The sequence below is a fragment of the Leuresthes tenuis genome, unplaced genomic scaffold (genome assembly GCF_036924035.1).
Source record: "Leuresthes tenuis unplaced genomic scaffold, fLeuTen1.0.hap1 SCAF_22, whole genome shotgun sequence".
NCBI lineage: Eukaryota > Metazoa > Chordata > Actinopteri > Atheriniformes > Atherinopsidae > Leuresthes > Leuresthes tenuis.
This window is the reverse complement of record NW_027325376.1, coordinates 16,786,683-16,856,516: the sequence shown is the minus strand read 5'-3', so window position 1 is coordinate 16,856,516 and position 69,834 is coordinate 16,786,683. Positions and strand designations below refer to the sequence as shown.

At 41.1% G+C, this 69,834-nt stretch overlaps 1 protein-coding gene and 1 long non-coding RNA gene across 2 annotated transcripts; both read right to left on the bottom strand.

Moving 5' to 3' along the window:
- Positions 1–14,282: 14,282 nt before the first annotated feature.
- LOC140282308 (chymotrypsin-like protease CTRL-1) lies at positions 14,283–17,956 on the bottom strand. Its single transcript, XM_072376894.1, has 5 exons — positions 17,953–17,956; positions 17,675–17,885; positions 16,413–16,672; positions 16,178–16,329; positions 14,283–14,765 (listed from the first exon to the last, which is right to left on the bottom strand). The coding sequence occupies exons 1-5, from the start codon at positions 17,954–17,956 to the stop codon at positions 14,412–14,414; spliced, it is 981 nt and encodes a 326-aa protein (XP_072232995.1). The 3' UTR covers positions 14,283–14,411.
- A 354-nt stretch (positions 17,957–18,310) lies between these two features.
- Positions 18,311–19,476, bottom strand: LOC140281894 (uncharacterized). Its single transcript, XR_011909799.1, has 3 exons — positions 19,288–19,476; positions 18,933–19,105; positions 18,311–18,494 (listed from the first exon to the last, which is right to left on the bottom strand). It is a non-coding gene; the product is annotated as an uncharacterized lncRNA (long non-coding RNA).
- Positions 19,477–69,834: the final 50,358 nt, after the last annotated feature.

Sequence of the window (69,834 nt, the reverse complement as noted above, 5' to 3'; positions counted from 1 at the left end):
GAGTATGGAAAAAGTGAATGATCAAAGAACTTTAAGGACGAAATGGAAGCTACAGTTGCAGTTCTGATGTATGGCAGCCTTAAACTGGAAAGATACTGGATCATCTCTGGTCTTTAAAAATAATGGAAGAATATTACAGCATGAAGATGAGGGATGGAGTGTAAGAAACCACTTAATTCTTAATTCAGAGATTAAGTTGGCATTTAAACAATGATTGAAACTGACTTCTTCACACATCAGTCAATTGCCATGAAATGAAGTGGAAATGTAAAGCCTATGGATAGTGGGATGATGGATGCTTCTTGTAATGAGACAAAAGTCTACTGTCAAGAAGGTAATCAAGATTCAGAAAGTGTCATTATCGTTCCACAACATGACATCCATGAAAAAGGAATAGGAATATTGATGTCTCAGTAAGCAGCAATAAGAATAAAATAGGAAACTTAATCTACAGTGAATCAGAAATTGCATAGAAAAATTGACAAAAAAAATACTGCTTATGGTGTATATTATGATATCATGATCCACCTCTAGCTCATAGTCCATCTTGTTTTAATGGGAAATGAGGTCCATCTCTGTTGTAATTTACAAACGACAACATGGGTGCTCTGAGAATGTAGCTGGGCAGTTGTAGGTCAGCAGTGTGCACAGCAGGGGGCTCAGAACACATCCCTGAGCGGAGCCAGAGTTAAAGTGGCACAGGGAGGAAGTGATACTGTGGATTTTGAAAGACTGTCTTCTGTTTGTTTTAAAAACAGCCGTTTACAATTGTAGACTATGTATTGGATATGTACATTTTATACATTTCCTTGAGAGATTGGGCTGATTAGGCATAACTCCCATTCATGTGACTCTGGCACTGTCAAGGACTGTGGTGAGTTAGGACCCAGATGTAGTTCTCTAGTTCAAAAACAAGGTTTATTCTCCAAAAAACAAGACAGGGAGCAAAGGCAAAAATAAAGCGCGGCAGAGCCGGATTCAAAAAGGACTATGACTAAACAAGACTATGGCTATGAATACTGTGAGGCATGAAACCAGACTTATCTGCGTGCAAAGCATGGAGGGATAGTGAGGCTTCTGCGGTGGCTGAAAGTAAACCAGGAAGCTAAATACTGTGAGGGGAGTGATCAGTGACATGAGGTGCAGCTGTGAACAATTAACCAGGTGACTAGAGTGAACTGAACGTGACAGGGGAACATAACCTGAAAACATGATTAAACATAAACTGTGACATGACAAAAAACTGTTACAGAGGCAGACTGTGACAGAGCCCCCCCCCCTCAAGGATGGCTCCCAGACATCCAACGAGGGTGGGAGGGAGGGGCTCTGAAGGGCCTAACACCGGGTCCCGTCTGGCGGACGGCCAGACTGCCAGGGACCCGATCCCCAGAGCCGGAGGCCTCCGGTGACCCGGCCATCCCTTCAGGGCAGTGAGGCGAGGTGAAGTCCGCCGCGGGGCCACCTGGGTCCCCACTGGCGCCAAGCGGCGGTGAGTCCGCCCGGGCTCCCACCAGCGATGGCGCGAGGTCGCCCGAGCCTCCATGGGCCAGGACCATGAGCCCACTCGGGCTCCTGTGGGCGATGGCGAGGACAAGGTTTTGCCCACCCGACCCACCCCCGGCGACGCCCATAGCCCCACCCTCAAGGAACGGCTCCCAGACGTTCCCAAAATGGGGTGGGTGGGTGACACTCTGACCACCGCAGCAGGCTTGGTCGTGGGCGAGGCAGCAGGCTTGGTCGTGGCTACAGGCTTGGTCTTGGAAGAACCCGGCAGGACGGCCGGCAGAGGCGTGGAGGGACCCGGCAGGACGGCCGGCAGAGGCGTGGAGGGACCCGGCAGGACGGCCGGAGCGGCGATCTCAGCGGGCTGGGCCGGAGCGGCGATGTCGGGAGACGGAGCGGGGGAGGCAAATGGCGAGATGAGGAGCTCGCACGACTCCTCGTCCGAATCTGCGCCAAACGCTTCCACCAACGCCTCATGGTGGATGGCTCTCACTCCCTCCCAGACAGCCTGGAGTGCGGCTGTCCCCGGACCGCGTCCCCAGCGGAACACCTCCAGGACCTGGCCCGACAGCCACCACCGCTGGAACATGTCGCCGCCCTCGGCAAAGCATTCTTGCAGGGCGGCGAGTCGGCACTGTAGCTGCGCCACAACTGCTGGGTCCATTTCTGGCAGAATCCTTCTGTCAAGAACTGTGGTGAGTTAAGACCCAGATGCAGTTCTCTAGTTCAAAAACAAGGTTTATTCTCCAAAAACAAGACAGGGAGCAAAGGCAAAAATAAAGCGCGGCAGAGCCGGATTCAAAAAGGACTATGACAAAAAATACTATGACTAAACAAGACTATGGCTATGAATACTGTGAGGCATGAAACCAGACTTATCTGCGTGCAAAGCATGTAGGGATAGTGATGCTTCTGCGGTGGCTGAAAGTAAACCAGGAAGCTAAATACTGTGAGGGGAGTGATCAGTGACATGAGGTGCAGCTGTGAACAATTGACCAGGTGACTTGAGTGAACTGAACGTGACAGGGGAACATAACCTGAAAACATGATTAAACATAAACTGTGACATGATAAAAGACTGTTACAGAGGCAGACTGTGACAGGCACCTTCTATTTTGTAGTTATTTGGGGGTAAATTCTTGTGTGCAGTGCTAATTACCTCAAACACTTGAACCTGTTAGTTGGATAGATAAATCTCACAGTCTGGATTTGGGACCATAGTCTGATTTTAAACTAGGCAGGAATTCATTTTTAATTTGATCTTAATACAGTGCTATTAAACATCCCCGAGAGCTTTTTACTGACATAAAAAGTTAAGACGCCATACCAGTCGGGATTCATGAATAAGCGCTGAGGCAGGGGCTGATTGAGATTAGGAGATGTTGGTGAGAGAGGGGAAACTTAAGGGGACGATCAAATTAAAATGTAAAAAGAAAATAAGATTCTAAAACATCAAAGCATAGGGAAGAAAAAACTGGAGTAACTTTATAAATCTAATAGTATGAAGCAGATCCTAGAGGAGTGTTTGAATGAATTAGAAGTATTGCAAACCAGGTAGTCCTGAGATAATCAGAAGATTCACTCTAGTAATATTTACTTTCATCTCTCCTCCAACTTCCTTTAAGAGCACCGTGTTTTTAGTGTGTCTTCCTCTTCCTCATATCGAGAATATTAGTCTTTACCAATATCCTCTTTGAAGGCCAGAGAGCCTCAAGTCATAGCTTTAATCACCTCCTGTTCGAACGTCATCAGAAAAACAGTCGAAACAAGACACTGGAGAGTCAAAAATCAGAAATACTTTAATAATCCCCAAGGGGAAATTATGTAAATGCAATGGAGTGAAGTAATTTCAGGAAAAAGGAATAAACCTGAGCCCTTTCTCTAAAATTGAAAAAGACTGACTTTACAGTTCCGTTGTACAGGCTTTTATTCACTCAATGTCTAGTAAAGCCCTGCTTTTTCTTTGAAAAATGAATGAATAAAATCTCTTATCTGGCCTGCAACGATTGGATCACATCCAATAGGTTTGGCTTTCGACCAACATCTCAAATTCCTCCCGTCTCAGGTGTCACAAGCTTTCTCGGGCCTTAACAAACTTGTTCCAACCCCTATCAGGCAGTTCTAAGTTGCTCTCAAACTTTTTCACCATTGTTTTGGGGCCAAATTGTACTGCAGCTTTAAATTTCTTTTTTTTTGTTTTTATTGTTTTTTATGTTTTTTTTGTGAGTTTAGTATATATTTTCAGACTCCATAATAACAACAAAATGAGTAACTTACTTCAGAATGTTGCAGAGTACAAAGTATCTACTTACTTCAATCACATGCTGTTGCGTGAAGTATTTTTGTGTAGTTTGTGGCTTACCTTTAAGTCAGTAAGTATGCTTGGCTTACATTTCAGGACACCTTTATGGATTGTATGTAATAGTAAAATTAATTTCTGTTGGGGGAACTTGTTGCTGGCGCACGTAGCTCAAATGTATTGCGCCACAGCCATGAGTACATGACAGAGGGCAGGTGAACAGTACTCTTAGGACTCCCATAATATTGTATGGCTTCAGTATCGGCCTGAACAATATCAGTCTAAACTAATTTCTTGATCAACAACGTGAGTCGCAAATAAAAACGAGGCTTGACAGCAGCTGTAAATGAGGCAGCGCTGACTGAATGCTGCATTAAATCTTTCAGTTCTGCGTTAGACCGCGGGACAGAAAAACTGGTTGAAAGGAAACGACAGTATTTGGTTTCGTTGGTTTAAAAAGTACTATCTCCAAACTATAACCGTGCACACTTAAAATAGAAGCAAGATTCTATAATGATTTAGTGTAGTTTTGTTCTTTTGAAACCAATCTGAAATGCTTTTATTTTCCAGGCATTGTCTTGTTGCTCCATGGAACTCGGACACAGTTCAGCATACATGCTTTCTTCAGGGAGACAAACAGACTTGATTGAGCCCGAAATCCACAAATATAGTTAATCCACTCTTATATCCTGCGGGGCTGGGGGTAGATGTAAAATGCATTCTTCTCAGTACAGCTGACAACAGAACAAGCAAAGCTGGCATCGTCTAGCAGGCAGATGGGGCTCAGAGGTTTAAGCTTGGCGGAGGTGGCGGTGTCAATGTGACATGACTTTACTTTGAAAATGTGCGTCAGTCAACTAAAAAATATCTGAGTATTTGAGTTGACTGACTTCAGACACCAAAATGTATGCTTTCAAGACTTTGGCTAGGGTTATGGCGGGAGCTCAAATTTTTATTTTCCCCATTTGAAAGGATGTTGTTCATTTGATCTGTGACATTTTACTCAGACCTTGCTCACCACACCAACTACAAAATGTAGTCAAAACTATAGCAAGTTGACTATCTCATATTTAAAAAAAAAAAAGTTGTAATAACACTATAAATAAGGTGTAGTTTAACTGATTGGCATCACACTCATTGGGTTTAATTAGTGGACTCTCCTTGGCAGCTCTGCGTGCCAACTTCCTGCAATCACCTTAGCCACATCTATCAAGAACAGGCAGTAAAACAGTGTTTCATCCTTGTAGCCTGGCTCTGACAGAATCAAGCTTTCACACTTCTAAGTTTGTAAGCGTATACCAAAGTCTATGATGATGTCATCTTATTCAAATTCAGAATCCGTGTCACACTACTTTTTTAAGTTTCGCCATGAAACAGAAAGGGATCTTTCCTTACACATTCCAAGTCCAATCCTTTTGGATGAGTCCACTTCCTGAAACAGGAAGTTCAGGAAGTACAGGAAGTACATCCGATGCATAAAACATGTGTTCTGTGCCAAATTGACCAAATATGACTCCAGACCCATACTGAACGTAACTACATGTCAATATTGTGTCATCGCCATAGTCCTGGCAACAAGAAATCCCATTTTACACTATTATGTAAAGTAAAAAATGTTGTTTGAGGAGAATGGTATTAGTTACTCAGCAATAATGGAATCATTAGTCACCCCATAAAGTTGTTTTGTTGCAAAAGGGAGCGAGACAGAAAAACTGCTTATTATTATCGGGGTATCTGAGGTTTTTCTGTTTTTCTGCTCTGCTGCAGGAGCTACAGTATGAGAAATCCATAAAAGCGCATTTTTCACCTCCAAAACTAAAAAGTCCCAGCCACAGAATATCAATGAGACTGTTGCTGTGGCTTTCGGGCTGATTGCTGCTTAACTTTCTGATCAGCCACCCAGAATTTTTCTTTCACATGCTGGTCACCAATGAGCTGTAGTTCTGTTGGGGAAAGCAGGCAAAATGTGAAAGAAAATGAAACGTAATGTGTATTTTGGCCAACTGCGTTGAATTTTAAAGGGAGTTTATGAACCTTGAAGGGCATTAAGGACGCACAAAGCCACATGCATATGTGCCATAAACATCACACCTCAAGAGTGCTTCCATACTCGGACCTTTGGGGTGCATGTCAATTTTCACCTGATTGAGCATGCAGGCTAGGTGGAGATGAGTCACACTTCCCTGCCAGGTTAACAAGATGGAGTGCGAGACCATTACTAATCTTTTCTGAGTAGCTCCATGGGAAAGGACAGGGCAGGAAATCTAACCAGCTTCCAGTGTTTCAGACTTAATCAGCCTGTGAGGAATATTTCCAGCTAGAACACATTTCATTATCCTTTTTAAGGAAGGGAAAAAAGATGGCATACAAAGATTTTATGCTCACTCTTTATGCTAATCTTTCTTTTGGGGGAGGCTTTTTGTTTTAGGACATTTTTAAAGCATTTGTGTGTTTCTGAAAAGCAGATACTTGGTCATAGAGGCTTATACAAAAGATCAGAAATATTTCACACTTTTTTGCTTGTTAAATGTGATTTAAACTGCTTTTTATGACAATTAAACAAAATGCATTTATGGTTTAATTTCCTTTGTGGACCCATCTTTGTGTCCAACTGAAAAAAATGGAGAATAGCGGAGACAAAATGGTGTCTGTGAACACGAATGAATGTTTTCTTGCCGATTTCCCATTTTATATACATATATATATATAACATTTGAATATTTGAAGCAGAGCTGAAGCACAGCAGAGAAGGTGAGGTACTTTATTCTCAAAGTTAAGTTCTGCTTAATGTGCAGTACTTGAGTAAATGTACTAAGTTACATCCCAACACTGCCAGTCAAGACATGAAGAGACGCAACAAGGACAGACAGGCTGATGAAATGAGTAAAGTGGATCAAGTTTTCACCACTTCCAAATATACGGTTGTCATGATCGTGGTAGTGACAGCGGTAGTAGGGGGAGTGGTGGGTGGCGGTGTTAAGCAGGTGAAGTTTAAATCTCTGTCAATGTCTAAGGAGGTGAAGGTAACAGCCTGGTTCCTTCCCAGTGATGGTATCACGGATCCATTTCTGATACTGGGATACACGGGTGGAGAGGCCAAGTCCTACAGGCCTAGCGCACCTATATCCAAAGCTTACAAATCCACTCTGAACCAAACTTGAACCTAACATTGGTCACTGAAAGGGCCTGTGCCTCATTGGAGCCCAATTGGTCAGAAGGCTTTCTGTAAAATGCTACAAAGAAATGCAAAGCCATCACATAAAACAGTAACACAAGTTGACATAGCCATAACTACTGTTTCACTTGTCTCTATAACTCTGGTTACAATCTTGAGGTGTAAGTTGAATCAAGACTATGAATCAATGGTAAATTAATTGTATGAAGCACCTAACCTAACATGATGCAAAATGACTGTTATGAAACGCAAATAAAGCTATAACAGGGAACGGTCAAGGCCATGGAAATGCTGGAGGCAATTCATAAGAAATGCAAAAAATTGGTAATTACCAGGCATGGGGTCTGTCTTTTATCTACCCCAGCACAGATCATGTTCTCCGTGATTGTGTAGCGGTCCCTGTAGGAGCAGTTGTACTTATTGTTTCCCACTATTGGTGCTCTTGGCTGCTGAAGGATTTCAGTGTGGGAGATATAGAATAGCTTAGAAATGTATAGGAAATAATAATAAAAAAGCATTGTTGAATAAAATGAATATTTTGTGACTAATCAGTTATACTAAAACCAGTGACCCAGCTGGTAACTCCATCATGAAAAGTGCTATTTTCTGAGGCTAAGCACACGGGCTGGATGTAGTCAAATTGACAGGAGCTGACAGCTTCAGAAGACAGATGTCATTCTCTGGAGACAGGAAGCTGAATTTAGGATGGCACACAACTACACTAACCTCCCGAGACATTTCATTTGGGTTAAAAACTGACGGGTTGACTACACCCAGATGGACCACAGAGTAGTTGAGGGAAGAACTTCAAGATTCAGGGAAATGAATAGATAAATTAATTGTTCGGTGTATTGTTGTTGTTGCTTAGTATCACAGTAAGTGGAGTCTCTCTGTCTCTCTGTGATTTCACCATCAAGTCAGCCATTAGAAGCCTGACCAGTTGTTAACTGCATGTCTAATATGTTTAAAATCATCAATGGAGAAATCTTGAGCAAGAGTTTGAGTGAGTTGATTTATTTGTCACAATCACTGGAATGACATTAGTTAACAGTTTTGGTGTTTGATTTCATTACTGATATCTTGAGAAATCTGACTTTGTGCATTTGTCATCAGCATGTTCATGGTGTATTTCAGGCATGGATTGATGGACATAGAGGCAGGCATTTGTCAAGAGAATGGGGTCACAGGTGCAGTCTATGGGAATGGGAACAGGTGTTACAAGATGCAATGTGCCAGACTAAATTTGTTAAGACCTTTTAAGCTTTCTTTTTTCTTACAGAAAAGGAATTGAGTGTGGTCAACTGTACGAGTTATTATAGTTAAAGATTTGAAGTACTCCTTCACTAAAAAACAATACTCTTTACAAGAAGGGACAAGTTTTAAATTTAAAGATTGTAATCGAATAAAAGAGCGGTTTGAATGGCTTAATATGATTGGCTTATGAGTAAATCATCTCCCATGTTGAGTGTGTTCTTATGATTGGCTGAAACAAGGACGATATCTGATTGGTTGCAGATCATTCTGTGTTAAAAAAAAAAGAAGACAATTGTGGGTTGATGCAAGTCAGGGGAGTCTCAAAAGTCATACACAAATGCAGCAAAGTCCACAGGTCAGAAACCATTTGTAAAATTTGTGTGTGTATCAGAAATACATTTGTAAATCGTCCTGTGCATTTGTGAATCTTATCCTGTGCATTTCTCCCCCATGAGATTACCATGGTGGGGGAGTTTGCATGCCCCAATGAATCTGGGAGCTATGTTGCCCGGGGCTTTAAGCCCCTGGTAGGGTCACCCAAGACAAACAGATCCTAGATGAGGGACCAGACAAAGAACAGCTCAAATGACCCTCATGATGGAAAACAAATTTGGACTGCGTTGTCCCTTGCCTGGACTCCCCCTGGAGCCAGTGGAGCATGGCAGCGAGTGCCTGGTGGGGCCTGTGCCCATGGGGCTCGGTTGGGCACAGCTCGAACACACAACGTGGGTCCCCCTTCCGACGGGCTCACCACCCGTGGGAGGGGCCAAGGGGGTTGGGTACAATGTGAGCTGGATAGCAGCCGAAGACGTACCTTAGTGGTCTGATCCTTGGCTACTGAAGCTGGCTCTTGGGACGGAATTGTACCTCTCTGTTTTGGAAAGAAGCTGGAGCTGGTACGCGAGGCTGAGTGGTTCTGGCTAGATATCGGACTCACCTCGACGCACGGCTGCTCACGTGGGCAATGACAGTGAGACCTGGAAGGGTGTGATTGGGAGCAACGGCCCCCCTGATCTGAATCAGAGTGGTGTTCTGTTGTTGGACTTCTGTGATCGTCATGGATTGTCCATAACGAACACCATGTTCAGACATAAAGGTGTCCATGTCCATGTGCACTTGGCACCAGGACACCCTAGGCCGCAGTTCGATGATCGACTTTGTGGTTGTATCGTCGGACTTGTGGCCATATGTCCTGGACACTCGGGTGAAGAGAGTGGCGGAGCTGTCAACTGATCACCACCTGGTGGCTCTGCTGGTGGGGGGAGGATGCCGATCAGACCTGGCAGGCCCAAACGTATTGCGAGGATCTGCTGGGAACGTTTAGCGGAATCCCCTGTCAGAAGGAGCTTTAACTCCCACCGGCAGAGCTTCAACCGTGTCCTGGGTAAGGTGGGGGACATTGAATCCGAATGGACCATGTTTCGTGCCTTCATTGTCGAGGCGGCTGACCAGAGCTGTTTATGGCGGGGACGGGGCTCTGCTGACCTCAACTGGGGACGTTGTGAGTCGGTGGGGGGATACTTCGAGGACCTCCTCAATCCTACCGACACACCTTCAGAGGAAGCAGAGTCGGAGAGCTCGGAGAAGGGGCCTCCCATTTCTGGGGCTGAGGTTTCCAAGGTGGTCAAAAAGCTCCTCGATGGCAAGGCCCCAGGGGTGGATGAGGTCCGTCCTGAGTTTGAATGTTGTAGGGCTGTCTTGGCTGACACGCCTCTGCAACATCGCGTGGACATCGGGGACAGTGCCTCTCAGCCTCCCTGGTAAGGTCTATTCGGGGGTACTGGAGAGGAGGATCCGTTGGATAGTCGAATCTCGAATTCAGGAGGTGCAATGTGGTTTTCGTCCTGGCCGTGGAAAAGTGGACCAGCTCTACACCCTCAGCAGGGTCCTGGAGGGTGCATGGTTCGCCCAACCAGTCTTCATGTGTTTTGTGGACTTGGAGAAAGCATTCAACAGTGTCCCTCGGGGAGTCCTGTGGGGGGTGCTCTGGGAGTATGGAGTGCTAGACCCCTTGATAGGGGCTGTTCAGTCTCTGTATGACCGGTGTCAGAGTTTGGTCCGCATTGCCGGCAGTTAGTCGGTGTTTCTTTGTCACAGATTCTATTCATAATTTTTATGGACAGAATTTCTAGGCACAGCCAGGGGATTGAGGGGGTCCGATTTGGCGACCTCAGAATCGGGTCTCTGCTTTTTCTGGATGATGTGGTTCTGTTAGCGTCCTCGGGCCGTGACCTTCAGCTTTCACTGGAGCTGTTCGCAGCCAAGTGTGAAGCGACTGGGATGAGAATCAGCACCTCCAAATCCGAGACCATGGTCCTCAGAAAAGGGTGGAATGCCCTCTCCAGGTAGGGAATGAGATCCTTCCCCAAGTGGAGGAGTTCAAGTGTCTCGAGGTCTTGTTCACGAGTGAGGGACAAATGGAACGGGAGATTGACAGGCAGATTGGTGTGGCGTTTGCAGTGTTGCGGGCTCTGCACCGACCCGTCGTTGTGAAGAAGGAACTGAGCCAAAAGGTGATGCTCTCGATTTACCGGTCAATCTATGTTCCTACCCTCACCTATGGTCACGAGTTGTGGGTAGTGACTGACAGAACGAGATCGCGAATACAAGCGGCCAAAATGAGTTTCCTCCGCAGGCTGTCTGGGCTCTCCCTTAGAGATGTGGTGAGAAGCTCGGTCATCCGGGAGGGGCTCAGAGTAGAGCCGCTGCTCCTCCGCATCGAGAGGAGCCAGATGAGGTGGCTTGGGCATCTGGTTAGGATGCCCCCTGGATGCCTCCTGGAAGCCTCCCTGGTGAGGTACTCTGGCCAGGTCCCACAGGGAGGAGACCCCGGGGAAGATCCTGAAGACGTTGGAGAGACTATGTCTCTCGGCTAGCCTGGGAACGTCTCAGGGAAGATCTTGTCCTGTGCATTTGTAAATCTTGTCCTGTGCATTTGTGATCATTGAAACTGATTTAGCTCCATACAAAAGGCTTTGTTGTTGTATTTGATAATGACCTGCCATGGCCAACTTCCTGGAGTTGCATGTTTTGACCTCCCAATCTTCTGCTGTTGACCACAGTTGTCCCACATGCTGGTAAAACGGAAGAAGAGTTGAACAGGAAGAGCAAGCAGCAAGTTTTTAGACATTATCTTACACAATGAGTATAAATTGAGAAATAAATTGAGTTGAAAAATTTTGCAGAAAGATTGTATTCATTAAGTTCAAAGGAAATCCAAGGTTCATTGAAAAGCATTTGGATGATCTAATCAATCAGCAACTTAAATGGGTTTTATGAATTGGTTACTTTAGATGTATATATATTTAATTCTAAGCATATACAATATAGTACCATATGTATCAAAGCAGGAAAGATTGAAGATATCTCAGCCTAGTCTCTTTGTTGCAGTGTACGGGCAGGTACACTGCTGAGATTGCAGAAACAAATCTCAGACCTGACCTTTTTCCTCCATTCACACAGGCTTCATAGTGGAGCCAGCTGTGTCCTTGGAGGATTGGATGGAAAATTAATCGAACGGAAAGCCTCGAGTATGCTAAACTGGCAGCTGACGTAAGACAACGTATATGAAAAATCTACCAATTTGAGGTTGGCTCCAGAGGGTTCGTGGGCAAATCATCTTTGAAGCTGCTAAATGATCTGGGAATTTGAGGCCAAGGTTTATGACAAACCTTTAAAGCCCTCTTCAGTGCTGCAGAATATTCCAGCCACTGGCTCAGGATAAAGAGGCGATCCCAAAGTAGCAACAATAGCAAGAAGAGGCTGAGCAAACACAGTAAGTCAGAGCAGTGGGGAAAGAACCTAGGATGCCAGGTGTTGCTGATGAGCCCCCCCTTTTTTCTTTTCTTTATGTAGTTCCATAAAGAACATTTGGCAACATAAAATTTGCACAACAATTTTATTATTATTCTTTTTATATGCAAGTTTAATATATCACTAATCAATCATTCTTATCATAAAGAATCAATATATTAATGTAATTGGGAAGTTGGGTCTTGTCATTTTACACTTGGTGTCTTGTAGTTTGGAGTCCTTTTAATGCTTTTAATTTATGGCCGACAACCTTATTATCACTTTAATCACCATATCATAAGTAACTATTTTCAGCATAAAATAAGTATCAGCAACTGACTTCCTATGAATTATCCAGTAGATGTTCAACGGTATAGCATAAACTATATTTCATTCATCAGTGATGGCAAAATGATTTCACTATGTAAATGTACTTTCTGGTGTGAGCTGAAACTGTTGCTTGGAGGAATCTGTCTGACCTTGTTGTGTTCTTTTAGGTAGAATAAGCTATACTGCTGATATAAAATGTATGCCATTACAGCTGTGCCAGGGACAGGATGCTCTCATAATCAGGTACACTCTGATGCTCTCCATCTTTGTCTATGACTCACACAAGGTCTTCTTCAGAGTTTTCCGTGATAGAACGACTTTTGTGTCATTCTGTGCTGGCGAATAAAGAAGCTTAGACCAAGACTTTGCTTTCCAAAAAAAAAGCTAGATTGTAAAAGTGTTTCTTTAATGTAATGTGTAATGTTTGTTTTTTTTGTCACAGACAAAATTAAGTCTGTTGTTCCTTGTTTCACTTTCCCTGCCCAGCAGAAGTCCTCCTTCCTCATCCATCTCACTTCCATATTGTCAATTGTTCTGTTTCCACTTTGCAAATCAGCATGTTTTATGCACCTCTTCTCCGTTTACTTTCCTCATCTGCACTGTTCCTTTTGTTAACTACTCGTACTTAATGGCTTTCCTCTGTGGAGGGCTCACCAGTGGTTAGGCTTAGCCAGCAGCTGATGCATCTCAGACACGTCTTACATGTGACCGTGCTTCATAATATTGTGTCAAATATTCAGTTGCATGATAAATAAATGTCGGCAGGATATGTACACGCCTAATATAATGTGACGAATGGTTCTTGCGTTTTTTTTTACTGAGGACAAGTTATCATCAATATTTCTCCACAGCAGTGATATTAAACTTTATCACTGAAATAGATTTCTTAAATGCACTGTGCCAACCGACATATCATATGCAGCTGTAACTATATGATAATGTTCAATTTACCAATAATGAGACTAAATATGTAAAATCAAAGCAGTTTTTCTCAGCATGTGTACCTATAACTATAGCTTGCATTGATAACATGCTGATGACCGAACAACTTTAGAATTCAAATATCATTCCTGTACATAGTTTAACAAATAACTTCTGAAGTCTAGCATCTTCAGAAGGTAAAAAGGACTAGCCACCTGACAACTGAGATGTCAGAGTAGAATTGTTAATCAGCAGACATTGTCAACGATTAAGAAAATCAAAATAACAAGCGGAGAATGTTGGCGCTAGCTAGCAGTAGACTAGCTTAGCGGGCTCTGGCAGCTCCTGGCTTCAGGGCACAATGCATAGCGCTTTATTTCTACCAATGTTGTGTACTGTTTTGTTCACTACTTTTATTGTACCAGTTGAGGACTTATTATTACTCTGTACAATGATGAAAAGTTTGCCCTAAAGTTTCAAACAGCACTTTGTCTGACCCTTGAAATGTAGAGGGCTATATGACTATATATCATCATTACCACAAATAGTCATCGTTTGACTAAAAGTCCTCCAAACTCAACAGTTTTTAGCTTTTTCTGCAGATCAAGCAAGTAGCAAAATAAAAGAAGACAAAAAGACCTTGTTTGTAGATGTCTTTAATCATAAATATCTGGAAACCCCAAAATCCCTAATGAAACTTGATTTTCAAGGAAAAAAAGAAAACCTGAATCACAACAAGATATGAACAAATCAGCAAAAATCAGCCCACATGATACTGAGGATATCATGATACCACAGGGTGTTTTCACACCCATAAATGATTTAAAATGTTTGATTTTGTTTTTGGAAAAATTGTTTGAATGATTACAATGAAGTTACTTCTCAGTGATGCTCCTTTTAGTCTATTTAATCGTCAAAACATTGACATTATTCAAAATTGAATTCAGTTCGTGTTTTGAAAAAAAAAAAGAAGCAAGTTTCTGTTTAAAACATGACTCCTTTTTTGTTTCTTTTTTGGATTTTCACATGATTCTAAAGTTTTAATCTGTGCACTAACTAGCACAGCAGCAGCATGAAAGCAAAGGATTTAAGTTAAAAATGAGCCTACTTCAAATGTGGACATTGCTGGAGTCACATTTACATGCCACCACTGCCAAAGACTTGCAGCGACAGAACCAGAAGAGAGAGGGAGGCAAAGTAAGTGAAGTGGCTCAGGTTTTCACCACTCCCAAATATACTGTCGTCAGTGGTTGTGGGGGGCGTTGATGTGGAACATACAAAGAACAAGTCCATGTCAAAGCCGGAGGAAGTGAAGTTAACAAATCCTGGTTTCATGCCAGTGACTATGTCACTGATCCAGTTTTGGTACTCGGACACGCGAGTGTAGACTCCGGGGTTCTTAGGGAGGGCGCAGCCTTTACCAAAGCTCACAACTCCACCCTGGACCCAGGCGTAGTCGTTCTTTGTCACCAGTGGTCCCCCTGAGTCTCCCTGAGGAAGACGCGACAGTTGTTAAAGGTTTTCAGTTGTTGCAATTCATATGATTTTTTTTTTTATTGCTCTGCTGTTAAAAAAAATAAAAAATAGCTATCCGGCGCTTGTTAACAGTCATGGTTATGAATGTGAAGTGGGAGAGCCAGAATAAATGTGTGGCTGTGACCTGGCAGAGATGAATACTCTCAATGAGGTGGGACTGAAACCGGTATCCCTTTCTTTTCTTTCTTGTGAAGCTATTTGTAGGGTATGTGGTTACTTATCTATTCATGCTAGTCATTCTTATTTACATGTTGGCATGACTGCCATCGTGTTCATCGAACCCTCAATCACATGAGATCACATGCAGTTTCCGAGGTGCCCTTGAGCAAGGCACCGTACCCCCATGATCCCCATGCTCCTCGGGCGCTGTGAATGGCTGCCCACTGCTCCAGTGTATGGCATCTGTCTCCATGAGTGTGTGAGCCTGTGTATGTGTGTGTTCAACAGGTGGCAGCGGTTAAATGAGTGGGTTAAATGTGGAGGAATAATTTTGTGTATTTCATGTATCTACATGACAATAAAGTCTTAATCTTAAACTTTGTGAATTGCTGATATCGGTGAATTTATTGTTTGTAAAATAACTGTAGACATGCTTTACTCCAATTTATGAACTTTAGCTGGATTAACGTTTTGACATATGTGTCTGGTCGCTCATTTACTTTAGTTAACTTTCCTAATTTAATCATTTTACTATCAATTTCTTTGGGATTTTTTTTTTTAAATCTCAAGTGTCGGTGGTAAATTGTACAGATTTAATTTTAATTGTAAATCTATTTGACCCTTTATAGGGTTTCAGCATTGAACAATTATGCAATTCTTTTATCTACCTTTAGTGTTTCTTTAATGCAAATAAAAAGGATTTTGAGATCTAAATATAATGCTGCAAAGTCTATGAAAAAAGTCTTGCCCTGCTTGGGATGAAGAGAACCATGGAAATAATGTCAAGTAAAATTAATAATAAATGAAAATTACAATAACTTTAAAAAAAAAAACAACCCCAGAGATGTCAGAAATGTTTTACTGATTCTGTCTCATTATGCATCCAGAGCCGATGTCAGAATACCTTTGAGTATTATTAAAAAATGATTTTTTAAATAAAACTATTTACAAAATTTAATTTTTCCTGATACACAACAAGATAAAGAAAAATTTAAATCTAAAAGCAAACTTTAATCTAAACGTTGCAAACGTGAGCTTGAAACATTTTTAAAAACAAAGGATTTTTTTGTGTCATTGCATATGAATCCACTTGATGGAGAAGACCAAGTAGCTTCAAATTACTAGGATCATATGCTAATATATGCTCTAATTTTTTTTCTTTTTTATTAATAGTTGTTCTCCAAGACAGTCTAAAAAGTGATAGTCACCTGACATGAATCCTTCCCTCCTGCTCGGAGTCCAGCGCATATCATGTTCTCTGTGATTTCGCCAAAATCTTTGTAGTAACATGAGCACCTATTTTTTCCCACAATGGGTACATCTACTTCCTGGAGAGTCTCGGGTGGTGAACCTGAGGAGCCTAATTTGAGATTTTAAAGTTTAGACATTTGTATGGCATCCAGAAGCAGAACTGTAAAAGAAAATGTATATTTTATAACTTACTAGTTAGACCAAATCCAGTAACCCAGGTCATAACCCCATCATGGAACGTGCTGTGCTTTGAGGCTAAGCATACCGGCTGGATGTAGTCAGTAAAATTCACAGGAGCTGACAGCTTCAGAAGACAGATGTCATTATCAAAGGTAAATGAGTCGTACGCAGGATGGCAGACGACCCTCTCAAGTGTTCGGTTCACTTCATTGGGGTTGGGACCTGCCAGCTTGTCGAGACCCAGGTGGATGACTGAATAGTTGATGTTAGAACTTGGAGAGAGGACAAAATTTAGGTTAATGTCATTATCTAGAGTTGGTTTTGCATCAAGCATTTATGCGTTAGAGTTAAACTCTCACAGGCATCCACAGGGTAAGAAACCAACTGTATATATCCACAATACTTTGTATTTTTTTGTGGTGGTGGGGGACAGATGTTTTCTGTTGGGTTGTGTCATCTGTGGACTTTTGTTATCTGACTTTATTTCAAGCTGAACTAACTAGCTGTTGAAACAAAATAATTCACATTTAACATTTAAGACAACCAACTTGTGAAACAATTTCAGAACTTAAAACAGTTGGGTTTAGCTATATGGTCTTGTGAGTAATGGTATTAGCCCCTTGCTGACATCTAATCTAATGTCTCTGCTTTCTGTCTCGTTTTATCTGTCCTGTTCATTAAAGGCATAGAAAAAAACGGATGGTTGGTTAAGCACCAAAGTGGTTAAGTATGAAGTTTTCTCCATTATGTAATCATCAGCCGGGAAAGCTTGATAATAACAAGCTTGGCCTTGTTGAGCTATAACTGTATTTCAACTTCCCTGTGCGTGTTTACGGACTGACTCACTTTAAAATTGGGCAGGAGTTGTCAAACAAGTAAGATCTGTGGCCTCAAGATTTTTCATTTTAATATCAAGTTTAAAACTGCCAATGGAGAAATGGCAACATGTCATGCTAACCACAGCAGGACTGCTTAAGTCTTTTCTGCTAAAATTCACCAACAGATTGTCATTGGTTAAGACCAAAGTTTTTAATTGTAATTCTGCTGTTTCACTCTTCCAACTAAACCTGTACATGATGTTTGATTCAAGGATTTACATGGATCAAAAGGTTTAGGGTTGGCCCCGGTCAAAAGTAAACTTGAATTGGTAGGAGTTGCTAAACCCTCCAATGCTGTACTTTCACTGCCTTCATAAAATAAGTAGTTCTAATGAAACATTAGCTGTCAACATGAGTGTCATTTTGCTCCTCTTGACCAAAAATGTAATCCCTTACGGTGAAATGCAGTGAGCAGCCGTCAGCACCCATTGGTTGTTGATCAGCGACCCTCCACACGAGAATGTGTCAAATATTTTTAAAGTGGCTTGCCAGGGCCAACTCCCTGGAGATGCGTTCTGACCTCCCACAATTCGGCTGCTGGTTAAAACTCTGCCACATTCTGAGAAAAGGAAGACACCAAAGCAAAAAGGAGCAGATACAACAAGTGCTCATGCTTCAAATATACCATGAGTTTGTCGAGTTTGTTTAAAAAGACGCAGTTTTTGCTTTTCTACCCATGCAAGTTAATATGTAGCAAAGTTTGTGCAACTAAGGTCACATACATAAAGTTTGAAGTGGCAGAATGTTTTGAGCGTTTACGGGGTCTCAGCACGAATTATACTTCCTTTAGCATGCATGTGTTTCGGGACAAGGATGGTGATTGAATAAAATGGCCAAGCGGAACTGTAACGGACTGCCTGGCCGACTGATTTCATGTGAATAACAATACAAGTGGTAGCATCACATCCTGTGCCAGCCCTGACAGTTTAATGCTGACACAATTTTCTTAAGTTGGATTTGATTTTTTTCCCCCACGGTCAATGATGTCGTTGTGATTATTCAAAACACAAAAAAGACTTTGGCAGAGGCCAACTTAGACACCAATAATCGAGTTCTTTTGTGCTTGGGTATATCAAAGGAAGTTTTTGCTGTCACTAAAGACATTATGTCAATACAATGCAGTCATTGTCTATTGTTGATCTGACAAGGTAAAACTTGACTTGAAAAACTTGAATAATAGCTCTTAGATGCTTACCTGGCTGCTGTGATTGACAACCTGAAATATGAAACAGAGAGAAAAATATGTCATATTAAACCAACCATGTTGGGGCATAGCGGGGGGGGGGGGGGGGGGGGGGGGGGGGGGGGGGGGGGGGGGGGGGGGGGGGGTGGATAGATCTAATCACTGCCTGAAATCAGTTCCTCAGAACTCGTCCTGTCCACTAAAACCTTTAACTTGATTTCAGGCTTTGCTGACTCATTGTCTTTCTTTACATTTTTACTCAAATCCTGGCAGCCCAGTTACAACAAAGAGAACTTCAATTCCACAATTCTTAATTTATTCTGGGCAACAATTCAGAATAGTCTTTAAAGAGCTACATTTGCTTAATTAATTAATTAATTAATTTGTACTCTTATTTCTCTCACTTGTGACATTAGCTGAGTAATAAGAACATTTTAATTCTGCACAGAAACATGAAATATTATTTCTCACCCTTGCAGACCAGAATGATCATCACAGCAAACCCCCACACAAACTGTTGGAGAGCCATCTTCAACATCTGCTTGTTTCTCCAAGTCTCGCACATTAAGTACCTTGCTTCTTATGTTCAGCTCCACCCACCGTGTACCTGCTTTCTGTTCGGCTTTGTCTGTTCATCGTATCGACTTAAGGCAAACAAGCTGCATCAGAATAGGTAACAGGTCAAACATGCTCGTCTTGATGCATTGTGTGGATACAATAGTTGTCAACTTCATAGCATTTACTGTAATATTGTGAGAGATGCAAAACAACACTTTTCGCTCAAATTCTGAATAGAGATGGAATCAGCAAGGTTCATTTTCTTTACCTGCTTGTAGAATCACCTTAAGCAGCAATAACCACTGCATTTCAATCAGGTTGAGGTCTGGACTTTGACTGGGTCATTGCATCACCTTCATCCTTTTCTTTTTCAGTCATTTTGTTGTAGATTTGCTGCTTTGCATTAGATAATTGTCCTGTTCCCTGTCAATGTCCTCAGATGAGCATGTGAACACCAGTTCCCTGTTCATTATCAATCCAAATATATCATCCCTTTGATTTTCATTGTTCTTTGTCGCATCTCATTCTCATTACCATGTCATTTAGTCCTGTGACGGCAGTCCAAGCACTCCCTGTTGCGAGAGTCAGATGTCTGCCCGACATCTGAGGCAAGCTAAAACTTCCTTATAAAAAGCCATGAAAGAAAAATAAGCAGTGTCCTCCATCTAAACCTCAAATCTGATTCAGATTTTTTAAATAAGTCACCTGTTCATCAATTGTTGTTACACTGTTTTTTAAAAAATTTAATTTAATTTTTTTTTTAAATTAAAATAAAAAATGTCCATCTACTGCAGGTAAGACACTGACCACTTATTAGAGCTTCACATAAACCCAAGAACCCCCCCCCCCCCCAAAATATCCCTTTTAAAACAAACATATTTCTTTTGTGGAAAGGGTTAACAGTCGCTGACTGTACCCAAGAACAACACCAGGCTGTTTTCGAAGAATGGAATTGCTTCCATTGTTTCTGCGTATATGGTTGAATGGAAACAAGACAAATGGGGAAAAATGTTGAACAACGGGCTTTGTTGGCTTTTCATCTGTGTTTCCACAAAGCAATAGAGATTAGTGGAAGAACTCTCATTGCTGCACCCATCTTGTTTGACGTACCATTGCATGTTAGTCTTTTGTGTGCACACAAACAAAAATCTAATACAGTGTAAACGGTTTAAAATGTTTAACCCTTACCAGAGGGTCACTCAGTCCAAGAGTTCACTGAAAGCGTCACAGAGTCCCTTGGAACAAATTTCTTGGTGAAGGATGTACGGGTGAGAACTATCCGTTGATTCCACCATCATACGCAGCAGTCAGTGTTATTATGGTGATACTATGTAATGCCTGAAACCCTTTTTTCAATCAAACGGGCTGGGACCCATATTGACTAAAGATGGGTGATGAATGGGACTGGCTTTCTTGTGTGTGTTTGATGTGGAAAAGAAGTAAACAGCACTTCAATGGACAATTTATTCAACAGCAAAATGACATGTTCTCATACACCAACCTCTCATTATGGCCTAATACATTGAGTTGCACACTGAACTGAGATAACAGCCTCACACGAGATCTCAGGAATGTGGACATAAAGCACATTGTGTGCACCTTTACTTTAAGAATTGATGAGTCATTTTGCATCGTTTCCATACAGGCAGCCTATGATATAATCGGACTGGGCCATAATCCCTTTCACAGACTTGTTGAACTTGTTAAACATATCCACTTTTGAAATGAAAGCCTTGAAATGAAAGATTGTATAACTCTTGTATAACTGCTATACAGCTATAATTTATCCATTTATTTTTTCTAACAAACGGCTCATAAAGAAGTTTAAGGTGCAGATTTTGTCTTATGAGAAGTGCCATCGCTAGGATGTTAAATTGCTGGCTCTGGCTGATTGACCTAAAGCTATTAGCTTTACCTGCATGTAAATATATCCTTGTGTCCTTAGGAAATTTTTCAGTGAAGCTTATATCCACACACAAATATTAATGTTGTGCTTTTTTTCTGTGTTCATCATCATGGTTTATGCCAGCTACTCTATCACTAAATATTAGTGCTTGCAAGCCAGTTCATCACAGTTACTTGCTCATGGAAGTTAATTGCGACTAACTGCAAATTAATAGCAAATTTCTTTCATTATATAGTCAGTGAATTGCAAAGTGATGGAGTAATTGGCAGAGGGGTGCCGCAAATGAAAGCTGTAACAGAGTAAAGCACACAGAGGTGATTGTATGACTCCTAATCAGCTATTAAGTCTTTCGATGGGCCCGATTGTTCAATTAATGTTGTACTTAATGTTGTACACTACGCTCAGTGGCTCATAAATGGAGATAAAGCACTCGTTGTTGCAAAATTACAACAATGTCTCTCAGTTTTTGCAGTGTTGGTCCAAACAGTAAAAGCAGTTTGAGCGTAGTTAAAGCAAAGTCACTTTTTTTTGAGAATTATTCAATTATATAACACTTTCAGGTTAACTGGACTACAACCATTCGTTTTCTGTTGGCAAGTTCTTTCTTTAAGCAGTGCAGAGCATAGTCTGAGGCATGTTTCCACAAGGAAACATGTAAGAACATTAACGTGGTTCCGTGTTTGGAAATCTACATGTTATACTGTCTTGCTGCCACTTGGGGGCAGTATCAGAAATATGTGAACCATATGAGCTGTGGGCTGCTTTTGGCTATGTTGGTTCTACTTTTGGTCATTTAGCTTTGATCTGCTTTGAAAAAAACTGATAGCAAAGAGGACTGTTTGTGCATGTCACCTTCTTTGGGATGAATTGTACTTGTCAGCCCACTTCCAACTCAAGCTAACTTTGAACTAATTTAACCACCAAATGTCCTCTCTGAGGGCTGAGTATTTGGCTTTCTAGGGGACCACACTCAAGTCTATTTGCCCTGGTTGAATACTCAATATCCTTCATGCATCTGACTCAAACAGATGCCTACATGGTAACATTTACAAGCTCTAACTCTGTGTGTTAGCCGTTATTGTGGGCTGGATGAGTAAGTGGGTTTGGTTACCACCAGAATTCAAAGAGTACGGACAGATTTATTCCTCTGGATTTCCATGAACTGTGAATCAGGAATATTTCTGTTCACTTTTTTATAACAGGGACTTTATTAAACTGTGTTAGCATGAACTTGCATGAATGACATGCCACTGCTGATGAATCACAACCACTGTCGATTTCCATATTTCTCTTCCTCTAGTTCCCCTCAGAGCAGCAATATCCTGATTCATTTTTTTTCAGATGCAAATCCTCCCTGTGCCTTTCTGTAAAAGCGGAAATTAGAAAGGATTTCTGCTGCAAGAACTTGAACAAATTCCAGTTTTGACTACATGAAGATGCTTTTCGGAAGGCTCTGGGCCATAATGCATACAAAGCTGAGCAGATGGTGTGGACTCAAACTGTCAACTTGGTTTGCAGGAACTTCTCTATAGCTCTTATAACTATTGGAGGAAATGTCTGAATTAGTCACCCCTGTAGTTTCCACCACCTCAAACCACAGATTTTCCAGGATTTTACTTTCAAACTTCTCCTGTGCTATGACGAAACACTGGCTGTTTAGGGATCATTGTCACGGAGGATGCAGTGCTGCAGCATTTGGATCATTTATCTCAGCAAGTGCATTTGTTCAGTCAATATATTGACAACTCATTTACACATACAAACATCAGCCCCACTGATAATCCCTGAAGCCTGCGCTTGTACTCAAAGAGCACTTCTGGCCCAGAGTGGGAGGGGAGTACTTACAGACAGGTTTATCTACATTCATAATCATATTCATTGGCACAGCTGAATTCTATGTGTTTGATTTGGAATATTTTAAAAACAAAATGTACTTAAGGCACAATTACTAGAACTCTTCACTAATATAGTTACAGAATATATACTTTTGCTGTGTCAGGTGAGCTCCGTCTTCACATTCTCAATACTTACCCAAGACAAACAAAGGCACTTGTTGCACTTTTGTACAGATTTAGGGAAAACAAAACAAACTCAAAATAGACGCAGTTCCATTTGTGATACGGTTTTGTGAAAAATGACTGTGTAGAAAAGTGGCCAGAACATGTCTGAATCGCAAAAATATCCACGTCTAATTCGTGTGTGTGGACCTCACAGTCATCAACACACTCCACAACCTATTACTTCGAACTCTAAGGCTTGAGGGAGTGACATTTTTTACTCATCGGCCCCAAGATTTTATTTGTCATCCTGTGAAGGATGTCATGCACGATTGTTGGATCGCAGGATGTGAGAAATACTAAGTAAATCTTATTTGATCATGGCCCGTACTTAGCTGTGTCTGTTTAGTGCACATTAGAGTCGTAACCAGACTAGCCCATATCTAAACCACTTTTCATAACATTCTGTTGAAAATGAACAAATTAGTTACAGCGGATCTGGTGAAAACGGAAGCTTGGCTGCAATAGATGTCGCTGTTTCGATTTGCTGGGATTTTGCCATAGTGCACGCACCATTTCACATCCAGCAGTGACTCATATCAGATAGTAACACACTTCTTGTCAAAGCCACGGCTGCGACTCCAGAGTCTGCTAAGTGTTTTGTTCTCTTTTCCTGGTTTTCTATCTACCGGCAGGAGGAAAGGACACAACGCAGCCCTGACACACCAGTTTTCTATTTTCTCCAAATTACCTTCCATGTACATGTCTGGTCTTCTTTCCCATTCTTTGCCAAAAAGTCTGCATTTTCAGTGGTCTGTTGTCAAGGTTAATCCGTAGTCTCTTGTGTTTTTGGATAAATGTTCGTGTAAATCTGGAAATTACCTGGGTCGTGTGCCTAAACTTACCTGTGAGTCAGGTGGCCGCTTCCCAGGTGACCTTTGTGTGTACAAGTCCTCAATAAACCGAACGTTTTGGAATATCATCTACTTCACCCGTTTCTGTGTCTCCGCTCCGAAGTCCACACTTCAACAAGTCGTGAAACTTCTTTGGATCTATTTGCTGGTGTTTACTTCCGTAATTAAGATCTCAAAGAAAGAAATCACTGTAAATTGCCATTCTGTATATGTAAATAAACTTTCCTTCTATATTAAGTTGTCACTTTCCAGCTCCACCTGGATACATCCCAATGGGGGATAGAGCATGTGAATATGTACACAATGGTCTACCACGCTGAATCAAGAGAAACATGAATTATTTGGCTTCTTTTCAGAGCTACGTGATCATTTTGCTGGTCTTTGCTCTTCCTGCATTTGTCATGACTGAAGTTTTGTGATTTATGTGGTAAAAGAGCTAATTAAAAAAAAACAAAAAACAGTTGACATTTCAAGTCCTCTAATGAGACTACATGAGATTCAATGTTCATCCCAAGTTGGGAGCACATTAACAACTTATCTGTCCGTAACAGTGAAGGTGCACTGTCTGCGAAGGTTTGCCAAAAAGGGAGAACATACACAAATGAATAGCTGATATTTCTAGATCAATTTCTTTTGACATTTCGAGGCAAAATTAAATCAGATTAGCAGTAAATTTGTATCTGGTGAAGTCAATATTAACAGTGTGTGTGTGCGTGAGACGGAAGATAAATATGACAATGGCATGGAGTGTGATGAGGCAGCTACACACTGTTGCTTGGCAAGTTTCTGCTTTTGTTTGTGTAAACTCATTCTGAGATGACTCATGCAGTATGCCTCAGGGACATGTTTATCCAAATGTGTGTGTGTGTGTGTGTGTGCTGCAATATCCAAATCTGAAGTGCTCTGCTTGGAGGTGAACTCCAATTAACCAAAAATCAATTTATTCAAATAACCTTTAAAAGTTAAGTAGATCCATGTAAACAGAACCATAACATAAGTGTGGGCCGTCCTTACAAGAGGAGCAGAGGACAGTTTGCAGGGAGGTAATATGACATCATCAAAGGATGTACTAGTTCTGGAGCATGTTATGGAGACTTTTTTATTTTATTTTTTTTGTCGTAAACCAAAGTCATAAACGACAGAGCATTTGAGCAAATGTAGGGTTTGTTATCCAAATTGTCTAAAGAGAGGCTTCCACAATAGGGAAATTAAAAAAAATCCTCACCCTGGATGGAGTTTTCTAAAATATTTTTCACTAGTCGTTCCATTTGCGTGTGGAGGATTGTCCAAAAGGTGGCGCATGGTGGGGTGGTGGTTAGTAGGGGGCTGCATTGGGATTGGGTTCCGCCGTGTCCCACGGGACCCAACTCAAATCTCGCGGGAGCGGGCTGTATGAACTTTGCTGCGGGCGGGCGCGGGCGGCTAAAAAAACCCACTGCAGGATCGGGATGCAGTGTTGCCAGGTCACATATACGATAATTATCGTATTTGTATGATAATTTTGCCCTGTGTATGATGTACGATCAATAATCTCAAAAAAGGCCACATATATGATAATTTGATCATTCTGTGAATGTGTGGTTGTAATCGGTTGTAATCAGCCTGTTGCAACTGTCTGCCAGATTTTTTTGTGAACCCTGAAGGCATTTCCAATTCAATGTGATAAGTCTCAAGTCAATCGTGCTTTTCTATGTGAGCCACGAGTGACGTGCATGCGTTTGCCTCAGAAGTTCCTAACAGTAGGTGGCCTCCAGGCCTCATGATTTGGCTCATTAGTTCCCACTCGTCATTGTTTACGGAGGACATTTAGCCTAACGCAACTGCTGATGCAAAGCTGTGAGTGCCTGTTAGATGCTGTTAAACACAAGAGTGACTATAGCGCATCAATAGGCTTGTTATTTTAGTTATGATGAGTGTACGATCATTTCCCTCAAAATACGATCATTTTATGTCTCTGGTACATTAATACTACATTTCCCACCTGGCAACACTGTCGGGATGTATCCTAGCGACAGGATGTCAATAAAAGAAGCTCAAAGAAGGTCTTTACAGCACAAAGACAAAGCGAGGCGAAGGACTAGGAGAAGTTTCTCAATTGTCCATGAATCTTATTAACAGCCCATAAAATGAAGTGTTTTCTCCTGCGGGACGGGAGAAGACACAAAATCAATGCATTTCTATTATTGTGCGGGCATAAATTCTCAAAGTTTTGTGGGTGCGGACGGTAATGGTCAGAAATTTAGCGGGAGCGGGATGAAGAAAACAGTCCCGCGCAGGGCTCTAGTGGTTAGCACCATCACCTCACAGCAAGAGGGTTCCTGGTTCAAATCCCAGCTGGGGCCTTTCTGTGTGGAATTTGCATGTTCTCCCTGTGCATGTGTGGGTTCTCTCCAAGTACTCTGGCTTCCACTGGCCAGAAACATTAAATGATTAACAGCATATTGACCTAACTAACAGTGAGATCCACATTCTGGTGTGTTTATTACAGCTTCACAATTTCCTGAGTTTAACTGATTTGCAATTCACTGCATTTTGTTTAATTATAATCTGCGCAGCATCCCAGTTCTTTTGGAAACAGGTAGACAAATTGCTGAATTTTACTTTCCCCTTGTGTACATGCGCACACACTCTCCATCTCTCTCCCTCCCTCCCTTCCCTCCCTCCAAAGTAAGCATCGATGTGCCTGGAAAAACCAAAGCAGTCCCTACTAATCATGACTTGTTTTCCTTTCTCTTGCCCTGTGAGTCCCAGTGAAATGTAGTGTGTTCAAATTTGGAAGCAACAGAGAGGCTTCGGAGACACTTCTCACACACAAAATACGTGGCATTCAAGTCCATCCATGCCTAATTATTCATGTTCAATATATCTTTTAAGCCTGTCGTGCATTTGTTGCTGCTAAAAAGCTGATCTAATTCCCCACTCAGGGGAGTAAGAGTCACATTGATTGAGTTTGTGTTCGTCTCTTCCACTTACGATGTTTTCCCTATCTTGCCTGCTGTCTCTTTAGATCTGAAGTGTGAGAGAGCTTTTCACACATTTCAGCTTGGAACCACATCCAGAATTATCTGTACTGCAGATTTAAGGGAACACTTGAAACCTAAAAAAAGGGTTGGAGCTCCTTGTTTCTTGGAATGGATTATCAAAACGGATATTTATTGATTTTCTATTTTTATTTGGGCTGCAGCCAAAGCTTGCACTTTTTTGTGAGTTAGGATGAACACTTGTTACTCTGTGTTTGCATTGCATTGCGTTGGATTTTGCTGTTCTGTATTTGTTTAAGGCTTTTCGGCTGCCATTATTTGTGTCTGTCCTCATAGGATACAGACTGTACAGACATTAAGCGCCCAATATTACATTAAGTACTTAGTAAATTAATTCAATTAAGAGAGAGTAAGAGAGGTTTGGCACCAACATCTGTAGGTGCTCAATCAGCCAACTTTACTGCATCACAATAAGGAAACTCATCTTTTTGTGGCCGCATGTCTTTAATTGCGTTGTGGCCAATCATATAGCACGTGCTGATTTGTACTTTTAATTCTTTTAGCAATAATGCCATCTCTGGATTATTTAAGTCAGTGTGGTTGTCTGTTTTGTCTGTTTTGAACTACAAAAGTGTTCCAGGCATGCCAATGTGGATGCAATGAATAACAGAGCATTTACTTTATTCATTTTAATGAAGTCAGACGCCTTAATTGCCTACATCAGACTTGTTCTGTGTATTACTCCATGTTGCATTAGCATGGTGGCGTTTTTTTTGCATTCAATAGCTTTTTAAGTCTTTTAAGGATGTGTAAAATCCATTGGCTTGAATCCATTTTCCTATCCATTAATTAGTTGTTGAATCCCTGCTGCTTCTAATCCATTCTTTAATTAATGCACAGGTACAAAAGCATGTGCACGGACATATCTTCCAAGACCAATCCTTCATCTATTTTATCAGTATCCAGTAGGTATGGAAACAATCAATGGTTGCTCCAATGGTTGTGTAACCAAGTTGTTTGTAATGCCTTCACATTACCAAAATTTCTGAAAGAATGAGGTCTTAAATCAAAGTTGGTCTATAAAAATGGGTCAGGTTGGAAGAAAAAAGTCAGATCTCATGGGGGACTGCAACTAAAAGGATTGATTGTTTGGAGAGGTAACTTCAGGCTCAGCTCTGAGTTTCAGTGTCACAAAGCTGTTTCGATTTGTAGCTGGGTAGCATCACCATGCCAGCTCATGTTGGAAGGTTTCAAGATAGAAAATCAACACAGCTAAAAGTTTTACCTCTAACCTTTGATGTGTGGACAAGTCTCTATGACTTTAGTCTATCTTAATGATAGGGATAGTAGCAGAAAGGGATGTATATGGAGCGTAATTATTCTAAAGCCAGCTCCTGATGACCTTTAAAGATTGGGGAACAAAAATGAAGGCTTTTATTCACTTTTTACTCACTGAAAAAACTGAAATGAGCGCATGCCAATCTGGCCAATCTGCATCAAATGTCTGTACACTGAGATCCAAATGAATCTAACAGTATTTTTTTCCGAAGTATGTTTTTTTTTAAAAAAGGAAAAAAAAACACTTTAGAGCCTGAATGACATCAGCCTACTGACTGGTTTGAACTGCTTTTATTTAATCCAAAGGGCATTTAAAAGAGCCAATCCAGCATCTGACAGAGTAAGGCAAACTTTCTACCTGCGCCACATAGAGTAAAATACATATGGCTCTGCTTAGTGAGATTTCTATCATTGGGATTAGTGAGGCCAAAACCAGAGGATAATCTGAAAATGTTGAATATGCATCAAGGTACAGGCCCCTGTAATGACTGTGTTTCCTGTAACTCAGTCACAAACTCTTCCAGTCTCCCTTTCAGAATTTTTCATCTATGAAAGAAGATCGTTCTGTTCACGACTTTTCTAAAAGTGCCACAAGACAGCAGCTTTGTTTTGGAATACCTATATGCATTTGGAGGTTTTTCAGGCTTGGCTAACTGGGAGGAAGTCCCAGAACTTGTTGAAGGCATTATATATCCCTTCTGGGCTGGGAACACCTTGGGATGCCTCAGATGGAAGTGTTGCTGGAGAGTGGGAACTTTGCGTTTCCCTTCTGGACCTGTTGGCTCTGTGAGCTGACCTTGGATAAGCGGAAGATAATAGCTGGATGGACGTATGCATGAAAAATAGAAATTTACGTCCAACAACACAAATTGATAGCTCAATTGAAAGTTTAACAAACTGAATTTAAAACAACATGAGATGGTATGCTTACCTGGCATCAGATTAAAACTGTTGGTGTTGTTCGACCTAAATTGGCCAAGGTTATTTAAAAAAAACCCTGACATTTTAAGCCCTCTGATAAAATCCAACATATTCCTGTAGCATTTGTGCTCTTCACATAATGATTAAAAAGCAAAAACTCAGGAGTCTGATGAAAGACTTTGGCAAGTGATACCATATTTGGAACTTTCAAGTGTGCTGTGGCATAGGGGAGGTAGCCAATATAATGTTGTAACAAATGTGCCAACAACACACTCAACAACAGCACAAAGCCCTGAAATCACATGTTGAGAATTTAATGAACTGCTTCTGGATGTGATGAGACCAGCACTTAATGAAGGAAGCAGTAGGCTAACAGAAAATAATCAACCACTTTCTTGTGCTTTCTGCAAATTAAAACATATCTCTTCACATAAATGTAAGAATTTGAGACGCTTTAGATTTTGAGAGGTTTGGCTATTGTAATATAACCGAAATTAAAAACGATTATAGCGTCAGTATTGATAATAATCTCCGTCTTTGTGCTTTTTGTATTGTACGGGCGGGGCTCCGTAGTATTGTGTTTTTATGTCATGGTAATGTACTTTAGATGCATCGACTGACTGAAAAAACTGAAGTAAAAAATTACAGCAGTTTGAATCTTTGTGCCTGGGCAAAAAACATGGCAGCTGCAGGTTGTCTGCTGCTTTGCAAAAAGGCTCCCCCCAAAAAAACCCTCCCACAGTTACTAAGTAGGAAATAAAACGGAAGTAAAATCAAAGATGGCCTCAAGTTTAATAGAAAAACAGACTTTGAGCTCCACTGAATCATCACTTAAGAAATCGCCTGCCCTGTTGTTTCCACATTACTGAGACAACTTTTGACCACAAGTTTTCTGAATGTTTCTCAGAAGATTCAGCCCTTAACACTTTAATTCATATATATATTCACAGAGACTTTTTCCCCCCTTGCCTCAAATTCTGCTGGTATAATTCTAAAACGCTGACTACAGTTTGAAGAATAAGAGATTCTGCTTCTCTAAGGTGCTCTTCATATATAAATGTTCTGCAACATGCTCTTCTAGCCGTTCTTTTGTTCTCCCATTCCACTTTAAACTTTTTTTACGTGTTGTGTTACGAAACAGAATAACAGAATTTGTGTTCATGTGATTTGGAAAAGATTGGATTCCGTTTTTATCAACCTTTCACATAGCGCCCCAACTTGGGTTGTATTTGAATGGTAACTTCATCTTCCTGATGAGGCACTCCTGTAAGTTTTTCTTACATCCATTTCTTCTTGGCCTTTTTAATTGAGCTCGCAGTACGTATTTGTCACAGAATTTGTCAAACTGTTCATCTGAAAACTCTTAGTGTTACTGCTGTATCTTGATTTGTTTTGCTTTTGCAGCGGATTGACTGCAGTCCGACAGCCGACACAAAATGGGAAGAGTATAATCACCTTTCCCATTTCCTCCAGTGTTCTGTTCACTCACTGTCAGAGAGGCTTTTCACTTAATGCACTTGTGTGTCAGCACGCCTGTACTTTTCCCGTGTCGTTGTTTTGTTTGACATTTGTTAATGGCCACAACTAAAAGACAAAAAATGCCTGCAAAGTGGCATGGAACAGTAAATTACCAGTGGGCCAATCACACACATGCTGAGTGGGTGCAGATCAGCTAATGAGTGTACTGAAAGGGTTTTTTCAGCAGGTGCAGAGAGATTCTGACTGCCCTACTCTTTTCTTCTTGTAGTCAGTGATGTCTCCAGTCCACAATAAAACACATGGGGAAAGTGAGTAGCATTAACCCTGAATGTGTGCACATGAGCACAGACGAATCTGACACTCGACTGTAACTTCATGACATGGGAGTAAGATTCAACAAAACAGCTAACGACGGACACAACCAGGCTGAGCTTTTTCACTGGAAAATTAGACAGATCAAATAGAATAGAATAGAAAAATACTTTATTTATCCCTCAGTGAAGAAAATTCAAAATTAGTCAAGTAGCTCAAAAACATGTCAGCAGTCACTGTTAAAAAGCCTTATGACTGTGGGGACAAAGGACCTCCTGAACCTCTCAGTCCTGCAGCGTAGTGAGAATGTAAGTAATGGAATGTAACTAATTGTAACTTACTGGACAGCACAAAATTTCTTTTCTATGCTGAAAAATGCCAACATTGATTCATTATTAGTGAGCAAAGAATATCTAACCATAACTAATGCAGTCCAAAGGGATATCACATTCAAATCAGTGGTCCAAGGATCATCTATACATTGATACATTTTTAAATGGACAGTTTACATAGATACATTTCTTTTAGGCTGTCTGCAAAAGTAATTTCAATAGTAATAACAGGTAATCCTTTTTTTCTGTCCACAGATTGTTGGGGCATGTTGTAATCTCTGTACAAGATGCCCTATCTGTGACCAGAACAGTGACATAGTGACTTATGTCAAGGGAAAGGACCCTACAATATTTTTTCTGTGAATTTATCATTAAGTGGAACAGTCAGCTGACCAGCAGCCAGGCTTAATCTTTCTACGGCTGTCATCTTCACAGGCTCATCAATCACACAGGTCAATGTATCAAATGTACTCACCTCTAGCATGTAGGGATGGATCCATTTGTGTTCCCAACTTGGAAGTGCTTAAAAGCAGACCTCATCCAGACTCTAAGTTGGAGTGAGGGCTTCACACTGGGAAGAGACACCCCACCCAACTGCCTGAGGAACGTTTATACAACTGATTTTTTATTTTTTTTAGTAAGCAGCGAAGTGAACAGGGAGAAGGAAGTTCTGACACTGAGGCTGTCTTTTCCGAAGGCATCAGGAATGACTGTGAAGGCCACAGTCACTCACAGGCACCGACAAATACGCAACTATTTGAGAGAGCAAATGCCAGATGTCGCACAAGGAAAAGAAAAAGGTCCCAAAAAGTCTCACATAAGTCAGCTCTAAGTCAGTTTTTATTTTAAGTCGAGAATGTGGGGCTAAATATTTCACTTTATTTTCCCAGCTTCTCTGCTCAGGTGGTTCTAAGAAGTTAGAGGATCTCACTAAATGGAAACCACTTTTCAACCATGTTCAGAACATCCACGACCAAAACAATGCCCTCTGCTCAGAATGCCAGCACGCTTTCACAGCTGAGAGATAGTCCAAAGGTTGGGTGGTTGAAGCCTGGTATTTTTTTTTCTCTCTTTACATGTTTAAACTGTACCTATACACCTTAAATCACTGCTTGACGTTTTTTTTTTACAACCTTACCCTAGAAATTGCACTAGTAATTGTATTTGATATTGTAGCTTTACAACCTATCTTCAGATTCCAGAGGATACTTATGTGGCCAAACTGTGTCTTATCCATCGATCGTTAGACCACTGAGTGCTTTCACAGTTTGATTCTGCAATTTGTCACTAAACATGTTTTGTAATCCTACTGTGGAAAGCTGTGCAGGTAAGCATGGACCGTAATTCATGTGTGGTATATGTACTTTGTGTCAATAGGTAACTTTACATCTGAGCAGATAAGTATTTGTCACATGTCTTGTCTCGTCATTTCCTGTTTTATTTTGAAAAATCATTGACCTTCTCCTCTCGTTTCAGGTATCTTGCCCTTCCTTCCGTGTCAGGCGTCTGATTGTCTTCCCTGATTCCAAAGTGTCCCTCATGTGTTCAAATAGTCTGCGTTTCCCTTGTCTTGTGCCAGTATGGTGTCTCTTCCCATGAGCTACACTACCAGCCTCACAGTCATAGTTCCACGAGCCTGCAGTGAGCGATCCTCCTGCAGTGTTATCTTGTTTTGTAATTTATTCTTAGTCATAGCCTTAGTTTATTTATTTCAATACGGTCCTTTGAATAAGGAGAGATTTTTTGTTATAACATTTCATAGTTGCCTCCGTTAAAGGAGAGCTTTAAGTTTATCGTTAAAGTTTTATAGTGCCTCTGTTTTTCGAGTGCGTCCTTTGTTTAATTCCGCCTCGTTAGGAGAGCGTGTCTTTGTTTTGTAATCTGTTCATAGCTTCTCTGTTTTCCTCTTGGTGTGGAGAGATTTATGTTTGTTAACTTTTCATAGCCGCACACGTCCTCTGAGGAGAGTGCTCAGGTTTTTCACAGCCCTTTTCTTTGCTCTGCCTGGAGATCACCCTGCCTTGCTGTGATCTGTGTGCTTGGTTTAATAATAAAACCCCATTGAATCTGAAAAGACCCTGCGTCTGTGTCCTGAGTCCGAGGTACCTGACATAATCACATGTGGAGTTCCCCAAGGTTCCATCCTGGGACTTCTTCTGTTTAACATCTACATGCTCCCACTGGCACAGATTCTAAAAAATAACTAAATAAACTACCACAGCTATGCAGATGACACACAGATATATATTACAATGTCACCAGGAGACTGAGGCCCTGTACAGGCCCTTGGTAAATGCATTGAGGAGATTAATGACTGGATGGCCACAACTTTCTCTAGCTAAACAAAAACAAAACTGAGGTAATTGTCTTTGGAGCCAAAGATAAACGATTCAATCTATACACCTAAAAACTACCAACCAGGCCAGAAATCTGGGTGTAGTGATGGACTCAGACCTAAATTTGGAAAAACACATTAAGGCAATAACAAAGTCAGCCTACAATCACCTTAAGAATATATCAAGGTTAAACGATCTGATCTCTCAGCAGGACCTGGAAAAACTAGTCCATGCATTCATCTTTAGTAGGCTTGATTATTGTAATAGCATTTTTACAGGTCTGCCTAAAAAGTCAGTTAGACAACTGCAGCTCATTCAGAACTCAGCTGCTCGAGTCCTCACTAGGACCACAAAAGTGGACCACATCAGTCCAGCTCTGAGGTCTTTACACTGGCTGCCTGTCCCTCAGGGGATAGACTTTAAAGATCTGATGCTGATACAATACAAAATCCTTCATAGAACACACTATACAGGACAAAGGATGTTCAGGATGGGTCTAACACACTCAAACATCTGCTCACATTGCACAGATAACACACCTGATGATTATGCACACGCTTTGTGGTTCTGTGCGCCTGTCCAGAAGTTCTGGCTTGAAGTCTGTGCGGACCTATCAACATGGCTAAAGTGTAGCATTCCTGCATGCCCCACACTGTGCATACTGGGTGACTTAGACAACATCAACATGGAAATTAACTCAGCACACATGGTTCTCACAGTGTTATGTATCGCAAAGAAAACTATTCTCATGAACTGGAAAGCGAAGAACAATCTGTGTATTAACCAGTTTAGAAATTTTCTTTTAGATTATATTAGCATGGAAACAATGTCTGCCTCCTCAAAACATCAATTGGCTGAATTTAATTCTCTCTGGTTCCCGCTGATTAGCTTTATCACTTAGTGGTGGTGGTGGGTTGCTGTCCCGTCGCTCTGGGCGGTTGGGTGTGTGCTGGGGGGGGGCTGTGTGGCTTCGGGCGTCTGGTGGTCTCTCGGGTCGTGGGGACCGGGTTGGTCATTGCTGGGGGGGACTGTGTGTCGGGCTTGGAGGGCAGTTTTGGGGGCTTGCGGGTGGGACTGTCTTGCGGTGTGGGGCGGGGTCCCTTAGAGGCCTTGGGGTGGTGGCTGCTGGCTCTATGCCGGGTGGCTGGGCCGCTCCGGCATGGGTGGTGGTGCTGGGCCTGGGCCCTGGTGGCTGGGCGCTGCCTTGCGCCCGGGGGGGGGGCCCTGCCTGTGCCTGGGGGGGCTGGGTTGTCCTGGACGCGCCACAGTATGGGTGGGTTGGTGCAGGTCCTGGTGCCGGGCTTGTTGCTCTGGGACCTCCAAGGTGTCCGCAGATGGTTGTTTTTTTTTTCAGGGTGTTGGGGCGTGCGGTGGGGGGGGGCGGTGCTTTTCCCCTGTTGGGGGGGTGGGTGGGGGGGCCTGGGTGATGGTCTGGGTGATGGTGGGTCTCAGGCCCGGGCTGCTGCGACTGGTGTGACCGGGTGGTTTGTTTGTTTGTCTGTTTGTTTTTTGTTGTTGTTTGTTTGTTGTTTGTAGAGGTCCTCCGGGGTGGGGTGGGGTGGGGTGGGGCGGGATGGGTACCTTCTGGGGGTACAGTAGCTCCCGCAATATGGTCGCTGCAGGCCCCGAGCCTGGTGGACATCAGCCCCTCCTGCCCTGTGTTGGCTCCCAGGTAGCGGGGATGCCTATTGCAGCCAGTCCCTGGCTGCCTTCTCCGGGGGAGAGTAGCTCCCCCCGGTGTATATCCCCATACCCCTCTCCCTTCTGGCTCCTGTACACAGCACACACTCACACATGAAGGGTTTTGGGGCCGTGTGTGTTCGGTGGGGTGTAGTGGATGGGGCCACGTAGGTGGTCCCCTTTGGTTGCACTCTGCAGTTCCCCGCCCCTGTTTTAATTACACCTTAGACATTACTACTTATCAAACACACACTCACACACACACATTAGGTCTTGGGGGGTGGTTACACTGAGTGGCATCTGGTGGGCGGGGCTCTTTGGGTATGTAGGCTGCCCAGAGGGCCGCGCTCCCAGTCCTACAAGTTTGGCTGCCCCTCAATTTTAATCGCTCACTATTAGAAAATATTGAAGAGCCAGAAGGGTGAGGGGAGGGGTCTTCTTCCCACACCCCTGCTTCCTGGTTGCTGCTCGAGGCGGGAGGGGCCAAGAGGATTAATTAATTGTTCTGCTGGTTCGGGGTCTGTGGTGGCTGGGGGGCTGCTGGCCCCCTGGTGTGCCCGCTGCGCTACACCCCAGCGGAGTTGAGGGAGGGAGGACGTGTGGATGTGTGGGACGTGAAAGTGTGTGTGGTAATGATTGGGCCTGGATCTGGGACTTGCTGTCGCCTGGCCTGGCCTGGCCTGCCTGTGCTTCTCCCGATGGGGGGGCGGCATTGCCTCTCTCCGCTGCTCGCGACTTCACCCACCTGTGGGCACGTCTTGGCTCCCAGGGCACTTGGCCAGGGGCGCTGGGGCAGGCGCTGACCCACTGTGTGGCTGTCTGGGGCACTTGGCCCTCCTGGGTATTGGGTGGGGCCTCTGCCGGGGGGTTTGGGGGCGCTCGGGCTCCCGGGGCCCGGGTCCAGTGCACGGCCCATGTCTGGGCGGCTGGGACCTGGCGGGGTCGGTGGGCTGTTGCCCCTGGCTCTCTGAGGGCCTCTGCCCTATGCTTATGGGGGCTCTATCCGGGGGCTTCCTCTGCAGTCTTCTGGGTGGATGCGTGGTTGTCCCTGCGGTGGGCTTCCTGGGTTCTGTGCTCCGTGGGGGCTGCTGGTGGCCTGGGTCTTGTGGCCCTCTCTGCCTGCTTCTGATTGCTGGGGGGGGGGCTGTGGATTGTGGCCGTGTACACTTATACACTCATAACTAAGCACGGTTATCATGTAGGTCCTGTGCCATGGGTATTGCATGTTCTCACACACACACACACACACACACACACACACACACACACACACACACACACACACACACACACACATTCATTAGCCCAGTAGCATGCTCGCTAAGCAGTTGATGTGTTATCATGTCGTCTCAGGTCATCTATCCACAGCTGTGTTGTATGCGATTACCGCTTCTTGTGCTTGTTTTTGTTTGTTTGTGTGTTTGTTTTTTCTCTGCTTGTCTGCTTTCAGGTGCTCCTGGTGGCGCTAAGGCTGGATTCCCCTCAGAGGCCATGGATTGTTGTCTGTTTTGTTTTTTACAGGTGTAGCAGCTGGTTGTCTGGTTTTTGTTTCTATTTTTGTTCTGTTTCCTCTTCTTTCCTCTTCTTCTTTCCTTGTCCCCCGGTCCGGTTCAGTTCTATTACATGTTATATATTGTAAACAAAAATAAATAAATGGGCATCAAGGGGAGCTTTACATTTATAAAACTTCCCTTGGCAAAGCAAATCTGTTTGGCATCAAAGGTATTCAGACTACAATTCTGCTGCCATAATGCTGAACAGGACAAGGGGAAAAAAAAAAAAAAAAAAAAAAAAAAAAAAGATCTGATGCTGGTCTATAAAGCTCTGAATGGTCTAGTACCAAAATACATCAGTGACCTCCTGACCCACTATGAACCTTCCAGACCCCTCAGGTCATCTGGATCCGTTTTTTTTTATCAGTTCCCAGAGTCAGAACCAGATATGGAGAAGCTGCATTCAGGTTCTATGCTCCGCATGTCTGGAACAAACTCCCAGAAAGCCTCATATCAGCTGAAACACTCAGTGTATTTAGGTCCAGGTGGAAGACTCATCTATTTCCAACTGCATTTGAATAAAGCTTGAGTTTCAAAACTGAATCACATTTTAACTACTGATTTTATCTTTCATATATAACATTTTATTAATTTTTTATTCAATCTTATCTTTATTGTTATCTATTGTTCTTATTTCTTTATTTTGTTTAAATTTTAAATCATGCTTTTTATTTCTTCTGTTTGAATGTCTCTGTAAAGCGCTTTGAATCACCTTGTCATTGAACTGTGCTATATACATAAACTTGCCTTGCCTATATGAGCAGTTATCACAATGGAAATCATCTGGGCAGTTAGAGTTTGTAAGTTTGTAAAAGCACAATTTCAGGTTGTATCTGGCTGTCATTCACTTCAGTGAAAATGCAACAAGATCTCAGTTTACTGGAAAAAGCTGAGTTCTTGTGGGCAAATTCAGTATCTCTAATATAAGCAGTGCCTAGTTTGAGGGACCTGACAAGGATGTTGCTGTGTTTTTGTCCTGACACATTCGCCCAGATAAAGAATGAAAATTATACACATTTTAATCTGTCCTGGTGCCCTTTGGCATTAAAATGTCCACTGCTCTTTTTGGGGGAATTACTCATCTCCGTCTGTCAACTTACTGCAAAACCCATCTCGTGCCAGCCTCTAGCCGACCAATAATTTCCCAGAAAACACTGCAAGCATTTACACGAGGTCGGTGCTTGGATTAGTATGCCTGTCTCAGATTAACACAAACAAACCAACAGGAACTTGACACTGATATTTGCTTTTAAGTGTTATTTCCTGGTTTTCAGGTGGGACCCTGCAATCAATGAGCTGCATTCATAATTTCTATTGAATATTAATAACTATCCTTAGACACTTAACCACTGCTGACATCTAATTTAGTTCCAACATATCTGCAACACCAATACAAGCTATCAAATGTGGCTGAGAACAGGGTTTAGCATCCATGCTGCCAACTGGTAACCTTGCCAAAATCTTGTGTTATTCATTACTGTTACGCATCCGTTGAAAGCAATAGAAGAGGGATACTTTATCATTTCGATACTTCCATTTGCCTGCAACCTGTACGGTGATTAACAGTTTGACAGATATCCATTCACTGAATGAGGAAGTACAAGTTGTATGTTGTGAATTTCAAGTTGGGTCCCATTCCAGGCTTATTCAAACCCACGTAACAAGAAGGTAAGCAACACAAAAGAGTTTTTAAGAGGTTTTGTAACTGCTGGACTGGGACTTCAGGGACTTCAGACCACGCATGAAGGAGAGCAACATGGACATTAACTGGCTGATAAATGGTGACAAAGGAATAGCTAATGGACAATGTGGCTCGATGTAAAAATCCATTTCGTTTAATTTTCTAAAGTCGAACATGGCACAAATGTACACTACAATGTCTGAATACTAAATTTCATTACTTTTTGGGCAATGTTAGAAGTTGTTTTAAAAAAAAAAACACCCATAAGAAACTGACAACAGGTATATGAAATATCCTACAGCTTTTGCTTTACTGATTCACTCAGTATGCTTTCCTTTCAGCGTTTACTGGATGCCCAGATGGCTGACTCTGTCCTTTGTCGGTGCTTGAGTCTGTGGGAAGCCTTAGTAAGTGATAGGGTTTATTAGAATATTGGAAAATCAAGGGGATCCCTCAAGGACCTAAGCAGATTGGTTGTCGCACACTGCGGCTGCCTCAAAATGTGTTGAATGTTGATCCAATAAAATTATTATTACTCTTATGCCAGAATTTCATTTAGCGAAGAAAATATGAAACGTGCCTTGAGGCTCCTTGAAAAATTTGGAATCGGAGTGGCAAGTGACATTTTATCACTTGAACAAAAAATGTATATGCTAGTCTATCAATCAGTGTATCAATTTTGTCAAAGTACAAATCAAGTACAAAGCAAAGAAGCTGTTGCTTGCGGTTGAAACGGGTGGAGCCAGATTGATATATTCATAAAAACCCATTCAGTAAATTAAGAAAAAGGTGAACCATCGTACTAAAATCATTTTAAGGGCATGACTTGTGCTCTCTTGGCCAAAATGTGAGGAACACAGATGAACTTTTAGGTGATTTATAGCTGCTGGATTGGGATTTCGGTCGTTAATGGTATACTTGAATTAATCATTTTTGCATTTAAAAATCCGTTATCAAGGTAAAAGTTCAGCATATTAAAATATAAAACCATATTAACGATACATTTGCAATCAGCTGTGACCAAATTAATGAAAAGTTTTAACCTCTTTGACAACCTCCGTTTAAATGCACAGTAATTAATAGTTTAAAAAAAGAAATGATTAAGTATTCATATGTTTGATGAACCTACATGAGAGATTAGGTCCCACAGTTATTATTCATCATCATCAGCTCGGTGTTGATAAGTTACAAAAATAAGAACTCAACCCATTCACAGCAATCTCTGAAGATTCAACAATACCTCTCTCTCTGCTTCAGTTCAATTTGGATTTATCTGATAGTGTTATCTACCTGTAATGATACCTACAACAAATACAACAATATTCAAAGAAGTGTTTGTTATTCCAACTTATATCATGCAATGTACTGGGCATAATGTCTGGAATGTGGGCGCAGCGTTTCTGGGCAAGTTCAGCCTGTACAAATAGTTTTAACACAGTCATAAGGAAATGTCAAAAGCCTTTGTTTGTAATCCACTATATATAGACATATGCCATGGCTGTCATCTGCGCTGTTAACCGTTGACAAAACAAGTACTTGCGGAAAAATTTTTTTCTCCTCTCAGTCTCAGATTGTCAGCTCTGACTTGTTACTCCAGTTCAGTTCTACCTACAGTTTAACTAGAAGTACTGATGTGTTCGAATAATGCTAGGTTCAGAGGAATTACACAGCAAATGACGGTAAACGACGCTAAAAGGGGGATAAACGTTGTTAAATCACAGCAATATTACATGCACGGTTTGAATAGTTCATACTTTCTTATTTTCTCTTTCATTTCGATTCAAAAATCAAAACAAACCATTAAAACAAAATTAAAAAATTCAATGTAATGGTAGGAAAATATCCAGGGTCTTTGAACTCATGCGTAAGGCTGAAAATACATTTGCTTTTAGCTAAGCATGTGTGTGTTTTATAACGGCTGCCTGTTTTCTGTTTCATGTCTTGTCTCGTCATTCCCTGTTTTATTTTGAAAAATCACTGACTTTCTCCTCTCGTTTCAGGTATCTTGCCTTTCCTCCCGTGTCAGGCGTCTGATTGTCTTCCCTGATTCCCAAGTGTTTCCACCTGTTCCCCTTGGTCCCTCATGTGTTCAAACAGTCTGCGTTTACCTTGATTTGTAATTTAGTCTTATTCATAGCCTTAGTTCATTTACTCAATAAGGTAAGTTTCATAGCCTTGTTTGTTCCTCCGTTCTCAAGGAGAGATTTTTTTGTCGCAATATTTCATAGTCGCCTCCGTTAAAGGAGAGCTTTAAGTTAATCATTAAAGTTTCATAGTGCTGTTCTGTTAAGAGTGCGTCTTTTGTTAAGTCCGCCTCATTATGAGAGCGTGGGAGTTTGTTTGTTACTGTTCATAGCTTTTCTGTTCTGTTCTCCTCCCAGTTTGGAGAGATTTATGTTTGTTAACTTTCATAACTGCGCTCATCCTCCGTCATAGTTACTGAGGAGAGCGGTTAGGTTTCCACAGCCCGTTATTTTGCTTTACCTGGAGATTTAATTGATATACGCCTCTGTGAATCCGAAAAGACCCTGCGCCTGCAGTGCGTCCTCGATGTACCTGACAAGTATCCTGCGTTCGTTTGGTGCGTTGGTTGCTCACGTCCCCAGAAATGAATGTTATGCAAGCTGCAATGTGTAGGTCATCGGTGAAGGGGGTGGTTGAAGACTTGCTTTGGAAGTTTCAAGATTTTTTCCATCGTCACTTTCTCTCACTGTGAAACAGCAAGTGTGTTTTCTGGGCTTAGCACATGTGACTCCTCATAACACAGCAGTATTAAGTAACGAATCAGTCAAGGAACTGATGTTAAAGTGGGTCTGATCAGGTTGATGACTCAAAGATCTGAGGTTTTTCTGTATTTATAACTACATACCAAGCAGACCAATGGAAAAAACCCACTGTTTTGCAGCAGTTTTTACTTTCTCCCTCTACGTTGGCTAGAAGCAGAGTCGAACACTGAGGAGCTCTGCACTGAAGAAAACAAAGCCATCAGTAATATTTATTTTTCCTGTATTCACAATTACATTACCATCCACAAAAAACATTCTTTATTTCAGAGCTGACTTGGCACGGTACAATATGTTATGACGATGAGCTCAAGTAGGGCTGCTTAACACGAACACAACTGCTGTTTTCATTACAGTAGAACACATTATTTACTCTTAAAGAGTTGAATATGACCACATAAAAAATATATATCATTATTTTATATTTAAAGCACACATTTTAACACAGATTAGGAAAAGATAAGCACTTCCACTAGACATTAGCAGGGAGAAAATGACCAGTTCACTTGCATAAAATTAATATTTTGCACCTCTCTGTCATCTGCATCTTTGCTACAAACAGAAACAATCCTGCCAGAGGGGCGCTCAGTGCCAATGCCAAAATGTGATCTGCATTACTGATTTAAAGCAGAGGCATAGACAGACAGTCGTATTTGGACTGGCACCCACTCTTGCAGAACAAATTGCTTTATGGTCAACACTGAGGCTAAGTAGGAGTGTTTTTCTCTCGGTCTCCGATCCATTCTCTGTGGTTCCATAAGTCAATGAAGGAGAAAGTGATGAGTAGCTCCACTTCACTCCTCCTTGAAAACAGGTTATCATGGCCTGAGCACTTTAGAGGGCGACATGTCTGAGAAAAAGCGGCCTGTGATAATGCAAGCAGGTTACTCAGGTTTTTTCTATCTGTCGTGTGTATTGTTTTTGCGTCCTCTGCTGGCGCCTCTCTGTTGCGTTTTACTTCCACATGAATAAGTGTTTGTCAACCTTCACCTTGACTTTCTCTACTTTACCAACGGTAACAACCCCAGGGACAGTAGACTGAGAAGGCAGGGATGGAAACCACTGGCATGATTAGCCTGACACCTGGATCAGAATGGCAAATGAAACAAGAGTGAAGCAGAGGTGACAAGTGGTGAATAGAAATGAAAGGAATAGGCTTTTAGGTTAAGACTCTGGATTGGTGACAATTGGAGACAATCATAGACCTGGGTCATGCTGTCTCTGAAAAGTGCTGGTGTGACCCTCAGAGAGATGGAGAGGAACGATCAAAGGTTGTTGGCTCAGTGTGGGAGACATCTGCACGATCACTCAAACAGCTCACAGCCCACTTCAGTCAGATCTGATGATTTGTTTCATCAAACGTGTAAATACACAGTATCAGTTCCTAAAAATGAGCTTAGATGCGTTTTTAGATGTGTTTTTTTATAATAACCTCATAATAAACCTCATCTGAGACCTCTTTGAACTTTGTTGCTTCTAGATACGTGGTCGTTTGTGTGCGAGTCAACCCTGAAGTCCATTCATTCCTATGACAATCCCCGTAGTCTCTAACAGATGTCCAAAACTTGGCCTTGGTTTTTTTTCCTTTTAACTTCTGAGGAGTTTAAAGTAGCAATTAACAAAGTAAATTAAACCACTAGTTTAACAGCCAAATTATATACTATATTTCAAACACAGGAGACAACATTAGGAGGAAACTAAATTGTCATATTTAGCCAAGATGGGTATTAAAATAGTGGGAAGCTGAGTAGGGATTCACAAAAATGACTACGAGGCGGTGTCGGTATAAATCAGTTTGTATATCGGATGTAATTACGGAGTGAACAGATGTGTAAGCTAAAAAGGAGTTGCAAGGAAAAGGGCTGTAAAACCACATATTTAACCACATATATTCCCACATATGGGACTGGATAGTGTAGTGGTATGATTGCCACCTTTCATGTGGGAGATCTTGGTTCAAATCCCCTGCATGAAAGGTACTATCTCCAGTAGGGGTCCTTGGGCAAGACCCCCTTACCCTATCTGCCTATCTGTAAGTCGCTTTGGATAAAACCGTCTGCTAAATGCATAAACATGTTAAACATGTTGTCACATGGATCTGATGTTTGGCTCCATGACTTCAGTCTGATTGGCTCATTCATATAAACATTTAAAAGGAAGCGTTGGAATCAAATTGTGATCAAATTGGCCTTTCATTAAGATCCCACAAAAGTGTGTCAATTTGTGAATAAAAGTGGCATTATATATCTCCTTCAACAGCTTTTTATTACACTGAAGGAAACACTGCAACTAAATTCAGTACCAACACCACAAACAGCTATAGCAAGGTGAACAGGTCAGAGAGCTGCATTTACCTGACAATATTGCTTTGACCCCGAATGATCATGACAAATCGGACTGCCAACACAAGAAGTGGGGGTGTTACGATAAAGGGCAGAAAGGATTATTCCTTGTTGGAACAAGTGGATGAGGGTAGTTGTGGGCAAAAGGCTATGACTCATATGGAAGAGGGTGCCATGAGGATTTGTTCAAATAGATGAGGTTACAGCCTGCTGTGGAAAGTAAGCGGGACCCTGCTGGTCTTCCTGTGGATGGAAGATAGTTCAGCTTGCAGAGGAACAAGAGTGGAGCTAATTAAAGAAGTAATCTATGGCAGTGTTTCCCAATCCTGGTCCTCAAGGCACACTGCCCTGCATGTTTTCCACGTCTCCTTGCTCCAGCACACCTGATTCAAATGAATGGGTCAGGTCTTTAAGCTCTGCAGAGGGCTGAGGACGATCAGAGGCATTCTTTTAAATTGATTTTTTTTTCAAAAATATTTATGTTCTTTAGCAACACGGCCTGTGTGAAAAGAGTGTTACCTTTTGAGATAAGTGACATCCATATGTCGTGGAGAAAAGAGAAGTCGGACTCACTTTTGCAGCCTTTTGCGGGGTATTTACTAACAGGAACAACATAGAAACATATTACATGGCCGCATACGCAGAATTCCCGCCAACCTCAGCTTGTGAGATCCTGATAACATTCTGTGCATACGTGGCCAAAACCCAGTCTCTGTCTGGCACCACTGTGTCTGAGATTGCCATGTCTTCTGTTATCACCTTAACATGTGGTGAGAGCAGTGACAAGGTCCTGCTCCCTCCCACATATGCAAGTACGGTCACAAGATTAAGGTATATTCCTCAAAGCTGTGCCACTGTACACCTGCGTTGGAAAAAATACCTGTTAACACAAAATTAGTTCCGATTTGTATCATCAAAAGTACTATTACTTTTAATAAAGTATCGATTATAAAATGGACACATTTGGGCTCGCAAATATCAATACTTAAGTATCGATCCGCACAACACTACTGTCAGTTACATTCAGTCTACACAAATGTTCCACAAAACTTACACTTTTTTAAAAAACTTTTACTCTCAGATTTTAACCACTGACCAGAAACTGAATCTCAGCAATCAAAGGACTCTGACTATTCAGATTGCTTCGCAAAAGACACACTGGCGTCACATGACAACATTCTCAATATTTTATTCTTTTGATTTTTCTTGTATATGAACAATTAGAAAAAGTCAGCTCAAGATTGATCAAATTTTCTTCATCCAGCCCGCTCTGACCTACACTGACAAAATCTTATTTGAACACAGCTTTAAAGAGCATGACCAGAGCCTATGCCACGCCCCCTGAACGCTATACAAAGTAAGGATATGTCTACTCATACTCAAGATGCAGTCGGGCAAATAATTAAGAAAACAAGAAAGCTTGTAATTTTATTACCGCTGCCATAAAAGAAATGCAGTACTCTTATTGACTGCTAAACATTTATGATGCAGTAAATAGTATAGAGTTTGTTTGTTGGCCCAGAGACACTCAGGGGAATTTTAAACCAGACATGAAAGCCAAACCAGGTTCTTCAATGCACAATTCGCAACCTGGGGTCTAAAAAAAAAATCACAGGTGGCCTGGGAGGTTTTCACAGCACGAGAGTTTTGAAAAGGAGATTTTCACACAGACAAATCAAAACATATTGACAGGATTTTAAAGTACATGGGAGAATGGGGTCTATGAAACACACAGAGATACACTTGTTGTCAAACAAACTTACACATTCAATCACTGCTATTGAGGCCAACGAGCAGATGCAGGTTTCCTGAAACCAGTATCATGATCTAACTGAATTATAGAGTTATAGAGGAAAAATGTCAAGCTGGGAGCTGCAACGATTTCCGCTTTGGATTCAGGAATTTGTGGTTTTGGTCCTGGTTGTTTGATAATCCAGAACTTTTTGGATCTACTACATGAAGCTGTGCAGGCATGTCTGTCAACCAACATCCTCCAGGGCCTTAAGGAACTCTGGGTGGATTTCATCTATACCGCACCACCACAGTTATTGAACCACATGAGCAACCCTCAGTTTTCATGTCACTGCCATACAAAAATCTATCTGTAGTTCAGGTCAGCAGTACTCCATGCCTGCTGTAAACAATGTAAGCAAAGTACCGTCTCCCCCACTTAATCTAACTGATCGTTTGCCAGAATATCTTTGAGGCTGACTGAAAGTCAAATTCCGTAGCATTGGTACCTGTTGATACCTAACACTTGCCTAATGTACCAGGGAAATGAGCTGTGTATTTTAAACCAAATCCTGATCCTGTTATTTCAGTTGCTAAAGCTAAACAAATAGTTTTAGTGCGTAAGACTAGCCAGGAAACTGTCTTGCCTAAACTGTACCAAATAATCTTTACCTAAACCTAAACAAAGGGTGAGTGAAAGTGAAATGAAAATCAAGAAAGTGAATAAATCTGAATAATAGACAGAAATTGTCTCAACCTCAGGTCTTCGGTTTTGCTGCTAGTCGTCACTGCATCCCACACAATGGACCTTTAACTTAATGGAATATCTTTCGGGTTAATTGTTCATTGACCTAATTTCCAGCACACTCGGAATTGAATGAAAAGCACCAAATAAAAATGCTAATGCAGGCACACACACCGAGGCCTCAAAACAAATGCAGAGACAGAAGTGATTAACACGCAGCTTCATGCAGCAAATGCCTCTAAGAGCTCTTATTTAACATTCACTCTCCCTCTACACACACTATAGACAGTTGTGTCATTGGATTTAGTATTCCTTACCATGGCCTTACACATTCCACAGGACAGTCAATTTGTTGTATATAGTAACACTGACTGTAATAACCCACAGACACAACAGCCATTTAAATAGAAATCAGACTGAGCACAATGGAGAGCTCACAGCACATGGCTTCATGGCGGGCGAGTGTGTGTTTGCCTGCCTCTGTGTTTGATCCTGAGAGAATGTGACTGGAATTCTGATGTGCTTAATTGAAACCTGTTTTATCCCCCATTTACCACATTCATCTGGGTAGGATTATAGATGGGGACAGGAGGAGAAGGAAGGAGAGCAGAGGCGAAATGAGAGATAAGAAGATTGGACAGAGGTAAAGGAAAAAAGAAGAGATGGGAAAAAAATAGGGAATTAGTAGGACTGAAATAGAAGATCTGTCGTGAGCATTAGCATGTATTTGTAGATCTGCATAATGAAAACAGCAACCTATAATCATGTTTCTGTTGAGTTGGGAACATGTTTGGGATCAAGTGTTTATCTGCACTGCGTTTCTGCTTTTAGTCAAATGGTGGGTTGTTGCTGTTTTTCTGTCCATGAAATATACATGTTCCTGTGTATCATAGATTATCTGAAAAACATCGAACCAAACAATGCAGTATTATTATAGTAATTGCTTCTGAGGCTTACAATGTCGCCTAGATTCAGAACTGAATGTGCTAATGGGGGGACCTGTACTGAATCATATGCTTTACCATACAGAATCTATATTCTTCTTTCAGGATAAACTTTTTTTCAGATGTTCTTAGAATGAATACAGATAGATAAAAATGACTGTCATTAAAAATGCTTATTTTGCAGCACAAAGGGGCGTTCAATACAACGGGCTGTGGGCCAAAAATAGAAATGAATGCATCTAAAGATCATGAAAAAAAGCATAAAGATCCACTAAATACAGATAATGAAATGTGTTATATACGATGTGTATAAAGTCTACAAACCCTTGTTAAAATGGTATTTCATGCTTTTTAACTGTGGTAGAAAGTTGGTGTAACCCCCCCCCCAAAAAACAACAACAACAATGCAGGCACAGAGGGAACACCTAAACTGGACCTAGAAAGGCTGAGATTTAGACTGGAAACCCTCTTGCTGCGAAGTGACATTTCCAACCAACACACTGTTGAGCTGCCGCTAGATCAGAAAACATTAAGGGCAGAGAAAAAGAAAAAAAAACAGAATTAGCTTAATTAGTTAGTCTATTGTGTTGTATTCTTGTTCAAAATGAGTTATAATATATTATATTATAAATATATTATAAATATATTTAAATTGAACCCATTCTATGGATTACGATCAATTAGTTAACTGAACAGTAGTCGGAGCAAAAAAGATTAAGTCACAGCAAGGCAGCAATGAGAAGAGATGTCCAGAACATTTTTGGGCTCATGGGGCCAGTGGCAGTTAACACAGTTGAAGCCATGTTCCGACTGCTGGGAAGAGTTTGGGCTGAAACTCTCGAAAATGGTTTCCACAAGTCCATGCATCTCGTTAGGGCAAACTATGTCAATGTGCGTCCAAGTGTGTGTTACTGTGTTTGAGAACTGTTGATTCGATAGGCTAATCGTCAACTATGTTCGACCTGTTAATAAAAAGTCTCTTTCACATCATTCTGAGACTGAAAAAACATCAACATATATGAAGAAACTTACTTGTGCTCAAACGTCTTATTGTCTCCTTTTGACTGGGAGCGGACAGATGTGTGCTGTTTGATGGAAGGTGTAAACTTCCGCAGAAAGGATTTATTTCTATTTCTTCATGACCTCGAAAAGGTATTCCTTGCTTTCTCAAAACATGTAGTGATTGCCACATAACATTTTGCAGGTACTCCCCTTCCTCAGTGATTACGTTGTGATGGGCTTGCTTTTTGACTGTTCCACCAAACTATACTGTCTTTGTGTGACTGGTTGGTTCTCTATCTTTCTCCAGTTCTTGACTCAACAGTTCACAAATGTCTCCAAGATATAGTTTTACCAGAGAACCGAAAGGCATTTTTTGCCTAGTTTAGAGTGTATGCACATGATTTCATCAAACATGGGACTGTACTATGTTACACCCCCTCAGTGGCATAAAGAACAGCCATCTCAATGGCCCCAGACTGTTTGACCAGCTTGAAAACACATAGAAAATAGGGAAGAACTGTTGCGCAATCAATCGTACCACAAGATTGAGAAAGAAATCCAGTTTTCTTTTCACAGACTTACAAAAAATAAAGAGCAGAGAGCCAAATGGATTGCTATAATTTATCAAGACAACTCGACCTGGACACGGCACCAAGTTGCTCAGGTTCACCACTGTGCCCAAACTCACCCCACAGAGATGACTACGTCCCTTCATTTGAATATAAGGAACTGAAATAAAATAGAGCCATGAAATAAGTGGCGTTACAAAATAAAATAGAATAAAATCTCCTTGAATATGTAAAAGTGGCCTTCTAAAATAAGTGTCATGAAATAAATAAGTTGGCCTCTGAGTAATTTCATGGCATATTTATTCATTTCAGTGCTTATTATTTATTTAATTTTGTATGAAACTGCTCTCCATAGTTTGGCGTCATCTTTAGAAAAATTTGTCAGGAAAGTCTTAGAGAGCGATAAGCTAGATTTAAAAATGTAACAGCATGATTGGTCATAACAACAGGCTAAACTCTTCTCTTCTAGGGATGCAGAGATTAAATCCAGGTGTGCATAAAAAAAAGGAAAAGAAAATTGGCACTACAAGACAGATTATCAGAGTGTTTCAGAGAGAAATGCATGTAATCAGAGCCAGGTCAGACAGGCTGACATGGCGTGATTATGGACGCTGTCAGAGATGGTATTTGTGGTCCTTCATCTGTAAACACGCTTGGGTCAGAGAAGATTAATCCCAATAACGTGTGATGGCACACTAAATGACTTCATGTGGGTTTGTTTGCAAAGCAGTGCATTCATTTTTCCTCTCTGGTTTGCAATAGCTTTCAACTATCACGAGCGTCATGGGAGTGTGAGGTTGTGTTTCTGCGCGACACCTCAGACTAATTACATTTGTGCCAATTAGCTGATAAATATCTTGCAACTTGTAGGAATTATCTTGAGCCCCAGTTAATCACACTTGATTAAAGATGAAAGGATTTTTTAATAACAATAGAATTTTATTTGTGATCGCTGTAAATATTTACGTTGATTTGTTTCCAGCATTAGTGATGGCACAGTTTGTCACAGTGCAGATTAGCTAAAACATTAACACCACTTGCTTAGCAAGGGGCCTCTGATTGGTCTTCAGCCCAGTCAAAGGCAAAGCTGCAAAGCACTGTGTAATCTGTTCCATCATAACCAGGTTGAGTGTTATTAGTAGTCTGTTCTACAGTTGCTCTTCTGTGGGTTCAGGCCGCATTAGCAACTTTTGATTGGTTATTGGCCAAAGGCTTGATTGTGTATGTGTTTGCACAGTAATGGACGGGCAGCCTGTCCAGGGTGTAGCTCATTTCTCACCCAGTGTCAGCTTGGACGGCCTCCAAGCCCGTACAACTTTGACCCAGATGGTGGTTGTAGACGATGGATTTCTGAAATTAGATGTGGATCGTTGACGTACAACTCTACACCCTAAATATTGCCAAAAGTATTCGACTATCTACCTCACACATATGAATTTAAGTGACATCCCATTCTTAATCCATGGGTTCAATATGACACTGATCAGACTGTCAGACTCTGATGTTGGACGAGAAGGCCTGGCTCGCAGTCTCCGCTCTAATTCATCCCAAAGGTGTTCTATCGGGTTGAGGTCAGGACTCTGTGCAGGCCAGTCAAGTTCTTCCACACCAAACTGGCTCATCCATGTCTTTGTGGACCTTGCTTTGTGCACTGGTGCTCAGTCATGTTGGAACAGGAAGAGGCCATCCCCAAACTGTTTCCACAACATTGGGAGCATGAAATTGTCTAAAATCTCTTGGTATGCTGAAACATTCAGAGTTCCTTTCACTGGAACTAAGGGGCCAAGCTCAACAACCCCACACCATAATCCCCCGTCCACCAAACTTTACACTTGGCACAATGCAGTCAGATAAATACTGTTCTCCTGGCAACTGCCAAACCCAGACTAATCCAACAGATTGCCAGATGGAGAAGTGTGATTCGTCACTCCAGAGACCGCTTCTCCACTGCTCTAGAGTCCAGTGGTGACGTGCTTTACACCACTGCATCCAACGCTTTGCATTACATTTGGTGATGTATGGCTTGGATGCAGCTGTTCGGCCATGGAAACCCATTCCATGAAGCTCTCTACGCACTGTTCTTGAGCTAATCTGAAGGCCACATGAAGTTTGATGGTCTGAAACGACTGACTGCAGGAAGTTGGCGACCTCTGCACAGTATGCGCCTCAGCATCTGCTGACCCCACTCTGTCATTTTATGTGGCCTACCACTTTGTGGCTGAGTTGCTGTCGTTCCCAATCACTTTCACTTTGTTATAATACCACTGACAGTTGACTGTGGAATATTTAGTAGTGAGGAAAGTTCATGACTGGACTTGTTGCACAGATGTTTATAGAAGCAGTCTGCATGCCTAGGTGGTTGAATTTATACACCTGTGGCCATAAAAGTGATTAGAACTCCTGAATTTAATCATTTGGATGTGTGAGTGAATGCTTTTGGCAATATAGTGTAGCTTTATTGTTTTCAGGATGGTTTTTGGTTAACATTTAGCATTAATATTCCCAGCAAACTAATTTATTGTAGCATGCTTTGTATTTAACCCCAAAGTAATGAAAATGTTCACAAATGTTACCTAATTAGCAAATGTGCAAATGTTTCATCATATGCCAAATAAAATAGGGTCACTGTCCCAAATTTCAACAAGGAATTACACTCAAAGCAACCCCCCCTGCTCAAATTGGCATTTGGATCCTTCTCTTGGGATTCATGTTTGTTTCTTTTCTATTTAGGCTGAAATTGGTAATGTGTACGCCTCAAACCTAGTACAACTATTCATTCAATTCACAGGGATGCATGTACGCCTCCAACAGCTCTCCAAAACAAGGATTTTTGGGTACTAAAGGTATTACACCTAATGAGTTGTGGCTTAGTGCCTACATGCTCGATTAACTTGCCTACTGGACTTCTATGGACATTTCTAAGCCGTGCCATTTACTACTTCAGACTTTAATCCCAGTCATTCGAGTCCTACACCCATCTGCCCAATAATTCCCTACCCATTCCCTACCTATCCCATTTGCATGTACATTATTGTAAATTTATTAATTTTGAACAGCCATTAACAACTTTTGTTTGCCCGTTGAGCCTCCATGTCTGAATTTGGATCCTCAATCCTGACACATACAGGAATTCACTGATGTCTTATTCGTCAGATTTGGTAAATGCTATCTTTATATTTACTTACATCCTTATTTGTATTCTTTTTACTTTTTTGTCTCCACACCCTTAAGAGTATAGCTTTTAACTAGCTGTATCAAGAAGGAACCTTAACAAAGAATTAAAAGACCTAATTAAAAGAAGTTAAACCAAAAGAAATTGACTTTTGTAAAATAAATTGAGTTTCAGTAATTCTTTCTATTGAATTTTAGCTGGACAGCCACTGACTCATCCATCATTTATAGCAGGCTCTTTGTGTCCTTTAAACACAACACACACTGAAACAGACTGTCGAGATTCTGTTGGAATACACTAGGAGTGAGCCATCTGCAATTACATGGTACCTTTTATAATAGTTTGTATAGCTTTTAGAACTATGTTCCACATTTCCCATCAAGGCCACTGCGCCTTTAGGGCTGGGTACGCCCTGGAGAGGAAAAAAAACAAACATTGTCTTGTGTTTTATTAGACTGTGCTATGCTCTAATTTCTGCCCTTGTGGAAAATCTTATCAGAAAATACAAAATTAAAATGATCCATGATCATATCTGTGCTGATATAAACAAATCCTAAATGTAATTTGTTACACTCGGCCTGAAGTGTTTGCAGAAGGGGCAGGCATTATCCATAAATTGTCCTGACTATATATTAATACTTTTAAATAATTTTCATGGACACAAAATAAATGAGAAATATAATTTCTTCTGTTGACGACATAACTATATAGCCTACTGTGGAAAAGTAGATTGGCGTGTGTAAATATGTAGATAATCAATATTCAAACAGTAAATGAATGGTAAAGACAGTAAACCACACTTTTCCTTTGCATGTTAACTCAAATATATCAATTAACAACCTGATGTGTGTGATACCACTAATTTTCATTTAGATTCAACGCAAAGTGAAACCAAAGGTGATTGTGTCGATACTGATACAGATGCTTTTTACAAAAGCTTAATATGTTACAAGAAGGGAATTTTTAAAATTGAGTGTTTCAAACTGTAGCCACCCAACGACACCAAAACTTACATTATCTTTCTTATTCTTTATTTTCAGTTGTAACAAAAAGAAACAATGATCGGAGAAATTCAAACTAAACGGTCTGCTGAGAAGCTGCATATTCATTTTAGATGATGGCAACTGACCTGTAGAACGAGAAGTCAATGTGTACCCTAACCCTAGGTCATAGGCAGTATCTGCGACTGTGTGTCTGAAGAAGGGGCGCATTGATACAGGCATAGCTCCCCCTCACAAGCAGAAGGAGGTGTAAGTTAGTCCCTGCCAACCTGAGTATAGGGTCTCAGGTAGATGCTGTCAGGACCTTGCATCACATCCAGCATTATTATCAGCATATTCATACTGGTCTTGCTGCTAATCTTTTCAGTCTTTTGTCACATCCTTGCCTTTTTAGAAGTCATTTGTCCACCCACAAGTTCTCTTGTAAGAATGCTTTTCACCACTAAAAGGAAAGCAAATCTGTCATTTTTGTTGGGGATGGTATGCACATATGTGTGTGTGTGTGTGTGTGAATACGACTGAGAGCGAGTGAGCACACTGGGCTCTTTTAATCCATTAGAGCAAATGAAAACAAAACACCAGTGTTTAATCATTTGCCTGCCATTATTAATTCTCATTTTGGATGCTAGATCATAAACAAGGATCCAGCATAGCTGCTGTTAAACCACAGCTACGGGTCTTTATCTCTTCTGCCCTTTCCGATGTCCAGGTGGTTTGGAATCAAATATACGAGACCAGACAGAGGTCAACCGAGCATGTCCTTCATTTGTGAGAAGAGTGACTTTTCTACAGTTATTGTAACATGAAAGGACGACAACAATGGCAAAGGAACAAAAGGATGATTTTTTTTTTTCATTGGAAAGTGTAAATAAGTGCTCTCAATCCCAGCTTTAATTCGCAAAGACTATAAAATACATCATGAGACTGGACACGATGTATACTGTACGTATGCGTCAGAAATCATTTTCAGAAGAAGAAAGAACATGCTTGAGATACCTCTTGGTGTTTAGACTAAATTCATTCGGTTTGATTAACTCTTACTGTCAGTAAGAGCTGTTCAAATTGCAGAGATGTTGACTAAAATACGATGGTCGGAATTCAAAGGAAACGGAACTGAATGGCTCTAAATTCTCTGAATGAGGGAATTCTACAGAGTGTTAAATACTGTAATCCAAGGCTGCCAATGTATCTCATGCACATCACACATACGTTTTTCTCCTGTGAATGTGTGAATGGCAAATTCATAATGAATAACAAATGCAACCAGACGGTATGAATTGACATCGTCCTTTGGGAAGCTGCCTTCAGATTGTCATCATGTACATACCAGTTTAAGTAACAATTTTCTTTTTATGTCACAATATTTTTTTCTTTAAAGTGAAGGGCATGATATTGTAAGTCGTGATCAATGGAATGATGCTAAGATCTTTTAAAAAGTTACAAAACCACAGAGAAGCTGAACGTTTTTCCAGAGCAAAAGACATTTAGAGGTTTATACAAAAATGTGGATTTTACAGAAATGTGATACACTCAAAAACGATATTGAAAAAAAAGAAATACGTTCAACCTTTTTCAATCCGCATTACAAACCAGGACAGATAATCAAATAATTACTTTCTCTTTCTGTGCTTTTTCACCCCCACTTACTTAAAATGTAAGTGGGGGTAACAAGTTGAAATGTTATTACATCTTCACTTGTTAAAACCAAGAAAATAAATCTGGTTAAAAGAAGATGTCTAAGAGTGCTTATAAAGTGAGAGTCGGAAAAAGACTCACAAGAAGACAAACATGTAAATGAGTCTCCTCTTCAGCATTACACTGGTGACACTGTTGACATGCTTACATGCCCAAGTAGCATCAGATAGGCTTAGCAGCTAATGGCTGAATTCTAAAGTAACATGTCATTGCCTGTTCAACGCCTGTGCAAATGAATTGTGCTCAGAAGCACCCAACCAACAGAGATATGGTTCTCAAATTATGCATGGTGTTGATCGTGATTGAAGTGTTTTTTTTTAAAGAACGCTGAACACTTGTGCCGTTCAAGTGTCTTGTTTGTGTTTTCCTGCTGCCTTACGCAAAGAACTGAAATTCCCGTTTAAAATTATAAGGCTGTTTGAGTCATCTGCCAGAACAAGCAGATGTAATGACAAATATTAGCTGGTATAACCCAGAGTAATCACACTGTGGTGAAAGATAGGACTGTGATCTCCTGTAGAATTAGCAATCTGCTAAGTGGCATCACTGTAGAAACTATCAAGTCTAGCTTTATGTTGCAACAGGAAGCGGGAGCAATAAATGATGAAATTATCACCTTGCAAGCATAATTTTGCTCAGTAATGTAAAACTGTCATAACCTTCAGCCTTCTGGTCTGTGGAACAGCAAATGGCTAATAAATACAGTGTAATCTTCTCTGGACATGTTTTACTCAAAACACGGCATTTAGAATTCATATGGTAATATATGGCCCTTATTGTTGCATTGTTTGATAAGCCTTCTGTTTCATGTTTACTTGGTATCTTTTGTGTTTTTCATTTTTTTAATTTTTTTTGCAGAATTGGCTCTTTTTGGTAGACATTGCATTGCATTGAAATGGGTCTATTTCAGGGAAAACCAAAATGTTTTCCTTATCCTAACCACCTGGTCGTTAATGACTAAACCTCACAAAATAGCAGTTTAAACTGAAAGTAGGTATTTTTTCCACAGATGCTTGTTTGTGTGCAAGTCAGCTGGAAGTCCATTAATTCTGATGGAAATCCCTGTAATCTGCGATAAACGTGCAAAACTCTGCCCTCCATGTTTTTACCCTCTGCAATGTTGAATAGGTTTTGCTGTGGATTTTGAAGAGAGACTGCACTGTGCGTCAGGTGGTTGGATAAATAAAGTAGCAAACAAGCTAACATACTACTAGCTTCTACTTTCAGCAAACGGCGCATGTATGGATTTGAGAGAATTAATGAACATGGATTTTGTTATTTGTGTGCTTTCTGTTTGTGAGACTCATGTGAAAGGTCATGTGAAAACGGTTGAAAAAAGGAGCTCATACTGTTTTGTTTTTTTAAACACTGGCACACCTTCTAGTGTGCCTTCTTGTTTTAGTGCCAGGTGTGCCTGTCGCATTGTGTGCATATTGAGTCTGTCATCAGTGCTCACTTGGCTGAAACTTACTTATCCAACATACTTTTACCTCCCAAAGGACAGGTGTGTCACTGCAAAAGGGATGCTTAAAGAGATGACATTACACCTTATCATGCTAGCTGTGTATGATAATCATGACTTCCTGACATAGTCATCCTTTTTTTCTACTTTTTACTGGACCATTGGCATCAGTCCCACACAGCCAGTCAGTCTTTTTGTTGCTTTAAGTTTTAGAGCTTTTGTGTAAGCCATTACAGTCAGTAGGGGTGTAATCAGTGCCCGTTTTTGTTGATCCTATCACAGCATCCTGGAAATTAATGTGTGAACCTACGTGTGACCGAATGCCAATTAAACACTTTCACATTATTTTTTCTTCACCTGTTTAAAAAAGTGCTCCAGTGGTCTGCTTTGAGTAATGAAGATCATCTTGGTTGATCTTATTGCCAGCATTGTTATAATTTCCCCAGTTGGTTGTGTCTGAATCCAAACAGCATGTGTGGTAAACTGATAAATGACTTTTTGCAAAAGTAAATTTTAGGTCCTATCAGACTTGAATGCCAGTATGGAGGCTAAAGCAAACCATGTAACCCCCCCCTCCAAAAAAACCCAAAAAACAAGCTTATTTTAGGTCGATTGAAAAAGTTAAATCAATTCCGCTAGCTTTTTTTTCTTAATCAGACTTTATGGTAATACCTTAATCAACAAATAAATGTACTTGAATGACACCCATTTAGAGGAAATTTATGTCTTAAAGGGGACTATATTTGTGGCAGCTTAAGCTGTCCGCTGGGAAGGTTCTTGTTCATGTTGACATGAAAATTACACCCTTGCATTACACAGCTGAAGGAAACTGCAGGGTTCTCTGAGCTTTGATATTAAAATAATTGGTGAAGAAAGGTGCAGACACATGGCCCTACTCCAAAGTCACTGGTTTGCTGTTTTAAAGGCACCTTTTTATTGTTGTTTTGTCTTAAACCTGTGAATATACAATATATATAAAGGCAAGCTGATGTGGAAACACTTTTTACTTGACAGGATTTAGCCTGAATCATCAGTTTCAAGCGGCACAGCCTCTTGACGGTGTTGCAGGTAACTGAAATATGTAATAAATAACATCTGAAAATTGGATTGTTTAGTCCCAAGCTCTGTTTATTTTGTTTCCTTCACATTTTCTGTGAAAATTCTATTACCTTTTAACTGAAAATGATGAATTTCTTCCTTTATTTTTTTCTGTTGTATGGAATGAAATATTTTATGAACAACATCACATTTTCTAGAGTTTTACAGCCCTAATTCCATAAAAGAAAAAATAGAAGGTGATGATTTGCAAATCTCATAGCCAATATTTTATTCACAATAAAACATCACAGCAACTCGTCTGAGATGTTTGTCAAAAATAGAGGTGATGCCACATGGTGATAAACACGGTCCTGCCCCAACTTTTGTTTGCTATGCAAATGTTTCCTACATTCAATTGTGAATAAAACATTGGTCGAAAATTGGTTTTAAAACTGAGCTTTACGACTTTCTTTTATATATTTAGTCAATTTCCAACCATCTATCTACTGTACACCCTTTATCCAGGTCATTGTTGCAGGTATAACATGCTAGACCTCACTTTCCCAAACCAGATACTCCAGCAAGAGATATAAACTCTTTAGTGTGTAGTGAGTTTGCCTTGGTGCCTCATGTCACAAACACACCACCTGGGAAGGCGCCATGAAGGATTAGTTCGACACAGTTTTATTTATATGGGGCCAAATCACGACAAATGTTGTCTCAGAACACTTTAAAGACACAAACCATTTCAAATCATTGAGAATTCGATTCACTGTAATACAATCATAATCCAATCCAATTCATACATACTGAGCCAACTCAAAGAGAATAGCCTGGCTAAGGAAACCAACAGATTGCACCACTCAGGAAGGGTGGCCATCCGTCTCGACCAGCTGGGGTTTGAGAGGGCATAAAAGAGGGGAAAACAAACATCATAACTTGAGGCCAAGGATATCTGCTGAGAGAGAGAAACTCAAGTTAATGACAAGAATAATGTCATATGTACATAGAAAGAAAGAGAGCAGAGTGAAGAAAATGATATCATGGGAGATCCCCCAGCAGTCTGGGCCTGTAGCAGCATAACTATGGGATGTTTCAGGGTCACCTGAGCCACCTCTAATTATAAGCATTATCTAAAAGGAAAGTTTGAAGCCTAATCTTAAAGGTAGAGAGCATCCTATCCAAATGTTTTAACAACCTGATCAGGCTCATGTTGACGTGAAGCAGCACTGATTGAGTGATTGAGAAAAAGTCCAAACGGAGGAACAACGACAAGGCGTGACACACTCAGCATCGCTAAGCAAAAGCAGCTGAAATAAAAATGCTTAATTGACAGAATGTGTGGACGGGCTGGCACTGCTACATTTTCCAAGTATATGAAAGAGCTAATATTTTCTAAGCTACAGTGCTTCACAGGACTATGATGAAATTAATCCCATTTGTGTGTAAAAACTTTTGTACGAGTTCAAAATGTAAGCTTCTTACCCACTGCCAGGGGAGCAAGCCCAGAGTGAGCCCTGATGTTTGCATTCTCCTCTTCCACTATACTCTGTCTTCAAATGAGTGCAGTGTGAAAATGCTCACTTTTTTCTCAATAGCAGTGTGAATATATCTCATTTGATTCAGTACATGCCCTGACAGGACTGAAGCCCAATTGAATATACTTTATCTGAGTATTCTGAAAGTATGAACTTACTTAATGTGAGTTTTTATGCTCGATGTCTCTATCCTCCATGTTTTCTCTGGAATAAAGAAGAAAAAAAAGCACAGCTGCTGTGGCAGAATGACACAAAGGCATGGAAAGAACAAGGCATCACACTGGCTTGAATGAGCAGAGAAACAGGTTGCCATTTATTTCCAAACTTCCAAGAAGATTAGCCACCTCCAAAATGACAAAACAGTGTGGAGAAAGACATTCTGTACATTAAACCTGACACCGTACCGCTGTACTTCCTCCAAGCAGGACCAACTCTATTGTTTGGCAGCATACATATAAATATAACACGGGACTTTGCCTTTTGAGTTCAAACTGACCAATCAGGTTCTAGACAAATGAACTGACAAAATTATTGCCAAATACATTACATTGATACATTTCTAGCTCCTTTTCCTCAGCTCATACATCCATCGTTAAGGCAACATTCAGAATTACTCATTTCTATCTTAATATAATCACACTCATTATCCAGTCCAAACCAAGAACACACACACTCACTTCCTATAAAGGAACTGCTGTTGAGGCAGGCTTCCTTTTAAAAAAGAAGCACTCCTCCTCAAGGAACACGCTCAAAAAATGCACGCTCAAAAAATGCTTTTAACTAATCAAAGTCTTTCACAAAGAGTATAACCCACACCTTGAATTAAGGTAAAAAAAAAGAGAAACAGCTGAATGTTTAAGTGTTCTCGATATCCGCCTTTCTACACAAAATTTCAAAGGTAGTTAAAGAAGAAGCAAGTGCGTCCAAACAGTTGCATTTCCATTAATTAATTAATGCTAGTTGGAAGTTGTCACATGTAAGGTTCAAGTGTACGCCACTTTGCTGGACTTCTTTGAGCCTTTAAAATAATCCGGATTTCATAGGTTGGGTGGGTGGGTGAAACTTGCATATCCTTGCATAAAACGGCGCCCATGCCTTCATATCTTGCTGTGTGATTTAGTGACAAGCAAACTGTTTTGAAAACGTACTGAATTTAAAAAAAAAATAAACATTTAATCTGGCTGGAAATATACTTTCTAAGAGATCCCAAAATACATTCAGTCTCTGACAGTAGGGAAAAAGTGTGACCGGAACGAAAAGCCCACATCTGCCAGTCTTTTCACTACGGCAACTTTCCTCTTTCAGTGAAGTTCTGCTGAGTGAGCATGCTGTTTGTCAGCGACGTTCTGCTCTAAGGTTTCACCTCAGCACTCATTCACGCCTTCCAGCTGCTGTACAAACACAGCCTGCAGCACTGAGCAGATGAAAGTCAGGTGTCCGGCTCAAAATGGCATCTTGCTTTTTTCAAAATATTTCAGGGGTATTCTTTCTACACTGCTCTTACTCCTTTATACACTGCTCTGGTTATGTTGAATGCTCAACATAAATGACTGTCCAAAAGCTTCAATGTTAAGGTTTCAGTTCTCTAAAAATCACATTTTTCTGAATTAGAAGAGGTACTCCAGCTTTAAGCACAATCTTTAGACGATTCTATTTACATATGTTGCTTGTTGCCACTATCCTGGACACTGATATAATGAAAGCTGTCGGTCAGTTTCACAACCCTGGTAGGGAAGGGATGTGTCAATCAAGACATCATTTTCATACTTGTCTTCTTTTGTTTGCATTAGCATGCATAATGCAGAAAAAGCTGGTGAAAGAAGAGCTAAATATCTTGATAACATCCTCTCAGAGCAACAGTTAAGCAGCTTTTGTATGAGTAGGGTTTTCTGAGCTGACAGTCTTGGGAAGTGAAGTTGGCAGAGCGGAAAACGTATACTGTCTGGCCAAAAAAGTGGTGGTGAACTATCCTATTCAAGAAAGAAATATGGTCAGAAGAACCCCTTAAGGTAAATGACTGTGATCAGAGATCACCTAAATGTTTAGTGACGTAAATTAACAGTAGAATTGACAACAATGAAAGGGTGTTTCCACACACACAAAGCAAGGATTACAAGGAACTGGGACTTAAAAACTGTGTAGCCTTAAGAGAATCACTTAAACCTCATGCCTACTGTACAAGCCTGTGGGGGCTGTATTATGATCTAGGGTTGTCTCAGTTGGTCAGATCTAGGTTCAGCTACATTATGTACCCAAAAAAGGTTGTCAGCTCACTACCTAAATTTACTGAATGATCAGGTTACCAATAGATCAATAGAATTTTTTTGTTCCCTGACAATCTTTCTGTTCTCTGGGTAGATCCAGGCCACTTTGCAACAACATCAAGAATGTTAAAATGCCTCAAAAACAACCTGCGTGTTGATGGAATAGACTTTATTTTGATTGACCAACAAAGTTGGCTTTGCAATTGCCATAAAGTTGGCTTTGATCCTGTGTAGGTGCTGATTGTACAAAGGAAACCGGATAAACTGTTGTATGTGTTCTTGAGAGAGCGTGTTGATGGTTTGGTTTATGGAACGGCTGACTGATGGTCGCGATATTCCTAATTCGCCAGCATTGCAAAGTTGTGTCTAAATACCAAACATTTTGTCTCCGGACTGATCGGGTTATTTCTGTTAGTCGGGGACGTTATTGCATCCCGCACTAATTCTACGACAAGTTTACACTCTACCCTCCCTATTTAGCCTATATCTCTTCATCAATTATCCAAAACACTTTGTCTCGCTGCAGCCATTTTCTGATTTTTTGTGAATAGGTCTCACTGAGTTAGGAGTCCTCTCAAGAACTTTTAACTTCTCCTAGAGTTAGGTGCTACTTTTAGGCCTAAAAGTTTAGGTCCTTTGTGAATTGCTCTTAGTGAAAAAAACGAGGAGTCCTAAATTATAGACTGACACGTCCATTATTTTTAGGAGTTTCTCCTAAATTCATCAGTTAGCTACTTTTAGCCCTAAGATCCTTTGTGAATACGGCCTCAGATATAGAGTGACATTTCCTGACTTCTAATATGTTTCCCCGTTGTCGTTGTCTGCTGCTGCTTTGTGTCAAAAATATGTGGAATGATCAGGAATGTGCTGTGCTCTGGGTCTTAATTATGCTAAACTATGGACACGAACAAGTGAAACTGGCCTTCAGTCAAGTGCTTGTCCCACTGGGTGTGTGAATGCTTTAAGCTGATAACCAACATGAAAACCAAATGCTTCCATGGCTATTCTGCAAAAGTGAGCAACAAACAAGCTTTACAGGTGTTATGGGTCTTATGGGTGAACGAATGAGTTGTTTTTTTCATGTTTTTGGACTGGCACTGCAGATGCATGTACATATGTAAATCAGGCCTTTTACTTTTAATGACCTTGTTTAGTGATTTTGGTTTTTGTCCATCAAAAATTGATGTTTCACACAATTTTAATCTGGAAGTCGAAGATATTAAAAATCCTTAGTGATAAAAATCAGACACAGCTGAGCTGCAGACTGGAAAAGAGCTACGATTACATCCTGATAGGGAAGGTTGAGGGTGTTTAGTGCATATACTTGCATGCTTTCCAATGATCAGTAATTACATTAATCCATCTGAATCCTAAACCCCTTAAAGAACAAAGAGGCTTTCCTCCTTTAGAATTTGGTATTTTTCATTGATCCAGCTCTTTTGATAGCAAAGAACACATGAATGGGCACACCTGGAGATCATTTTCCAAAACTAACCCAAACAACAGCCTTTAAATGTCTGGAAAAACATAGACTGGATGTTTGTTTACATGGAACAGCTGTGGGTCGCAGCCGCCTTCTACAGATGATTCTACAACTTGGCAGAACAATCATCTCACCTTGCAAGACAGGATGTTAATTAGACTTTTATTATACGTGATACAAGTGACACACACAGCAAACAAAGCTTGAAATTGTTCAAACTAATTAGAAGCAAAAAAGAAGAAAGAAATAAAAGTTATTTTGTTTGGTGAAATCCTCTGTGCAAGCGCATATGTGTTTGATGTTCAGTCAAAGATAGAAATGAAGATCTTTTGACTGTCTCCAGAAAGGCTGTCGAGCGTTTATTTGTGTTAAATGTGCCATTTAACAAAAATATATATGTATATATCACGTGTCGTAGTCGAGACCACCTAAAGAGAAACTTAGTTGATACCAGGTCTAGTGACCCAAGACAAGACCAAGACTTTATGGGTTTGAGACCAAGACGAGACCAGACCAGTTAAATAGTGAGTGTGGAAGCCTCCTCTGAGAGATCCACATTACAGATAATTAGATTCTTCATTTTCCTCCTCTATATTCTGGCATAGTATGCATTAGAGCACCATGAGAAATGTCTTGTTGAAATAGAAAGTACTACAGTGGTGAGTTTTGGGTTGGAGAATCGTCTGTGGACAGAAGCCATCTTTGCCATCATTATTCTGGCTAGCCCTCAAAACCAGCACGATATGATTTGACTGGTCAACTGACTTGAAAAGGGATAACCTATTAAAAAAAAGAAATAAATAAAACTGGCACTCACTCTACTTTGAGCAGCTTTCATAGAAGATACAGGAGGGGAGGTGCGTTACTTCGTTCTCACTCTGCCGTTCCACCTCATGCTCTGTGGTTCTGTGGTATTTGTGATGGACAGTTTGGAAGAAAAATATATAACCACATGCTGTGTCAGTTTTGTGCTGTGTTGATGTTTCTTTTCTTAAAGTGTGGTCAGAGGCTTTAAGCTTGGAGAAACGGGAAAAAGGGCACCGGCTCGCCTTGGCATAATGTAGTTTTCTTTCCTTGGCACAACATTTCCTCAACCAAAGAATGTCAGTATTGCTCCAGTAATGCAGTGACCACAGTGGTCTTAGAGTGTCTTTTCTTATGACTGTGAGACAGCAGACATGCAATTTGATGATATCCTCACAGGCTTGATGCTGACCGGTCTTGGAAAACAAACTCCCAAGTGCACTCTGTCCAAGAACTCCAAAAAGTGGTCTCAAGACCATGACTGGTCTCAAGTATTCCAACACTCATGTCACATATTTAAAGTACTGGGCTCTGGGAGGGATACATCCATCCATAAGTCCTGTTGTCACTGATTTTCAACCCACTTCAACATTTTGGCATACACCAGGCTTTTTTCCCCTCTCTCCCTTCCTCAAAAATGGCTTCTTGACAGTCACTCTTCTCTAAAGAACATTTCTGCTGAGGCTTCAGCTAAATAGTAGATGTACTGAAGGTCCACGTTCAAATCTAAAGTCCTTTCTCAGGTCTTTGCTGGACCCCCCCCCTTTTTTTTTAAGGACATCACTTTCAGATACTATTCACCTGCTGTAGATAGTTTTTTTTTTGGCCTTCCACTTCCCCTAGTGTCCTCCAATTGTCCAGTTTCCTCAACACTGCACACCCTGCTGAGATATAACAAGTTTTCAGCCAAGGGCTCTTTGGGAATCACTTTGTTGCTGCAAAAACACTGTTTCAGTCAAACTGTCTTATCTTTGTGCAACAGGCAGTTAGTGACAAAGTGCTTACAGTTTGAGATTGGTCCTTTGCCAAGTTGACTGTTTTGTGTTGAAACTATATTGGTTCATCTTTTTATACTTGAATGACTCATAGGTTAAAGTCAAGTGGCTCCACAAAAAAAAACTAACAAAAAAAAAACAAAACACATTCCTCTGAGAAATGCTGAGGTACAAGGAGTGGACTGAAGTTGAGTGAAGAAAAACTTTGAAAGCAGAAACTTGAGAAAACTTTGAGAAAGCAACAAAGTCTGGATGCTTGGCTCAAGACTTGAAGAAATGCTGAGACGTGACACCTGACAACGAGAGTTTACTGCTAATTTTTGTGCTGCGTTCAGGGTTCGATTGTGTCAGTCATCCGACAAAACATGTCTAAAGCTCCACAGGACATTTTTTTTACAAGCGATGAATCCTGTCATGTGACATATTCACCCACCAAATTTGTGGTGGTCTCAAAATAAGAGATTACAGATAGAAGGCAGCTGCTTTCTCTGGACGGCATCCTTGTTCAATGACTACTTGAATCTGGTTTTTGGGTTTTGATGCCTCTCTTCTTGTTTGCTTGAATCAGGCTCAACTCAACATCAGGAATCATTTTTCTGGAACAATGGCACTCACAGAGATTACAGCTAATTGTTGTGTTGCAGTGCTGTAGTGCAGGTGTTTTTTTTTTTTACATACATCTACAAAGAAAAACCCTCCCTGGAGCAGCTTTAATCGAATGCGAGAAAATCCAACAAACAAGCATGTCTGAGAGACGACAAGATGGAAAAGCGCCAGTGACAGTGACAGAGGGAGAGACGAGATGAGATTTGAAGGGGATACAGGTGCACAAATGCTTCCCTCTGATCTCTAATTCTCTGTCTTGAACAGACACAGACACTCAAAAGCAGAGTCCCAGCCAAGCTCCAGTGAAACAAAACCAAAAAGAAACCCATGTGATGAATTTGCAGCCGGTCTGTTTGACAGAAAGGAAGACGGGATGATCACTCAGTGTCAAAACTGTTCGACTGGATGTGTAAGCCAAGGCAGCAGGTGAAGTGAGAAGTACTTTAACAAAGCGAAAGACAAAGTCTGTGCTAATCCCTTAGGTTTACATAAAAGTCGAACATTTTCTGGATTTAATCCAAAGCCCCTTTTCGCTGCGTTTCTGTCTGGCTCAGAACACCTCTGGAGGATTCCATGTGACAGGAATATAGAGGGCATTAAATACATTTGTTGGAAGCAAATTAATTAATCACAATGCACATGATGAAAACCTAATTCTGTATCCATTCAAAGCTACAGCAGTCACTTCAATAGTCAAGTAAAGATAAATATACATATTTCCAGCTTTGAAGTCTGAGGGAACATGTAGGAAAAAACCTTTAATCGTTTCCTGAAAGGAAAATTCTGTATTTTTTCTCTCCTTGTTTCCCCTTAGGCTGCACGGTGGTGTGGTGGTTTGCACTGTCACCTCACAGCAGGAGGGTTTCAGGTTCAACTCCCACCTGGGGCCTTTCTGTGTGGAGTTTGCATGTTCTCCCTGTGTATGCTTGGGTTCTCTCCAGGTACTCTGGCGTACTCCAACTGTCCAAAAACATGCATGTTAGGTTAATGGGTGTCTTTAAAGGTTCTTTAGGAGTGAGCGTATGTGGTTGGTTGTCTCTGTGTGGCCCTGTGATGGACTGGCACCCTGCCTCTTGCCCAATGACCGCTGGGATGGGCTCCAGCCCCCCTGCGACCCGACCGACGGATTAAGCGGGTATAGAAAATGGATGGATGTAGAATAGTATCCCCGTCTGTGCCTATTTTTATTTCTTTTCATTATGTTAGTATATTTTTACAGAAGGAAACATCGATTCTAATCAGATTAAATGATTTGCTTTAGTAATTAAAACCCCAGATACAGAAGAGCTGCCAGCAATATTTAATTTCCACACGGCAGGCCTGAAATTTAAGCTGATTTCAGCAATTTGGATAATGCCGTTGATGCAGTTTCAGTGGTCGTTGCTGCTTGTCTGAGCTGGAGTAAACAGAAAAAGAGCTTTTAGGAATTGAAGAGTGGACATGGAAGAGGAGGAGGGGAGAAATAGACAGATAGAGAACTTGAACTTTTTTTCCTCCCTCTGCGGCATGTCTCCCTGCTTTTGGAATAGCCTTTTTTTCCTGAGGAAAAGGGGCTTTAACATGGGATTTCTTTGGTCTGCAAGGTGCTTTGTAAAGATAGCAGTGTTTACATCGATTTTTAGTGCAGATTTCAACGTGTCCCATTGTCTTACTTTTGCTTCACAAAGTGGGGCTTGACAGTATGTCTCCACTGGTTGGAAAAGTGCAAACAGAAATCCCAGTTTGATTCATAAACCAACAATTACTGCACTGTTCGTTATGTTACTGCACTCTTCCACGGGGGAGACCCCTCCACGCTCACACACATTTACAGTTCTCTTAGTGTCTCTGCATGTGACAACTCACCTTCCACAACGTTTTACAGAGGGGCCGCTCTTGAACTTCAGTTGGATCCTGTCCACCATATTGTCAAACACTTAAAAACATAGTTTTTCCTTGACTGCCTCCCGTTATTACATTTTAACTGTCAAGCATTGTAAAGTAATGCAATTTTGCCTTAATTTAGATCCAACTCCCAATTTTGTTTTGGGAATTCATTAGTATTTCACCAAATACAGAAAATAAGGCTGTGCAAATTGAAAAATGACAGATTTTGCCTTTAAGAGAAAAGACTGATAGCACTCAGATGTTTATGTGTTTAATCTGAAGGTGGAACCAGCAGCTAGCGAGTTTACCGGAGACAAAGGCTGGGAATATAATTGCTTTTAATTACGGATACACATGTTTATTATGGCTACCTCATGTATCCTGCGTTTGCTTGAGGTGTCATTTGTTCTAGGAAGTTAACGTTATGTGTTCGCAAGCTGCAGTATGTAAATCGAGACAGTGTAGGGGCAAAGATTTGACCAGATGCAGGATTATAGTGTCCACGACAGTAAAACTGCCAGAAAGTTTTGAAGGTGCCCTTGTAGAGAAAGTGTGCAATTATTCGTATCTTTCCGATGTACCTTTGCCACCGCACAGTGTCACATACGCTTGTGAAAATTGCTGGTGACCTCTGACCTCTCAAAACCATTTTGTACGCATGGAGGAGAATGTCAGACAAATAGAATGAGTGCTGATGGCATGTTTTTTATCTTGTGTGCCCACTAGTGGAATCCTGCAGTAATAGGCGGAATACACAGTTAAGTATGTGAACAACCATGGCTGAGCATGCTGCCACGTGAACGCATGATTAAAAAGCAAGTATATTCCTGGCCTAAGAGTTCCCATAGACAGTATGCATGTAAGGGACGTGTCCACTGTAGTCACCCATTGATATGTGGAGTTTCAATTTGAAGCCTTGAGTTTTGAATAAGTATTTTTGGAGCAGAAGACTATGCAGAGGGGGTGAAACCTGATTGGATAAAACATCTTTCTTATACCCCTGACACATGCGTGTTATTGTTTTTTTTTCTTTTCCCTCCATTAATATGGTGGTAACTGGACATACTGGGCAGTCCCATATACAGAGGCTTAAATTCAAATAAAATCAAATCAAATTTTATTTATATGGCACCTTTCATATTTTAAAAGCAACACAAAGTGCCTCACAGAGGCTAAAAACAACAATGATAAAACATACCAATCCTCCCGCCCCCATAAATTCTCAGAGAGACAGAGACGAATAGACACACACACACACACACACAGACAAACACACAAGCTCAGACCCACTGCACCTATCGGACAGAGACATGGCCGGGCCTAAGGCAAGGAGAAAGCCTCCCTTGGGGGCCGACCACACTGAGAGGGCTCCTGGGCCACGACCACAGGGAGCGCCACAGAGACAGTCCCGACCCGGGCAGACAAGAGGCCCCACACCAAGGTGCAGAGTCCTCCAGCCACCTGGGCCAGAGCAGTCCACAGAACAGCACCCCCATCAGTGGACCAAAAGCAGCTCCCAGTGTGGTAGGACCCCATGAGGAAACACTGGAGCTAAAAACTGAAAAACTAAAACAGTTAAATAATACAAAAGGGTGTAAAATGAACAAAATAGATAAAAAGCTTTTCAGCTCATATAGTTAATATATCTAACTAAAACATGGAGTTTAAAACATATAATTAAAATAATATAGAACAAAAATTAAATATGATAAATATTGATTAAAATGAATAAAGAAAATCAATGAAATGAAGTAAAAGCCTGATTAAAAAGATGAGTCTTGAGCCTCTTTTTAAAAACATCAACAGTCTCTGTGGCCCTGAGGTTCTCCGGCAGGCTGTTCCACAATCGGGGGCCATAATAGCTAAAAGCCGCCTCCCTGTGTGTTTTAGATCAAACACGTGGTATGGTTAAAAGGCCAGTGCCGGAAGACCTCAGGGTCCGTGAGGGTTGATATGATAAAAGTAAATCTAATACATGAGAAGGCCGAAGACCGTTAAGACATCTAAAAACCAGTAAAAGAATCTTGAAATTGATCCTGAGTTTAGAATTTTCACACAAATACGATGGCGCATGGTAATTTACAATCCATCATTTGCTCTTTTTCCTTTGCCCTCTGACTTTTGAAACATATTTTCTTAGAAATTTGAGAAGGGACAACACTAGCTAATGACTAGACAAAACTTAAAAGCAGAGAGTGCTTCTGTTCTAATTCTTTGAAACACAACTGCATTTATCATTTTAGTTTTCTCCTAAATTAAAAGTGAAATACAAAGGAACAGCATTTAGCATTTACGGTGAGGAAAGGAGGCCTTTTTGAGTGTGCTCAACACTTCTCGGAAGATGAAGTTTGCACAGACAATCTGGAGAGAAGTTACTACGACTGTCTTCCTACCTGGATGAGTGGGTCATAACTGTCGACAAGTACAAACATATTAATACAACAGAGAAGTAGAGCACAGTATAAACAATGGTATTGTAGCCATTAGCATCTGTGCTAGCAGCAAAGCTCACTGTTTAGTGCTGGTCTCCTACTAAATTGATAAGTCGGAGTTGTATTTTCATCGATCAAAGCGTATTTTGTATGATATTGTTTCTTTGTAGCCATTTAGGTGTACTCTGCCATGCCTGTTAATTTTTGTCATGTTTTATGTTCCGGGTTAGTTTTTGCCATGTTTTCCTCAGTTTCTTCTGCCCTGCCATCAGCTTCACTCACGTCACCTGTGCTTTTCCCCTCAACTGCCTTCACTCACCAATCACCTCCCTTCAGTATTTAGTCTCCAGGTTGTTTTTTTTATTTTTTATTTTATGTTCAGTGTCAGATCCTTACCGTCATCCATGCCACCATCACCATGTCACAGCATTTCATGCCAAGTCAGGTTTGTCCTTGTATTTTTCGCAGTCATACTTTCATGTCAGATTTTGTTTTGTTAGTTTGGATTATTTAGTGTTCCGGCTCAGCCGTGCTTATGTTTGGATTTAGTAATAAATCAGGTTTTCTTTTAAATACCTGCATCCGGGTCCTCCCTTCTCCACCATGCCACACATCCCGATTGACATGCTCGCTCTGAGGCTCTATAGAAAATTCAGGGGAAGAATTGGAATCGTAAGTGTATAATGGTGCGAAGGTGCCTCCCTCATCTGGCCACGTGTCAGATGCCCACAGCGATGGGTCTCTATATTAATGTAACAAGCACACTGCCAGCCATTTCTTTGTATTCTGTGTATGGACACTGCCAAAGTGGACATTCACACACATTAATTTGAACCTACCCCGATCCAGTGCTTCTTGCAGAAGAAAGGATGCTACAGGACTAATGTTGGTCTTTTAAAAACAGTGAAGTCCT

Excerpts from the sequence above, each read along its gene's own strand:
- LOC140282308 (XM_072376894.1), bottom strand. Across the intron at positions 16,673-17,674 it reads GCTGCTCACTGCATTTCACC|TTCTAACATCAACTATTCAG; the intron begins GTAAGGGATTAC and ends CCTCTCTCCAAG. Across the intron at positions 14,766-16,177 it reads GAGGGAAGGATTCATGTCAG|GGAGACTCAGGGGGACCACT; the intron begins GTGACTATCACT and ends CGTCTTCCTCAG.